The sequence below is a fragment of the Nylanderia fulva genome, unplaced genomic scaffold (assembly GCF_048542155.1).
Source record: "Nylanderia fulva isolate GAGA-0341 unplaced genomic scaffold, ASM4854215v1 Scaffold553, whole genome shotgun sequence".
Taxonomy (NCBI): Eukaryota; Metazoa; Arthropoda; class Insecta; order Hymenoptera; family Formicidae; genus Nylanderia; species Nylanderia fulva.
In genome coordinates, this window is record NW_028190647.1 from 6,474 (window position 1) to 67,642 (window position 61,169).

Below are 61,169 nucleotides of genomic sequence, written 5' to 3' on the forward strand. Positions count from 1 at the left end.
ATCCGTTTTCGCGATCGTCGCTGCGCCCGTCTTATTCGATTCCGGCTTGTCGTCGTCGGCCGATGCTTGATGATTCGCGGAATGTAACAACGAATGATGAGGGCGACGACAGTGGGAGCATCGCTGCTTGCTTGTACATTTTGGCGACATGTGACCCGGCTTCAGACAGAGAAAGCAAATTCTATTTTGACGCGCAATAGAGTTTCGTTGCGTGGCCGATTTACTGAGAAATGTTTCACATTTTGAAATAAAATGATTACCGGAACAATGAATGCATTTTATAGCGGAAACGTTGTTTACAGACGATCGCGGCTTGTCGTTCTTAGAAATTGCGGCAATTTTTGCAACGTCAGTAAAATCGGATAAACCCCGAATACGAAGAGCAAGGAACTCGTGGATGTCCTTGTAAGAAGGGATCGCGTGACTCGACGAGACTTTCAAGTTCCACTCGCTCTTTGTTTTAACGCTAAATTTCTGGGAGACAACGTACACGAGAATATCATCCCATTGATCCACCGGTCTATCTAGATTATGTAACGCGGCAATCGACGCGGCCACTGTGTCGCGCAACTTGCTTAATTCTATGACATTTTCATTTCTCATAATCGGCAGATTCATAAACGCATGCAAATGCGATTGAATCAACGTTAACCGATCGTCATACTCATCAACTAACAGTTGCCACGCGGACTCGTAATTCGCGTCAGAAATTCGTAAATTATTAATTTTTAATGCGGCGTCGCCGATGATGCTTGTTTTCAAATAATGGAACTTCTGAGTATTAGAGAGAGCGTCATTTTTTGCGACTAGCGACTCGAATGTACTCTTAAAACTCTCCCACTCGAGAAATCTACCGGAAAATTTAGGTAATGTAATCCGTGGCAAATGAAAGTTGGCATGAGTATTATCGCGAACCGAGGAGTCAGTACTACGATCGAGAGTAACCGGTTGACGGTCAGTAAATCGACTTATCGTTTCTCGGAGGTAGTCGACGGTCTCGTCGTAGATCTCCTCAGCTTCCAGGAATTCCTCATCCAAGAAGTACGACATCGTCTTCTGATCCTCCTTCGTAGTGGTCTGCAACAACTTGAGATGCAGCTCCTGACAGGATGCCCATAGCGTATGCACTTTCTCTAATCGACCTTGTGTCTTCGGCAAAGTTACGTTAGCCTTAGCCAATTTTTTAAAGTTTATTAGAACTCTCTTGAGCTGGTCGATTTTATCGGTTTGTGCGATCAGCAAATTCCGTAACTCGGCCATGATCAGCGAATTAGCAGCACTAATGAAGCAGGAGAGCGCGAGGAGTGAGTCGATAGTGACAGGTTTAGTCCGAGATCACTCAATATATGTCGGGCAAGTCAGCACGTCTCCGACGGCACGAACTCGCGGACGACCGTATCGATACGCGAGAAAATGTCTCCTCGAGGAACCTCACAAATTTATGCCGGGCGAGTCAGAATGTCGCCGACGGCACGAACTCGCGGACGAGCTTGTCGATGCGCGAGAAAAATGTCTCTTCTCGAGTCTTACTGTACCCCAAACGAGGTGTCGTCTTCGTTTCACTCGCGGTGGAAAGTTACTGCACAGTCACTTATATCCGGCTCGAAGGACCATTCATTCTGTGCTTGAACCTTCGAAATTAATTTTATGCACAGAAGGAAAATATTTGTTTTTGCGCCGAGAACGTAAACCTGCAGTAGGATTCTGCGAGGAGAGAGTGAACGAGTCCGTAAGATGAATTTAGCAATGATTTATTATACAGCAAAAAAATGAACAGTAACAATAGTCTAATAACGCGTTCGTTTCTATACGCGATTTTCGGCACTCTGATCTCCTTGCGAGCTTTCAAGGCGGACTCTCGGGGCAGACTGCTCCGAATTCGTACAGCGGTAACGACAACGGCCGAAAATTCATATGACCGGCGCGTGACACGTGCGTGCCCCATTGTGATTCGCTTGTGATCGACGTATTGAGGAACGAGATACGAACAGAAAAACACTTGTTTGTCCCTCTGGAATGCGCGGTCGCGATAGTAAGTCGAAAGTGATGACTTGGCCGAAAACATCGAAAGACGGCTTCGCGAATAATCCTTACAATTTTATACACAACTAATAATTCCATTAATAGATGATAAAATCTTAGAAGTAACTAAAGTAATATCTCTTCCCAGACACGGCTGGTTAAAACAATCAGTAATAGATACAACTCAGAGACTTATTCTCCTAGATTCATTCAGAACCATCTTTATGTCAATCAATGAGGTAGAGCTAGGACTAGCGAAGAAATTCGGAGAATATCAATTATTAAAGCGAGCATATCCAGATTATGTAGTAGGAATAAAAGATAACTGTCTAACGGAAATACTTACGAGGCGTGACACAGAAAAATGTGCAACAAAGTATATGCAAATTCAAAACACGCTTTGGATCCAACTCCATACAAATCAGGATTAGATAGGAATAACACCCAAAGATGAAACCTTGCATATACTTTGTTCCGATAAGATACCTCGCAATGTACACGTACATCAGAATTTTATAATTCATCTAGAATCAGATTGTACAGCAGTTTCCCTTACAGCAATCTTAAAATCGGAAAATTTAATTAGAGATAAGATCAAAATTCACAAAACCATCCGTCTAATGGTACAACAATAATATATCATTAAGTATGTTAAAATATACCATTAAGTATTGTTTCAAGTTTCGCCACCGAAACATAATTATTCACGCACAACAAAAACTAGTATCAACGAAAAAAAAAAAAGGGGGGGGGGGGGGTTTGTTTTACGGACACTGAAAGGGAATTCGATACTATTGTCGTGTGCACAAAAATCTCGCAAGCATTATTCTTGCTATTTCATTTCAATTCGATAACATATAAAGTCATATGATTGTGTGTGTATATATATTAGGAGACGCGGCAGTGTCTCCAGCCATGTTTAAACCCTAAAAGACCTTAAAAGACACTACAAGTCTCCTTATCCTGCACCATCAAAGTCCATTTTTTGGGGGTGTAGAACTACTAAAATATAAAAATTTTGAATTGCACGTAATTAACCTGAAAGGCGGCATCGCCACGAGTAATTTGAGCCAAGAAAAAATAAAATCGGTCAAGCCGTTCTGGAGATACAAGCGGTCAAAAAGTGACGTTTTTCATGAAAAATAAGTAACGTCGTCTTCTTCTTCTTCTTCTCTGTCCCGCGTCCGCTTGACGTCCATCAGGATATATATTAGATATAAATCTCTTCTCACCTTTCACTCACACCCCCTACAACTTACACACCCACCCCCTTTCCCTCCCACAAATCCCCCCCCGGCCCCCCAGCCCCCACCCCACCCCCACTTTTACTTACTTCCCACCACTGACCAATGCCCCATTCCCACCCCTTTTCGACTCTTTCAACACTTACAAAGCCTCTCTTCTCGGTCCTCTCTCACCCTCTTTCGTCCTCTCTCATCTCACCGCTTTCACCCTCTTTCGTCCTCGTTCACCCCTCTTTCGGTCGGTCCTCTTCCAATCACCCTCTTTCATCCTCTTCGTTCCTCTTTCGCCCTCTTTCACCCTCTTTTGGGTCCTCTTTCAACCATCTTCGCCTATCTCACCCTCTATTCATTCCCTCTCCACCTCTTTCACCCTCTGTTTATTCCCTCTCACCCCCTTTCGCGTCATCTTTCACTCTCTTTCGTCCTCTTTCCACCCTCTTTCGTTTCTCTTTCACCCTCTTTCGTCCTCATCACCCCTTTCGCCTCTTTCATTTCATCACCCTCTTATCGTCCTACCAAACTCAACCATCTTTCGTCCTCTCTCACTCACCCTCGTTCCACGCTCTCTGTTCGGTCTCTTTCACCCTCTTTTGTCCTCTTTCATTCACCTCTTTCGCCCTTCTTTTACCCCTTTCGTCCTCTTTCACCCTCTTTCGCCCGCTTTCACCCTCTTTCGTTCGTCTCTTTCATCATTCACCCTCTTTCATTTCTCTCACACCCTCTTTTCATTCCCTCTCACCACCCTCTTTTAAACCCCTGTTTCGTCGTCTTTCATCCTCTTTCATTTCCTCTCACCCTCTTTTTGTCCTCTTCCACTCTCTTTAGTCCTATCTAAACCCTCTTTTATTCTTTTCTCACCATATTTCGCCCTCTCTCACCCTCTTTCGTCCTCTTTCACTCTCTTTCATTCTATCTCACCTCTTTCCACCCTCTTTCGTCCTCTTTCACCCTCTTTCGTCCTCTTTCGTCCTCTTTCGCCCTCTTTCACCCAATTTCGTCCTCTTTCACTCTCTTTCGCCTATCTCGTCTTCTCTTACCCTCATTCGTCCTTCTCTCACCCTATTTCCAAAAAATCATAAAAATGAAAAGGTCAAGCCATGTTCAAAGAAGGTCTTCAAAAATTTAAACCTAGTCTGTACAATGAAAAATAATTACTCGTAATTCCAGAGTTCCAATTTGTTAATATCGAATAATGTATTTGTTTCAAGTAATGGCAGTAGAGTTAAATACATACCTACGTATATGCAGTTTTTGCTGTTAAATGTACTTGAACGAAAAAAATAATTAAATGATTTTAAATATAGCACATTTTAAATCAAGAAACTTATACTATAATCGAACTCTGTTTAGAAAGAATGTTTGTTTCAATCACAATCACAATACCATTTTCTATTATTTCTCTTATTATTATCAATAATGTTATTCACCAAATAATTATAGTATGAATAATGTTTTGCGATTTATTTATCAATTCATAATATGTTAGGGTTATAAAGTTTTATCTATAGGGTTTTTATTTAAATAAAATGAAGAATGTATATATATGTATATTTATTTATGTATATAATGTATTTATTTATGTATCATATCATATATTATCATATACTATTCGGCGTTTCGCCGTCCCCGTCCTCGTCCGCCTTCTCGTCCGCCCCTCCTCGGCCTGTTGCCCCAATAATAATGGGGCGAGGACAGTTTAAGGAGGAAGCGCATAAAGCGCTCCTCCTGGACGCGAACTCCGGCGCGTCTTCCTCTGTAAACTGTAATTAAAAAAGAAATTATTTTAGTAATTAGATAATATGGTATATTTAGGTATATCTAGGTATGGTATCAAATAATAATGTATAATCATGTATTACTAAATGTTTATAACTAGGTTATCTTTCTATAAATCATATCATATTTTTAATTCAAACGATTTAATACTATTATAATTTCATTAAAATCATTACTTAATTAATAATTAATTATTTTTATATAACTCTTTCTATCGCAATCGGTTATTCTCCTCTCTTTCCTACTTTACCTTCATCCATTCTCCTTTTCCGCCCATTTCTCTTAAATTCTTATTCTCATCTCTCATTTACTTCTTATTTTTTTTTACTCATTCTCATTTCCAATGTTTTATCTTTCTCACTTCATTCCTTATTATTGCTTCCCCATCAACTGCGTTGCTATCTGACACCTTGTTCATGCGCTCGTCCCTGTCTACTTTCTTTTTCAATCCATATATAATTTCCAAACTGTTTATAATTTAATCATTATGATACTTTCATTATGATAATCTCATTATTCTTGTGACATGTCTCACATGAGATTTCATCTCATTTTCACACGATGTTACTGTCAATTTCATCAACTTTGTAACGGCGTGGCCGTTACTAACGCCTCGCGGGCCGATCACCCGCCCGCCACTTGAGGCTATGGCGCCTAAGGCGCCCCTAAACACAAAAACATAAGCGATACACGGGTCACCCTACCCAGGGGCGCCCCACTACAACCCCCAGAGGCGCCCCACTACGACGCCGGCGTTACCCCCCACCACAGCCTCGATGTAGAGTGGGGGAACCGCCGGCAGGGTATATAAGCCGGCTCGACGGATGAGCCGGCACCAGTCCTGTTCCGGACCTCCTAGCCAGGCAACGGGCTTCTCGTTGTTACGCCGGGTTTCTCGTTTCTGGCCTCCTACCTTTAGTATCGGGCAACGGGTTTCTCGTTGTTACGGCCGGGTTTCCCGGTTTCCGGTCTCTCCCTGCTATACACCGGGTGACGGGTTTCTCGTCATTACGCCGGGTTTCCCGGTTTCCAGTCTCTTCCTGCTACACGCCGGGCAACGGGTTTCTCGTTGTTACGCCGGGTTTCCCGGTTTCCGGTCTCTTCCTGCTACACGCCGGGCAACGGGTTTCTCGTTGTTACGTCGGGTTTCTCGTTGTTACGCCGGGTTTCTCGTTGTTACGCCGGGTTTCCCGGTTTCCGGTCTCTTCCTGCTACACGCCGGGCAACGGGTTTCTCGTTGTTACGCCGGGTTTCCCGGTTTCCGGTTTCTTCCTGCTATAAGCTATACGCCTCCGTACACCATATCTCTAAGTTATACCGGGTAATTTGTAAATCTTTTCCGGACACCGCTACAGGCCTACACGCCTCCGCATTTTGTTTATACCGGGTAGTCAATAAGTTTCTCCTATTTAAGGCTTTATGCCAACAAACATTTTGTTTATACCGAGTAGTCAATAAGTTTTTCTATTTAAGGCTTTATGCCAACAAACATTTTGTTTATACCGAGTAGTCAATAAGTTTCTCTATTTAGGCTTTATGCCAACAAACATTTTGTTTACTTGTTTCTTTTTGAATAAACCAAAGCATTGTTAATAAGGAATAAGCGAGTCTGAATCTCCCCCTTCCTCCCGAATCCTGGAACCGGCGAGCCGATCCGCGGCGTCGGGAAAGGTGAACCGTTACAAACTTTAAACTTTCCTGACTGAAATTTGAATGCGAGATAGATAGAGAATCGTACACCGCGTAACGGTTAAAAAAGAAATTAGCAATTATTGCATAACTGTGACGTATCGTTTATGTCAATAACGTAATGAATCTATAATTGTTACATAAAATTGTTATGTAATTTTGGCGTTACTTTATTGATTCATTCCATCAATGGATGGCACCACTGAAACGTTTAGCTAAACCTTTCTGATATTGAAATATTCACTTATTCCAACAGTTATAATAAGGTTTTTACAGAATATATACATTGATATCAACAAAATAATATTAATGTTACATATTGTTTGCGCGTACGCTCGATTGCTGACGTTGAACGCTCACGCACGAAGCTACGGATCCTGACAATCGGGTTGTAAATCCGATCGTCGATATCCGTCTCGTGTATAGATTGCACAGGAAGATTCAAAGTGGACTGTATCTTAAGGAGGGTGGACGCGCTCCGATTGGTGCGCAGGATGGGTAACGATTTAAGCCACGTGCCGAATCGAGAACCAGAATACGGAATTATATGCACAAATTACATAAAAACAATCCATTTATTAACTAAATTTGTCCGAGAGTCACAATGTACATAAACGCAAATTAATTTGAAACCTTTACATAAAATCTTTATCTATTAACGAATAAAATAGTCACCGCGAAAACACGTACGACGTGGTTGTTAAGCAGTCCGAAATGTCTCACTATATGGTATCTAGCATGTGTTGCATGGACACCACCGAAAAACTATTTGTTGCATAACAATTGCTAGTTACGATGAACACGCTCGAAACTCGTGTATCGAATCGTTCGAAATCTCATATTAAGATTTCGTACACGTTGCCGATTGCGGCGAATGCGATATTAAATCGCGAACCGAAATGTTTCAATTAACATGAAGAATCACTGATCACATAAATGTTACAGTGCGTTGAGCACCACGGGCTCGAAGGGATGAAAAAAAAGGAACGCAAACACAATCACGACATCAGGTATCAGTCCCAGATGACTGATCACGTGATCTGCGCGCTCCAACTCACGTGATCTACGCGTGCCAAGCGAACACGCGCGAGCCTCATGTATACAATTATTACGTTCGTGGAAACAATCGGACTTCGGCACCTTGATATTTCACCATTGCGTGAATTCTGGTCCCAAATCACTGAATTCCGCTTCGTTAACAATGTTTGAGCGCAAATTTTATGTCGCGTATATAACGGCGCACCTTGTTGCTACCGTTAATTAGCGAATGTCAAAGTGAACGTATTTCACATCTCACTTATCACTGAATCACAGCAGAATATCAATCTGATTATTTTTTTTATTAATCAAACGAACTACGAACAATTAGAATCGCGACGGAAAACCCACATGTGACTAATCGCAAAGCCGTGCAAGGAGCGAAAGACCAGGTTCGATGACGAGGCAGTTCATCCCCGATCGATTCGATAATCGAACGCTTGAAGCGCGGCGTGTAGGTTCAGTGCGTGCTGCCCCGTGCCGGATTAACTCAAAAATTATAGAATTTCAAATTATCGACCTACTTCTTCATTCTCTTTGAACAAATAATAAAGTTCTTGACCTGGGGTCAACTTACTTCTGAACATACCGCCCGCCTCGAAATAAAGATTTCGAAATGTCTTACAGTAACTAAAGGACTTACCCCAGGTTTGGGTTTTTTTTTTTTGTTACATAAAGAAGAAAAAAAAAAAAAAAAGAAAAAATAAAACGTTAATCGCTTAATGATTTTTCGAGTGAAATTCAGTGATTACATATTGAACAGTAACAGGCATTTGGTTGCTTACATGATTGAATAACAATATTAAGACATAGATTCTTACTAAACTTACATTAACGCGACGCGAGTGGTCTTGAGTAGTCAAGGATAATGAGCGCCGCCCGCCTTAACTAACTACGAAGGACTTGACTTGTCCTAATTATGCGAACGATTGAGACGTTACATGCGCATTATGGAGTTGGGTTTTCCGCAGTACCTGTCTTACGTTCCGACAGTTGATCGATTAAGTTAATATCGATAGGTAGTAGGCACAATTTAGTTACTGGTCGCTTGTATTCGGACGTCGCTGTTTTAACTGAGACGACTCGAGTTAACCCGTCAGAGCCCGGATGACAATGAATAACTCGCCCTAATTCCCATTTACACGGTGGGAGAAGGGGTTTTGAATCAAAACCATTGAGCCAACCTGAATCGGAGGCGTTTCTCGACGCCACTTTGATCTTTGTTGAAGAGTATTGACATAATCTGACTGCCACTGCTTCCAAAAACGCTCCGTAATCTGTCTGAGTAATTGCCATCGCGACAATCTGTTTTCGTTCAATTGTAGAACGAAGGTTCCGGATTCGTAGTAATGGCAGTCCCAATCAAAAGGTGACCTGGGGTCAGGAACTCGTAGTCATCTGGAGTATCATTGAGTGGAGAAAGCGGCCTTGAGTTGAGGATAGCCTCAATTTTGCACAACACTGTCGTGAACTCCTCAAATGTCAATGCGTGTGAGCTTACAATTCGACGAAGGTGGTGTTTGACACTCTTCACTCCTGCCTCCCATAGTCCTCCAAAATGAGGAGCATGAGGCGGGATGAAACTCCAAGTGATCCTATCTGTTGCGATTAAATTGAGAAAATCCGTATTGCGTTGAGCATCCCGATACGCGCGGGATAGCTCTTTATCGGCTCCTGTGAATGTTGTACCGTTATCCGAATACATAACTGCTGGCAAGCCTCGTCTGGCGCAAAATCGTTGAAATGCGTTCAAAAATGCTGGCGTTGAATAATCGCTGACCAACTCGAGATGAATGGCTCGAGTTGCCAAACATATGAAAACGGCTATGTAAGCCTTTCGTGAGGTGATTCCTCGACCAGCAGAGGCTCGAATGAGCACTGGACCGGCATAATCGATGCCGCTGTGCAAAAACGCCCTCGTTGGCGTTGAGACTCGAGTTGATGGGAGTTGACCCATTAACTGATTGGCTACCTGAGCTCTTTCTCGCGTGCATCGAACGCACCTGTAGATAACTGATTTAACTAAAGGCCTAGATTTTATAATCCAAAATTCTTGGCGAATTTTAGACAGGGTAGACTGAAGACCGGCGTGCAGCGAGGCTATGTGCGTGTAGCGAATGAGCATTGTAGTAATTGGATGATCAGCTAGTAGAACTGGATGTTTGGATTGAAATGGTAGATGAGAATGCTCCAATCTTCCGCCAACGCGGAGTAGACCATTTGCGTCTAGGAATGGATTTAATGATATCAGAGCGCTGTTTCTTGATAACCTCTTGTTTGACTTGAGTAAGTAAAGTTCTTGCTTGAACACCTCTGCTTGAATCATATGCAACCAAAAGTTACGAGACTGCATGTACTCAAATGCTGTAATGGCGTGGGACCGGACGTGATCTTTGTGATCTGCCGCGTGCTTCCGTTGACATTTGTTTATGAATCGGTATATATATGCAGTGACGCGTATCAATTTTGGCCACCATGAATACCGTGCAGCAAGACTCCAGTCTTCACGAGTACTGTTTTGATGAGCTTCACATGCCTTCAGTTCCAACTGAGTTTCGTGGTGCTCTGATAGAATTTGATGAGGCCACTCATCAGAATGAAGATGCAACCATGACGGCCCATGCCACCATAGGTTGATGGATATCAAATCTCGGCCGAGTAATCCGCGCGAAGCACAGTCTGCGGGGTTTTCACTGGTGTTTACGTGATGCCAACTACCGGTTGGTAATCGTGTCTGAATTTCGGCTACTCTATGAGCTACGAAAGTTTTCCAATTTGAGGGGTGCTTCTTGAGCCATGCGAGAACTACAGTGGAGTCTGTCCAACAATAAATCGCAATGTCGCTTAAATGAAGTGACTGCTGATAAGTCAATCAAGCGAACTAGCAGAACGGCAGCAGAAAGTTCGAGGCGAGGAACCGTCATTGGTTTTAAGAGACGCGACTTTAGATCGCCCAGCAATGAGCGAGACCGTAATTTTCCCAGAGGAGGATGTCACGCGTAAAAACACCACTGCTGCGTAAGCGATTGTGGATGCGTCCGCGAACCCGTGTAATTCCACAGTTGCCGTTCCGGACTCAAAACCTGTCCAGCGACTCAGTTGAATTTTTCGTAGATAGGGGTAATGACTCGTAGATAGACTTCCAGGATGATAAGATTTCGTCCGGAATAATGTCGTCCCATCCGATACGGTTGTCGCCATAATTGCTGCATGAGAGTTTTTCGCCTTTAAAATCGCAGGTGTGACCCACCCGAGCGGGTCGAATAATCTTGCTATTGTTGATAGAATTGCTCGTTTGGTGTTAGGAACAGTTTCAGATAATGTAATTTGAAACTGAAAGCAGTCATGTTTCGGGTTCCAGACAATACCGAGGATTTTTAGACTGTCATCAGTCTCCAAATTTTTGCGTAAGCCAATCCATGATTGTCAGGCTGAATATCTGAAAGCAATTCTGAGTGGTTACTGGCCCATTTCCGGAGATCGAAACCACCACGGTTCAGCAAATTACAAAGTTGAGTGCGAGCTTGCTTTAACAGTGTGATATCGTCTGCACCAAATAATACATCATCGACGTAGATGTTTTCTCTTAGGATGGGAGAGGCTAACGGAAATGAATCTCCCTCGTCACAGTTCAATTGTTGGATTACTCGAAGAGCAAGAAACGGTGCTGACGCAGTGCCGTAAGTAACGGTAAGGAGTTGATATTCCTGTATAGTTGAGTTGTGGTCGACCCACAGTATCCGTTGGTAGTCTCTATCTCTAGGATCGATTAATATTTGGCGATACATTTTAGCGATGTCCGCAGAATATACATATTTATATTGCCTCCAGCGCAATATAACTGCTTGTAGATCGGACTGCAATTTGGGCCGGTGTACATGTGAAAGTTGAGAGACGTTCCATTGGATGTGAGGCAGGAGGCGTCGAACACGACTCTTAAACGGGTTGTCGAACTTGTCTCCTTGATGACTGGATGATGAGGTATATAGGTCGCTTGAACATTATTTGAATGCAAAGGAGCGACTTGCTTCATATGATTTAATTGCTCATATTCGCGCATGAAGTCCAAATATTCTTGTGCAAGTGTGGGTTGACGAGCAAATTTACGAATTAGCGACGAAAGTCGGCGTTCAGCTATGCTGCGAGAGTCGCCTATTTTAATAGGCGGGCCCTCTTTAAAAGGGAGTCGCACGACATATCTGCCATCTGCTGTTCTAGTATGCGTGCGTTGAAAGTGATCCTCGCATTGTTTATCTTCTATGGACGCATGAACATGTTGAGGAGTTTCTTCAACCTCCCAAAACTTACATAATTGCCGTTCCAAGGAGCAGCAGTGAGCAACTGCATGATACCTTTGTTGTGAACTGGGTAATGGTGAGCCTTGAGGTTGGGCTCCGACATGCGATGAAACCAAAGTAGAGCCGACTACATGGGTGTTTTGTATGACATGATTAGGTATTGACGTAGGTCCAGATAGAATCCACCCGAAATGCGATTGTATAGCGTCTGGTTGACCTATGGGTCCATTGCGTATATTGACAAGAACCTTGCTATACAAATCAGCTCCAATAATGAGGTCAATAGGAGTTGATCCAGTCGGATCGTCATCCGCTAAGGTCAAGTTGGAGATGTGTTTCCAGTCACGTAATGACGAAGCGTGTCTGGGAGCATACTTCGTCAATGCTCTCATGATGTAAGCTACCGTGGTGAAGGTTGGCTCAGGTTTATCGCGAGGCGAAATATTAATTAACGCGGCAGATCGGCATGTACCGGTATCTGCACAGCTAATCCCCGAAGTTGAAGTAAATGTTTGCATACGAGGTAAGCGTAAAATTTGCGCTACGCGTTCCGTAAGAAATGTGAGTTCTGAACCACCGTCAAGTAAAGCTCTGACAGTTAAGGAACGTCCAGAAAGCGAATGTATTTTCACCGTTGCCGTAGACAACACCACAGGAGTCGGTGATGTAGTTAACGTGACCGCTGAAAGCGCTGTGACATTTGATATATTAGTAACATTCTGCGAACTCGATGACGCAGGAATGCTCGTTGTTTGTTGCAATGAGCCCGAGTCAACGTGGATCATTGTGTGATGCCGCTTGCTACATTTGCGACACGTGAATTTACTCTGACAATTAAGTGCTACGTGCTTATCGCTTAAGCAATTGAAACATCGCTTAAGTTTCTTTATCAATTCGCGTCGTTGATCCGTGCTCATTGAAAGAAATTGTTGACACTTAGAGAGAAAGTGAGATTGTTTACAAATTGGACATGACAAATTAACTGACGCAGTTGCGGTGGCGCTTGTCACTCTCGAATGTGACTTCGTTTTATCGTGTTCGTGAGGATGGAGTTCCTCAAGCGCTATAGCGCGCGAAGATATGAAACGTATCAAGTCTTTGTACGTTGGAGGATTTTCGTTATCGCTACTCTTCAATTTCCACGCTCGACGCGTAGCAGAATCAAACTTTTGTGAAATGAAGTATACTAATATATCGCTTACAATATCCTCTGCTGTACGATCAAGACGTTTCAATGTCGCTAACGCTTGTTCCGTTTTATCTCGCAACTCGTGAAGTTCTGACGCTGATTCGCGAGTCATCTTTGGAAGATGATATAAGGTCGACACATGTACTTCGATCAACCGTCGTTTGTTCTCGAAACGCGTGGTTAACGCTTTCCACGCGACCTTAAAATTTTCGGCGGTTACTTTGATTCCTGATATCGCATCGCGGGCCGGACCTGTCAAACTAGAGATCAAAAAATGCATACGAGTGAAATTTGACAATTCTTTGTTATCTATAATCAACGACTGAAAACGGTCGCGAAAGGTCTCCCAATCCTCGTTTTTTCCAGAAAAAGGCGGTAATTTAATAGGAGGGAGATGCTTTAACGAGAATGACGATGCGTCCATTTGCGCAAAAGAAGTTTCGAGGGATGTATCTCGACTTACGACAGGAACCAGGTCTTCTAGACATTCGTTCATATGATCCAGGGCTGATTGATAGAGATCTTCGTGAAGGTCGAATTGATTCTTCTTGAAATAATTAATTGACCCTTGATCATCCTCTGGAACAAGTTGAAGCAGAATGGTGTGATTGTGCACACCTTGAGTCCATTGAGCTTGTAAAGTCGCAATCCGTGAGCGAACCCTTGCGGCCGTCAAATTAGAACGACCAATCTTTTTGAAATTGTCGAGAGCTCGAGCAATTGAGTGGAAGATAGTTTGCTGATTTGCAAGAGCGTCTTCCATTTTGACACTATAGTTGTTTATGAATATGTCACTAACACGATTGTCTACTTAAACGCGATTACTTGACTGACTGTATCTCGAATCACGCTGCACTTAAATATCACTGGTGTCCTTAATTCAGTGTTCTCGATTCGTCATTACTCTCCTATCCGGCTCGAAGGACCAAAAATGTTTGCGCGTACGCTCGATTGCTGACGTTGAACGCTCACGCACGAAGCTACGGATCCTGACAATCGGGTTGTAAATCCGATCGTCGATATCCGTCTCGTGTATAGATTGCACAGGAAGATTCAAAGTGGACTGTATCTTAAGGAGGGTGGACGCGCTCCGATTGGTGCGCAGGATGGGTAACGATTTAAGCCACGTGCCGAATCGAGAACCAGAATACGGAATTATATGCACAAATTACATAAAAACAATCCATTTATTAACTAAATTTGTCCGAGAGTCACAATGTACATAAACGCAAATTAATTTGAAACCTTTACATAAAATCTTTATCTATTAACGAATAAAATAGTCACCGCGAAAACACGTACGACGTGGTTGTTAAGCAGTCCGAAATGTCTCACTATATGGTATCTAGCATGTGTTGCATGGACACCACCGAAAAACTATTTGTTGCATAACAATTGCTAGTTACGATGAACACGCTCGAAACTCGTGTATCGAATCGTTCGAAATCTCATATTAAGATTTCGTACACGTTGCCGATTGCGGCGAATGCGATATTAAATCGCGAACCGAAATGTTTCAATTAACATGAAGAATCACTGATCACATAAATGTTACAGTGCGTTGAGCACCACGGGCTCGAAGGGATGAAAAAAAAGGAACGCAAACACAATCACGACATCAGGTATCAGTCCCAGATGACTGATCACGTGATCTGCGCGCTCCAACTCACGTGATCTACGCGTGCCAAGCGAACACGCGCGAGCCCCATGTATACAATTATTACGTTCGTGGAAACAATCGGACTTCGGCACCTTGATATTTCACCATTGCGTGAATTCTGGTCCCAAATCACTGAATTCCGCTTCGTTAACAATGTTTTGAGCGCAAATTTTATGTCGCGTATATAACGGCGCACCTTGTTGCTACCGTTAATTAGCGAATGTCAAAGTGAACGTATTTCACATCTCACTTATCACTGAATCACAGCAGAATATCAATCTGATTATTTTTTTTATTAATCAAACGAACTACGAACAATTAGAATCGCGACGGAAAACCCACATGTGACTAATCGCAAAGCCGTGCAAGGAGCGAAAGCCCAGGTTCGATGACGAGGCAGTTCATCCCCGATCGATTCGATAATCGAACGCTTGAAGCGCGGCGTGTAGGTTCAGTGCGTGCTGCCCCGTGCCGGATTAACTCAAAAATTATAGAATTTCAAATTATCGACCTACTTCTTCATTCTCTTTGAACAAATAATAAAGTTCTTGACCTGGGGTCAACTTACTTCTGAACACATATTTAACATAACGTTACAATTATGTCATTAAAATTACGTAGTATTTACGAAACTTTTAGAGTATACACATTTATATTAACCAAAATACATAAATGTTACATAACAAAGTAACACCAAAATTGCATAATAAATTCATTACGTTATTGACATAAATGATACGTCATTGTTTTGTTTCGCCGATCTATAACATATACTTATATAGATTATTATGTAATTGTTTCGTAAATGATCCCTTCGTGTTTACTGGGTATCAGAGATGGCAAAATATCAATTAAATTTTTTATAATTGAACAAATGATATGAACAGATTTAATTAAAATATTTTTAATTGACGATTAATTTTAGAAAGATTAATTAGATTTCGTTACAATGACGATTGATAAAAGCTAGATTAATCGAAGATCGTTTAATTAACAAATAATATGATCAAAGTCAATTAAAGATTATTTAATTGACAATTGATATAAACGAAATTAATCGGAGAACGATCGATTAAAAATTAATACAAGCTAATTTAATTAAAAGTTTTTTAATTAACGATTAATATGAGTTAATTTTAATTAGATGTACTTTAATTGACAATTTAAAAAAACAGATTCAATCGAAGACAATTCAATTGACAATTGATTTGAGCAGAAACAATTAAAAAATATTTAATTGACGATTAAATATAGCAAATTTAATGCGAATCTCTTCCATTAATGATTGACTTAAGAAAATCGATATAATTTCTCTATTTCCATTAATTAACAATGTGTAACGATTAATACAATTTAAATTTTAATCGAAGATGTTTGATTGATGATATTAAAATGACTGAATTTAAATAATATATATCTTTTCCTTGGTTCTAGCAAAGTTATTGTACGTAATAGTTACAATATATAATAAATAATAAATAATTTACGTTTTTTAAACCATATTTTTATTCAGAACATTTTCAATTCATTATACATTTTATTATATTTAATTTAATTATATTTAATGTTAATATATATTGCATATTTCTCGAATTTTTTCTCATTTGTTCTAAAATAATAAATGTATAATATGTTATAAGAAAATGTGTTGTACATATATACAATATATATTATAATTCAAAATTATTAATCAAATGTAAATATTGCAAGAAGTTTGGTAATATAACGAAGTGTAACCATACAGTTTCCTTCTGGAGAACATTTCTGCATTCAACTAGGTAACCATTTCACAATGTTTTTACATATTACATTCAAATTGTGTTTATTTATTATAAATAAATTATTAGATATTATAATTCAAAATTATTAATCAAATGTAAATATTGCAGGAAGTTTGGTAATATAACGAAGTGTAACCATACAGTTTCCTTCTGGAGAACATTTCTGCATTCAACTAGGTAACCATTTCACAATGTTTTTACATATTACATTCAAATTGTGTCAAACAATTTTTTTATAAGACAAGTTTGATGTAAAATTTTCCGCTCTTTCAAAATCCGCAGTCAAAAATAGGGTGTCCCATTTAAAAAAACCATCGTGACCTTGAAATAACCTTCAAAATTGACCTCAAGGTCAAAATCAATGGTACAATTGAATGACCCTCTCTGTCCTGGTCAACTTTTATCTAAACCATTTTTTCGTAGATACCGTAATTTGGAAGATATTCGGGTCCATAGATTAAAATGACTCACCCTGTATATTAACATTAAATATAATTAAATTAAATATAATAAAATGTATAATGAATTGAAAATGTTCTGAATAAAAATATGGTTTAAAAAACGTAAATTATTTATTATTTATATTGTAACTATTACGTACAATAACTTTGCTAGAATCAAGGAAAAGATATATATTATTTAAATTCAGTCATATTAATATCAATCAAACATCTTCGATTAAAATTTAAATTGTATTAATCGTTACACATTGTTAATTAATGGAAATAGAGAAATTATATCGATTTTCTTAAGTCAATCATTAATGGAAGAGATTCGCATTAAATTTGCTATATTTAATCGTCAATTAAATATTTTTTAATTGTTTCTGCTCAAATCAATTGTCAATTGAATTGTCTTCGATTGAATCTGTTTTTTTCAATTGTCAATTAAAGTACTTCTAATTAAAATTAACTCATATTAATCGTTAATTAAAAAACTTTTAATTAAATTAGCTTGTATTAATTGTTAATCGATCGTTCTCCAATTAATTTCGTTTATATCAATTGTCAATTAAATAATCTTTAATTGATTTCGATCATATTAATTGTTAATTAAACGATCTTCGATTAATCTAGCTTATATCACACACACAATTTAATTAAATTAAAATTTAACTAACCTCTACAATAGTCGGCGGCAACGGGGCCGGCGGCGACGGGGCCGGCGGCGACGGGGCCGGCGGCGACGTGGTCGGCTTCATTCATCGGTATCTGAAATGTATAAAGAGTATTAGTTTTTTATAATAAAAAATAATAGTATTTTATAATAAAAAATAATATACTTACATCTGCCATTTCGGTGTTTGAGTACATCTGGAATTATAATAAAATGAAATAAGATCTGGATATTTCGAACACCTGATATAACGAGTCGATGCGCGTAAACAAGTTTTTATGCGTGAACGACAAGAGTAACATTAAAGTACGTCCGAAATATATCTATTGCAAAACTATATGTAAAATCATAATTATAATCACGGAACCAATAAATAAGATGCGAATATCTCAAAAATTCACGAAAAGATCCCAAAAAGTTCATAAAAATGACAATGTTCCGTCGCTTAATGCTAGTCGTTCTCGCGAAATAAATTATTAATAATAAACGAACTTAATTGCTGACTACTAATTAACTGATTCTACATTTCATTAAAGACGATGATGATGTTAGAACGATAGTTTACAGAATCTTATATGTATATGACTTACCGAAGTTAGTTGCTGAGATGTTAGTCTTTCTTCTCACGACCACAAACTGATTAGACCGCAGGCTGTGCGACAGGGGTGCGTAATCGTGCGGCTTGTATTTAGAATGATATGTTCGATGCCACGCGTTTCACACGTGTTGTTCTTGGCCGCGTGTTCATATCATCGATGTTTTCGACAATTTTCCTAAATTCTTTTCTACGGACAATTGTAATTGTTGTATTAAACTATACAATTGAAATTTTAATTAAAGTAATATGCAATAATGACATTAGCAATGTTAAGTTTTTAAATTAATTTTTTTTGTCGCAAGTCTTTAATGTTTATATTTTTGTTATTGCAAGTTTTTAATGTCATTATATATTTTAAATACATTATTTTTCAGATATGTTTTAAGATTCTGTAAGATCTTGGAGATATAGTTTTTGACGCGGACTTAACAACTTTTTTTACCTTTTTTAAAATGAAATTTTTTATACATATACAAAACATTTATGAGTTCATTATAAAAAATTCTGAAGAAAACCAAAAAAAGCTTGTTACATAAGATTCACTCTAAAACGATTTTTAATAATTATAAAGTGATAAAGTCAAATTGTATTTGCAATATGACAAGTAATTAACAAACTATCAATACGTTACCTTAAAGAATTGATAATCCTAACTCTTTGATTACTGTGGAATGTGAATGTCCAAAGCTCTTAGGTTATATTTCAGTCAATTAACAATCAAAGAGTTTTATCACAATAAGCGTAGACCTATAATATTTAATTACACGCTATGGTTAATAAGTCCAATATCAGAACACGATAAAATGTTTTATTTCCTTTATTAAATTTAATTAATTTATTATTAAGAAATAGAATTGTAATATTTTCAAGTATTCTACAAAGTAAATGATATTTTACAAAAATAATAAAATTTTAATAACTTTAATTGTATATATTTGTTACACGTAACGTTTTCACCAACAGATTTAGAATATAATCATGTTAAATCATTATATTCCTTATTAATTTGATTGCATAGAAAATATTTAATTATCACGCACATGATTTTATATAATAAACAATTATCTCATCAATATGAATACAGGGTTTTTCCGGAAAGTAATGCGTCGCATTTTTTTAAAAAAGAATTTATTGATCGCATAGGTAAAACAACTTAAAATTGTTTGAAGTATGACCCTTCTGCGTCAATACATTTTTGCCAACGCGATTTCCATGCGTCATAAGATTTCTGGAACTCCTTGACTGGGATGCTGTTCAGGGAGGCCGTCGAAGTAGCTTGTACGTTGTCAACCGACTCGAGCTGTTGTCCTTTGAGCTCCCTTTTCAGCCGAGGAAATAAAAAAAAGTCCGCCGGGGCCAAGTCGGGACTGTAGGGCGGCTGCGGCACCGTTGCCATACCGATCCGGGTCAGGTAGGCCGTAATAACAAAGGCGGTGTGAGCCGGCGCGTTGTCGTGATGGAGTTTCCATGAAGCGCGGATCTCCTTTCGGACGCGGGCGATCCTGTGATTCAGTCTCTGAAGCACTTCCTTGTAAAATTGAGCGTTGACAGTCTGGCCGGGGGGTACGAATTCATGGTGCACTATCCCCTTTGCATCAAAAAAAACAATGAGCATTGACTTCACCCGGGACTTGCTCATGCGAGCCTTCTTCTGGCGCGGCGACGACGTCGTGTGCCATTCCGCACTCTGCCTCTTTGACTCCGGATCGTACTGAAAGACCCATGACTCATCCCCAGTGATAACGTTGTTCAGGAAATTGGGATTATCTGCACAGAGTTGCTTGAGTTCTTCACAAACTTCCACTCGGTGTTGCTTTTGCGCATCGGTCAACACTCTGCACAAGTTTTGCGCAAATCTTCCGCATGGCCAAGTCTTCCGATACAATCTCGTGAACAATCGTTTTCGGCAAGTTCAATAATTCCGACATTAAGCGAACATTCATTCGACGGTCTGAATTCAATAATTGGCGCACACGAGTCACATTGTCGTCCGTTCGCGATGTTGACGGGCGTCCTGCGCGGGCCTCGTCGGCGACCTCCTTCCGACCTTCTCTAAACATCTTGTGCCATCTGTTTGACTGCGATTTGGAAAGGCAATCGTCCCCGAAAACTTTCTTGAGCATTTCAAAAGTTTCCAGCGGCGTCTTGTCCAGCTTCACGCAAAACTTTATCGCATAGCGTTGCTCTATCGTTCTCTCCATCACAAGTTCGACGCGACCACTAAGCAGAGGTTCACAGAATAAGCCGTCCTAACCCTCCAAGCGCATGGAAACAATTGAGCGACCTACCGTTGGAAAGCTAAGGGTACCCCCCTTCCTCCCCAACCGGTCCCATCGCTCTGCGATGTATAGTCGCGTCACAAAAAAATGCGACGCATTACTTTCCGGACAAATCCTGTATATAGATATGCAACAAAACTATTATTATTAACAATATATATTTGCAATCCAGATATTATATGAAACTATTCACACACAAGAAAAATAATATTTTAAAAAGTAATTGCTGGTGTACGATTACATTTTTGTTTAATTGGCAAACAAATATTTAATAAAATTTATTAATTTAAAAAAAGGTAAAAGAAAAATGAATCTTTTCAATATAAAAAAAATATAAATATATAAATAAATACATAATAACAAAATATATACATTCTAAGCATTTAAATAATAATACAATTTTAAAACAAGACCATTTATATAAATATTTATATAAACGTATTCTAATTATGTTATTCAATATTTTTCAATATTTCTCTCTAATAATTTATTTATAATAAATAAACACAATTTGAATGTAATACGTGATTGCCATTTTCCAAATTATGTAAGCGATTATCTAATCGTGTACATAAATATTTATTTTACTATTATTTTGTAAATATACCTAAAACGATAACTTTGGAATGTTTTAAATATATATCAATTGAGATATTTCATTTGAAATATTTTTAATATATACTATGATGAAATATTTCAATTGTAACATTTATGAATTATATCAAAAACAAATACGTAAAATGTATCATTTGAAATCTAAATGAAACAATTTGAAACATTGCATGTATATTTCATGTTTAGTGGGTTAACGTTAACAGGAATTTTCAAGATCTCTGCAAGGTCAAATGAATATCAGCATCATCTGTCTTTCTTCAAATCCTATGGTGTTTGTTTGAAACATTTTTTCGTCTTGCATATTTAACAAGTTTATTTAAATGTCGTAGGAAGTTTTATTATCAATAAATCATCAATGCCTCTTAAAAATTCTTGTTTAATTGTAAGTAAATCCTGTATTTATAAATCTTGTTTGTACAGAAATACCTATTTCATAAGTAAATTTTGTTCTTATTAAATATCTCGAAAGTATATAGGAAAATTTCAGACAAAAGTTGTTTAGTTTAAAGGGAAAACAAAGATAGGCATTTAACTTCGATTGGTATTCATCATTTTGTGCATAAAAATCTTGAGGTAAGATTATTGAATCAAATATATAGTGAAGAATCGATAAATTAAAAAAAAATAGAATATTTTTATTTATAAAAAAAATTAGATTTACTTCAAATTTTCGATTATGATTTTTAATTTTAAGAAATTTTAGGTCTACTGCAATGATGATTTATTTACAATAATAATAAATAAATACTATTTTGACGTGTCAATGTGATTACGTGAATTACAAGTACTATACAAAAGAAAAATGAACAGATGTAATTTCATTTCTTTTTAACTGCAGTTTCTGAAGTATTGTTTAATTAGTGTAATAATTTTGAATCTTTGCATATGTTTATTAAAATAATTTATAATGTATTTATATAACTTTTTTATTTTACAGATCCGAAAAAATAAAAAAAAAATTAATCGGCTGCTCTGTATAAAATAGGCGCTGTATAAAAGCTGCCATAAGCGCTGAATTAGAACATCGGCTGCTAATAGCGCTGAATTTTGGCTTGCCCTAGACGCCTGCATCCAATTACAAAAATTAATTTTGTTCGGCCTATTACGTATCCAAACTAAAATTATTCGCTATTATAGCGTTTTCGTCTGTAATAGCGCAGATTTTTGGCTTGCCCGTGGCGCCTATACAATTAGAAAAAGTATTTTTGTTTTGGGTCTATTACACATCCAAATTAACAGTATTCGCTTTTGTAGCATTTTAGTCTGCAATATCTCAGACCTTTCGCCTGCCCTAGGCGTCTAATTAGAAAAATCTTATTTGATACTTGCATCACTAGAAGGCTGCCCCAAACGCCGTATATCTATAACTAAAACTGTCCCAAACAACTGAAAATGGATCATCAGTGTCACAAGTTCCATTATGGCAATAAGGAAAAGAATATTTTGGCTTCCAAAGAATGGTTGACGGAAACGATGATAGACAGTTTCCATGCGCTACTCGAGAGCAATTCTGATTATGCACCTCGACCTGTATGGTTGACAATATTTCCCGATCAGATTGTTCCACTGAATAATTCAAAGAAGAAGCATTTGCAAATACTGCACAGTGATTTTGGTGGTGGACATTGGGTTGCTTGCCATTACGATGCAAAATCTATTATTATATATGATTCTCATGGAGGTAGTCGTAATGCAAATATACAAAATTTGAATGGAGAAATTCGAATTTTTGTGGACAGATTATTTCCCTTTCATGATTGTCAAAACAATCCAATAGTTTTTCCTAAAGTTCAGTCGCAAGGTGACGGTTATAATTGTGGTCCTATGGCAATTGCGATTGTTACATCTATTCTGTTTGGCGTAAATCCTTGCATCGTGACGTATAATCAATCGTTGCTAAGATCTCATTTGTCCGCAATGTTTGAAAAACAAACAATAACTCATTTACCGTACCTCTATGATTCAATTGCTCCATTAACGCTACCGCCGTTGGAGACATTGAAAAGACGAGAGAGGGATGCACTGAGAAAAAGACTTGCACGTAGTAAGGAAACTGAGGAACAGCGTTCGAAACGAATCGAAAAAGATGCTTTTTCTCACAAAAAAAAATATTTTATGAATCCTGCAACAAAATGTCAGATAATGCGTGATCAGTACCATAAGGATCCTGAAACAAAACGTCAGATGGTGCGTGATCAGTACCATAAAGATCCTGAAACAAAACGTCAGATGGTGCGTGATCAGTACCATAAGGATCCTGAAACAAAACTTCAGATGGTGCGTGATCAGTACCAAAAGGATCCTGAAACAAAGCGTCAAAAAATACGTGATATATATAAAAAAGATCTTGAGGGAATACGTAAAAGAAAGCGGGGCAAATACCAAAAAGATGTAGAAAATAAACGGTACGTCAAAAGAAAAAATTATTTAAAAAATGCTGCCCGTGAAAGAGACCGCCAACGAAAATTCAGACAAAAATATCCCGACTCAAAAAAATTGTACAACAAGAGGTGCAATGCAAAACGTAGCGAGAAGTCTATCGTACAAAGATGGAAAATGTTCAAAGAATGAAGGAAAAATTTAATACCGTTCGATCTTAGCAAAAGTGTTTTAAGTTTCCAAAATATTCAGTGTTTTATATTCAACAGATGTCGAGAAAAATTAATAAATCAACAATATGTGCTCGATTGGAAGCCGAACAGCTATTTAAGTTGTGTGTAATAGCAAAAAAATCGTACCTCAATGCAGCAAGAAAAGTGTTTTCATATTTGAAAAACGTTGCTGAAGCTGCGTTATTGCGATTCAATGAATGTAAGACTTTAAAATATCCAAAAAGCGATCAACTTAGAGCTCTTTGTGGCTTATCCAAACATACTTCGTCTTCCGAAGCGTACTTTTATGAAACTGCTTACGAGCAAAGGAAAAAGTTTGAGCAACCACTTATAATGAGACAATCCTCTCCTCACGGAGTAATAAATGTTTTGCCGTTAATAGATAACAATGGTAAAAAGTTAAAAATGTGGCATTGTGATGAGAACAAATGCCACATAAATGATACTTCCATGGAAAAGTTTGTAAAATTTTTGGAACTGTTTGAAGAAGGTACTTTGAAAAAGATAATGAATGTTAAATTCATGGCGCAGCTAAAAAATTGTTCCGTTTCACGTACGAGTAGCAGATTAGGACATCCTCCGGAATGCTATACAAATCCGAATCTTTGCAAGTCATACATTGCAATGATAAACACTTTATCACCTCATTTTCCTTTCGTGAGGAATATTCGAAGAAATGTTTACAAATTGATCGACAATTATAATAAGTTTTGTCAACTGTTTTCATCTTTGAGATTCATCAATATGGATAAATTAGTTGAAATTTCCAATGATTTTAAGAATAAAGCAAGATTTTATCCAAAAAATGTAACTGATGTTTGTTTGGACGAGGAAAAGATTTTCTCGCAAAATTACGAAGCATTTAAAGTCATGAAAAAGCGATTGTTGGATTTACCACGTATCTCTTGCATCTCTTGCGAAAAATTATGCTTGAGAAGAGACGTTTCTAAGCTCGAGAAGGTGAGGAAAACAATAGACGGACCTTTTTGGAAAGATCTGATAGCAAACGTAACAGAACACAGTAATAATACTGAATTCGTTTGTAAGCTTTGTTTGGGTAAATTTCAAAAAGGCGTGTTGCCTTCTACTTGCATTTTGAATAATCTTGCGGTAAAACCATTACCAGATGTTTTGTCAGATTTCAATGATTACGAAAAAATGTTAATCAAGAGAATGAGCAGCTTTCAAGTAGTGCAATTGATGGGCAATGTTTCGAACAAACATATACCGCATAGACAAATGATCCGCAAAGTAAAAGGTAGAACATTTCATTTGCCTCTACCTTTACAAGAAACATTGGATAAGGTATGTCCTCCGGAAGATCCTATAAATTTGAATCACGAGTTGCACATTCTCGTTCGAGGTATACCCAAGAAATCTAAAGTGGTTTGGGAAAATTTGGTAGATATTAATAAAGTGTATAAGGCTTTACAATGGTTGAAAGAAAATAATCCTCATTACTCGAAAATTCGTCTTCCGGCGTCATCTGATGATCTATTAAATGATAAGTTGCAGGAAACAGAATATCGGATTGTCGATGACGAAAAGCGACAATGACGAAATAAATGAGGTGGTTGAGAAATTACCAGCATTGAATTTGTACAATGTACAGGAAAACAAAAATAATAATGATCAAATCGTTTTAAAACGTAGGGCTTTCCTCACACAAATCACTGAAGATTCGGATATTAACGATCAGTATACAATATACCCAATACACGCGAAAAGAATCGATAACGAATCTGCATTGAAGCTTTATCAAATGATGAAAATTGAAGATTTTCCAATGGATAATCGTTATAAATATCTGGATGTCATGTGTTTCCCTGATTTATATCCTGATGGTGTCAATGGACAACGAGAAGATAGAAACTTTGCATTGCCGGAATATTTATTTATTAGAACACGATTGATGTCGAAACATAGTAGATTCAGGTTGAATCTGCAGTATCTGTTTTTCCTTCTCAATGATGCTAACTACCGACAGTTGAAAAGTGGTATCTATTATACGATGATGGTTACTAACCCACGAGAGAGATACACTGCTGGTAGATACTTGAACGAATTGAAAGGTTACGAATTAGAATCGAATTTAATGAGTATTTTCGCAAAATTGAGAAATACGGATCAATTTTGGCGACAACCGTCCAATAATGTAAAATGCATGACTTTGCATTACGGTCCAGCGACGTGGTTTTTGACTTTGAGTCCTAGTGAATGGAAATGGTCCGATTTGGGTGAATATTTACGAGATATGAATCCCGATAAAGAGAAGTTAGGCATCAGCGAACTAGTCGCATACGATCCTGTAAGTACTTCTAGATTCATGTGCATAAAATTCAAAGCCATGATTGATTTTATTTGTTCGTCCGATAATCCAATAGGAAAGGTTATTCATTACTTCTGGCGACTGGAATATCAAAGTAGAGGTATTCAGCACATGCATTGTATGATTTGGATAAAAGATGCTCCAGTATTAGGAAAATCGCCGATGAAGAAGTTGCTACGTTTATTCGAAAATACGTAACGTGTGAAATTCCAGATGAAAATGTTTCGCCAACGTTGTACGATACGGTAATAAGTGATCAGAATCATAAACATAACTCGTATTGCATGCGTACGAAAAAAACGGCAACTAATATATATAGAAAGTGTCGGTTCGATTTTCCTCGGCCAGTTACTGAGAATTTCGTTTTAAGAGACGTTATCACTTCGATAGTCGGTAGAAAAAATTTACGCAGTAAGAGCAGATTGTACGATCTTCCTCGCAAGGAGTCGGAAAGGTTTATAAATGATTATAATCCGGCTATCAAATTAGCCTGGGAGGGAAATATGGACATACAATTTATTAGAGAAAAATCAGAGTTTTTAAACTCATATTTAACAAAATACACGACAAAGTCGGAAAAATGCAATACAGACTTTGAAGTGATAGATTCGAATAAGTCCTTGGCATCGAAACTGTGGAATTTTGCAATGCGTTCATTAAATAACAGAGAATGCGGTGCTTTAGAAGCTGCGGATACACTATTAGGGAATCCCTTGTACGGTACGGATAATGATACCGTGGTCAAATGGATCGATGTTAATGAGGTGAGAAATAGAAAAGTTAAAACATTTAATGAAATTAAAGCTCTCGATGAAAATTCTACGAATATTTACTGTTCGTCACTCATCGATGATTACTATCCAAATAGACCTCAGGAATTAGAATCATTGAATTTGTACGATTTTGCCAGATTCTGGGAAATTACGAAACAGATGTCAAATAATGACGAAGTCAAGTGTTACAAACTGGCATCGGGTTTATTTTTAAAAAAACGAAAAAAGGGTTATTTAATTAACCATTATCGATTTAATATAAAAACTGAGCCCGAAAAATACTTTTACTCGCTGCTTCTTCTGTTCAAACCATGGAGAGATTTGAGTGAACTCAAAGGTACATTCGAGACTTACACGGATGCCTTTAAGAATTCAGAGTCTGTTTTAACGAAGGCAATGAAATATCACGAAAGGCTCGAAGAAATACAGAAAGCTTTTGAGAACGTTGCTGAATTAATCGAGAAGCGCGAAAATGATCTGAAAACAGCAGACAGAGACAAATCCGATGACGATGAACTGGATTGTAATCCGATAGAAGCTGACGACGCGATGAAAGATCTGGAAGATTTTGGTAAGATTGACGACCCGATTGATTTATCGCAAATGATGTCGCAATTGAACGAAGACCAGAAAAGAGTCTTTGATGGAGTATGCCAAGTTTTACAAGATAAGAATCAGATTCTGCGACTGTACGTAAGTGGCGAGGGTGGTACAGGGAAAAGTTTTCTAATTGAAACAATTAAACATTGGATCAGAATAAATTTGGAAAAAACGACTGCCATATCTGCTCCCACGGGTATCGCAGCATTCAATATCGATGGCTTGACAATCCATAGAATGTTTCAACTACCCGTTAGTCATGAATCTACACCAAAATATACGCAATTGTCAGACATGGTCTTGAAAACTTTGAGAGACAAGTTAAAGAATGTCGAATTATTTATAATCGATGAAGTATCCATGATTTCAAATGTGACACTTATGTTTATCAATCTACGATTATGTGAAATCTTTGATACGACAGATACAGATGATGGTTTCTTTGGCAGAAAACACATTCTCCTGTTTGGGGACTTGTTGCAGCTTCCTCCTGTAAAAGGACAATTTTCGTTTGTTAAAATGTCTCGATCAGAGATTCAGAAGTATTTAGGTACCATGGGTGGATGTGATTTGTGGAGATTGTTCGAGTACGACGAACTTTTGATTAATATGCGACAAAGATGCGATAATACATATCGTGATATACTTTCTAGAATACGAATAGGTTTAGTAACGGATTCTGACATCAATGTTCTTCAGTCTAGAAAAATCAATTTTAAAGAAAGTAGTTGCGACGAAAGATTGAATGAACTTTGTACTTATATGAATCAATTACCGATTGATACAATTTGTTTATTGCCCACGTGTTATTTGTGCAAGGTTTTGAACACAGCAATGCTCGATAAAATCGACAACGATGAAATTCTACTGATAGCAGAAGATGATGTGGACTGTGCTCCAGCAATGAAAAAAAAGGTTAATAAAATTTTGGAAGACAAAGATGACAAAGTTTCTGAAACAGCTGGCATTGAAAGAGTAATAGCGATTAAAAGTGGCGCTAAAGTGATGATTCGACGAAACATTGACGTAACTTTGGGACTTGTCAATGGAACGATAGGCAATGTAGTTGCAGTTAATCGCTCTGCTGACGGCAATCGTATTGATTCCATCAAAATAGTTATTTCGGATAACAAAGAAATCGCAATAACGAAAGTAGATATTAAATTTGAAGTATTCCACAAATTAGTGGTACATCGGAAACAATTTCCATTGTCTCTCAGTTATGGAATAACTATACACAAAAGTCAAGGAATTACATGTAACAATGCAATGATGGATTTAGGAACGACTGTATTCAGTGATGGTCAAGCCTATGTAGGTTTGTCACGAGTAAGTAAATTGGAAGGCCTACATTTGATAAATTTCAATCCAGCATCAGTTAAAGCAAACTCGAGAGCCATTGTAGAATATAATCGACTGAGATCTATATTCAAATCTGAACTGCCACAAATCAATCCGTCCGAGAAAAAGGTTGTGAAAATGTACGATCGTCGATGGGCTATCCCTAATATCATTGATGATGTGCAGAATTATGATTGTGAGGAACCAGAAAGTATAGTTACGTGGAAAATATATGGCCTTTGCAATAACGATGCTGTTTCGTGTTACGCTAATGTAATATTACAATGTGCGTTTCATTGCGTACGTATTAGGCAACAAATACTGAAAAATAAAGCATCGAATGCATTGACTGATGCTATCTGCGCGTATGGTGAACGTAAATATTGCAACATTCAAGCGGTTAGAAGATCTGTCGGAAAACGCTTCGAAGAACGAACACAACAAGATGTTTCGGAATTTTTTACGGCTCTAATGTCGACGTATTCCGACATCAATGATGTATTAGAACTCGAATTAAAGCACGTAACATGTTGCTCGAATGTCAAATGTAATTACAATGTAACTAAGCTGGAAAGCAGTAGTTTGCTAATATTACCTATACATTCGACATTAAGAAGGAAAAAAGGTGTCACTCTACAAAGTTTGATTAATGTAGAATTTTCTAAATGGGAAACGATAAACGGCAATGTAACAAATGTAAGGGTACCGTGTTGAAAAAGAAAACCGTAATCGAATCAACTTTATCCGTCGTAGTAATACAGCTCAATTTATATACTTTTGTAAACGGTGCTTCTAAAAAAATTATCAACAATCGGATTAACGCCGTGCCAACGAGTAATATTACGATTAATAAAAAAAAGTACAAGGTAATAAGCGCTATATTTCACGAAGGTGAAGAAATGAATCGTGGTCACTACACGTGTATGTTGAGAGCTGACACAAAATCGGAATGGTATTACTCTAATGATATGGAAGTGTTCAAGAAAAAATGGCCCAAAGGAGCACAAGGGGCATACATATTGTTCTTAGAACAGATTAAATAATGGCGCTGTATAAAGGCTGCCGTAAGCGCCGAAATAAAACATCGGCTGTTCTGGCGCTGTATAAAGGCTGCCGTAAACGCTACATTAAAACATCAACTGTTCTAGCGCTGTATAAAAGTTGCCGTAAGCGCCAAAATAAAATATCGGCTGCTCTGGCGCTTTATAAAAGCTGCTGTAAGCGCTGCATTAAAACGAGTGCAATAAGTTTCTAATTTGACCTAGGCTTCATGACATTTTAAAAAGTATCATCCAGAAAAAAATTATCAGACAGAAATATGTATGTCGTGTTAAAATCGGAGAGACGAAAAAAAATATATGGTTGCGTTCTCACGAGAATGGGCGATGGAGGGGCCCATTCTTTATTTTCAATATTTATACAAAAATATAAATTCATTCTGTTGCAATTGAAATAAATGTGCAATGTATCGTTAAAAGTTATTACAATTATACAAACATTTACATATATGATTAAATAAAATATATATATGTATACTATAATATAATTATGTATTTTATATATGTACATTTATACCATATATTTCAATTATTTTGAACTATATTGCATAAATTGTTACTTATACAAAGTTATGTGATAAGAATCGAAAATACATATATTTGTGATACTTGAATTACTAGAAAGCTGTTCTATATATCTGTACTTTAAAAAGTAACTGATATCCTAAAAAAATCATAAAAATGAAAAGGTCAGGCCATGTTCAAAAGAAGGTACTCAAAAATTTAAACGATCTAATAATAAATTATCACGAAAAGTAACTGATATGTTATTCAAGGTGCCAGTTCAAAGTGAACATACGTAAAGTGTATATTATCTAAATTTAGTAATAATATATTACCATGAAAAGTAACTGTGATATTTTATTCAAGGTGCAAGTTCACATTGAATATACATACATATAAGTAAAACTGATTACAATTTGATTCTAGAAAATAAGTGCGATATGTTATTCTTAGTGCACAAAATATAATAGTCGTTTATAGAGATTTGATTTGAAATTCATACTAGCCCGTACAATGAAAAATAATTGCTCGTAATTCCAGAGTACCAATTTGTTAATGACTCAGAAAAATAACATGGCGGCCTGCTCTCAAAAAACTTTCGATGAGTAGAATAAATAATTGAAATAAGAGTTGTGAAAATTGTATAAATTAAAAACCTCCAATCTTTCTTTAGTAAAATTTCGAATTTTCGTATCAACTTCCGATTTGTGTTATACCGTATTTTCAGGGAGTAAGTTATTGATCAGAAAACTTTGCCTTGTTGCTCGAAACGGGTGTATATTAAGTAAAATTTATAAATGTACAGTTCTCAGGTCAACTACAATAAAGCTATACGCTTAAAAAGTTTACTGATTATTTGTCGTAATATACAATAAAAAATTACATATTAATTATTCAAGATACAAGTGAGAAATAAATATCATTAAAATATACAAAAAAAATTTATCAATTTGACTCTGAAAAGTAAGTGACATGGTTCTCAAAGTGCAAGGTTTCATTTGACTTACAATTTTCTTCAGAAACACAGAAGAAAAAGGTATTTGTATATAGTTTTGTATATTCACTTCGTTGTGTGTAGAGCTTTTAAAAATACGTTGAATCCTTATTCTAATCTAATCTTCTTCTAATGTAATACTTTTCGTACTTCAAATGTTGTAGTAATTATTCTGTAAGAGCTTCGACATTATTTCTAAATGGACATCGAGAAACATCATAGTTTTTTGAGAGCAGGCCGCCATGTTATTTTTCTGAGTCATTAACAAATTGGTACTCTGGAATTACGAGCAATTATTTTTCATTGTACGGGCTAGTATGAATTTCAAATCAAATCTCTATAAACGACTATTATATTTTGTGCACTAAGAATAACATATCGCACTTATTTTCTAGAATCAAATTGTAATCAGTTTTACTTATATGTATGTATATTCAATGTGAACTTGCACCTTGAATAAAATATCACAGTTACTTTTCATGGTAATATATTATTACTAAATTTAGATAATATACACTTTACGTATGTTCACTTTGAACTGGCACCTTGAATAACATATCAGTTACTTTTCGTGATAATTTATTATTAGATCGTTTAAATTTTTGAGTACCTTCTTTTGAACATGGCCTGACCTTTTCATTTTTATGATTTTTTTAGGATAATAATATTTATATTAATCGTTTTTTTTTATATAGTATATTTTGTATAATTTTATACTTGGATTTCAGCGCATTTTATCAAAAATGATTATCAAATCAAAAATATAAAAACTTACCGCTGTTACGTATCCATAATTTTTGTCTTGTATCCGTCTTCGATGGGAATCTAAATAAATGAGTTCCCGTGGAATATCGTCCATTACGACAGTTTTTATACACACATTTATCATACACAGTTTCTATATTGCACTGATTACTCATTATTTTTCTTTGTAAAACCTCTCGTATATTCAAAAATTTACTTTTTAAATCGCGTCTTCTTCTAGGGCTCACTAAATTACGATTATATTAACAATAAAAAAAAAGAAATTATTAGTAAATAAAAAATTTTAAAAGGTAAATAGAAAAAAAGACAGTAAAAAAAAGAATTAAAATAAAGAAAAAAATATAAAGAAAAATTTAAAAAAGAAAAAAATAAAAATAAAAATATATTAAGACTTAATCTTATTTAATCGAACACTGCTCCGCGGCACAATTAAAAAACGAAATATCGTTCACAAGCCAACTATCGTATTGTTAAAGATACGAGAGTACTTCTCTTCTTTTTTACCGGACCGATTGTGAGCGACTTTTTATGAAGACGTTGTCTTTTATACCGTCGCGCGCAGTTATATACATATATGTGTGTAAAAGACTTTCCGATAATGCAGAGAGCTTGAAACAATATTTAAATCTTTTGATTCAAACATTCTAGCTCGACTTAACACTTTTAACTAATATTTACGTAAACAAAATTAATTATAATTTTATTTTACTTTTTATACCTATCTATCTATCTATACATATATATATATATATATATATATATATATATTAGTTACATTGTTCCAAAACAAATATCTTATTTAAATGTATATAAAAAACATGCATTTATTATATGTACCACGTAACGTATTTATTACATATTACAAAATTTTATTATAGTTGAATTGAAATATAAAGACTTAAAAATTAATAACAGGTGAAGGGAGAAATATTGTTTCTTATATACATATAGTTATAACATACATAGTACAATAATATGTTTGGCCATTAGTATATGCATTTATTTTGTATAATAATTACATTTTATTGCAAAAAATTTGTATTTAAAAAAAAATATTAAAAAAAATTACTCCTGGAGAATTTACTCCTTGAACCTTCAACCTCGACGGTACCGTGCCTAGCCCGTTGCTGCTACGCTACACGCTCTTCGATATAACGCTCTATTCCATACGTATTTATACGGGCACTCAGTATTTTTAATTTCGATTTTCTTGCGTACGCTTGAGAAATACATTTTATTTTTTTATTCCACAATAATTAAAAGAATATATTAATTGACAAATATAGTCGTACTAAAAAAAAAAAATTGTCCCTGCGAGGTCTCGAACTCATCTCCTTTAACAGCTATGTGTTACCGGCGCTCATCTGTGCACATAGCACGGAATCGAACCACGTACCGTGCACATAGCCTGTTACCACTCGGGAGCATCGTGCACATGGCGACGTAGTTCAATGTGCACGTTTTGTGCACATAAAGGCGCTTTGAATTCCGGTTGGCAGCTAAATCGAGGGGATGACCGCTCCTTAGAACATATGGAAGGGGAATAGAAGCGCAAAACTGTGTCCAAGTTGGGTGCGAGAGAGAACTACGTTTTTAAGGAAAGAGAAGGAAGGTAGATTGTTACCTCCGTTCGCAATGCGCAAACGCGGAATTAGCGTAAGCACAATTACATTTTTAGTTTCAAACGGCGCGGTGAGCGTGACGTCACCGTGACGTTATCTACGTTTGCGCATGCGAGCATAGGTTTAAAAGCTATCTTTCTCTCTCGCACCCAACTTGGACACATATTTTTACCATGGAGAACAATAGCAATTCCCCTTCCAGGTATATATATGTTCTAAGGACCGCTCTCATCCTTCTCTTTGAGGCCAGAAAGCATTTTCAGGCGCATCTCGCGTATCCCGGTACGGTAGAGAAACAAGGAGAACACGTGATTATCGGTCCTTGTCTCTACGGTGCGTCCGCGTGAGCAATGCAATGATGTATGTACGTGTACAGGACATGCACCACTACATAAATACCCGAGAATTGGTTTCTCGGCGTTGGCAACACTAAAATCGGAGTTTCGCGTTGTCACCGCGCGAGGTCTCCAACATCAATTCGGAGTTTGGCCCGACCGACCTGTCGACCCTTAAGGTAATTATTCAGAAAGATTTGTAGCGCACAAAAATACGGTTTCGAAAAAAATGACGGGATGTTACACTGTCGACTCTTATAAGATGTCACGTCCGAGTGACCTTCTTTCCTCCTCTATTACTCTAGGTCTAGGAAGAAAAGGGTTAGCTCTCTATTTATTTAGGGTAATCTGCATGCACCGACTATACCCTGGGTGCGCCGAGAGCTGGAATCTGACTTTTCGGATCTGGGGAATTTTAGGAATAGAGAATGTTTCGTAGGAATATATAATATCGTCTAGGAAATAATATTAATTCAAAATCGTATTTCCTATTTAAGGATATAAGATATGAAATTAAAGTATGTTATTAATAAAATAAAGTAATAGTCTATTATCAAGGATTTGAACATTTAGAATAATCTGTAAATAATCGCGAGTTGAGATTATTAAAGATTAGATACTTCGAATAGTCGTCGATTTTCAAGGGAGGTTCTATCGGTCCTGAGCTTATTAATTCTGGTAAGAGACAGCAGGAAAATTAGTTCTCGAAGGGTGGAAAATCTTGATAGGAATTCTTAGACGATTCTATTAATTCGTTGATTATATTATCAATCTCCTAAGGGGGATTGGTGATAAAGGTTCTATTTATGTTGAGAATTGTCAATTGAATCGAACTGGGGTAAATCATGAGAGATCACCTCTTGAGACTCAGGTAATTGTTTACTCCGGATAATCTCTCTTGAGAACTTGAGAAAGTAGTCGCGATTGATCTGTATTTCTAATTATGGAGGGCGTGTACGCTTTGTTCTTACGTACAAGGTTTGCGTTTCCGGCTGTCCATTTACAAGGATAGTTTATCTTTATAATATTAAGTTAATTAGTTATTAGGAGATTATAAATTAATCAAGGATTAAAAAGGATTAGTTCTTACTTGATTTCGCACGGAGATGAAGATCTGCTCTGTTGTTCCTGGTGACTATGCCTGGCTGTAGTTCTCCTGGGGACCTCGGTCTCAGGGTGGAGTTGGAAGAACAGACGTGCACTGATTTTATATTAATTTTAATTCTTTATTTTTTATTTATGAACAATTTCTAAGTCTGTGACTTATAATCGTACAATTTGGAGTTTATGAATTTAAACTATCAGATGAGTTAACGAGAATGATAATTAACATAAGGAATTCGCAGGAAACATCTAAGTACTAATTGTAAGTGACACGAAAACTAGATTAACCGTAATCGGTTAAGTGTAAAATTTAGAATTTAGGAAAAATAGTAATACGAAATGAATCTATCTTAGAGGTTGACACGAAAGTGAAGTGCCTGCAGGACGCCAAATCCGCGGTTTATATACTCTTGGGAGGACCAGGCGTGCTTAATTTTGACATGTTTATGGTTCCGTAGGAATTCGGTTTGGCGTAATCAAAAAGGGGGCGAAGGGTGTCCATCAGCTAAGATGGTTCGTTGGCGACAGTATAATTACGATTCTTAATAGACGAATGGGAATTTTTACAATAGTTTTCCGAATTGCTTATTTATAAATCGTTAATATTGATCATTAATAATTTATACTAAAGGTTTATTATGTTGTGGAAATTTCACTTGAAAAGGACCACAACCAAATGGTCGAAACGTCGTGAAATAATCAAATAAAATTTGCTAGTTACGTCGAAGTCAAGTTTTTTAAGCTTATACTAAAGGGTTAAATTGCGTGCCCTAGAAGCCATTACAAAATATGGAGATTGTAATTCCTTGAATATTCATTATATTAATAATTGAGAGTATACGAAAAAATGATCTCGTATGCGTGATGAGAGTATTGATATACGGAATGCTCCTAATTGTATTGTCTCGCCGAACTGTGATGTGACGGGGAAATCCACGTAACATATGCAATCAAATTTAGTTCTCAGGATCGAGATTTATTGTTGCGGTGCCGAGTAGATCGATGTACAGTATTCGTGCGTTCGCTCGCCGGTTGTTGTGACCCATACAGCACAGATTATTGCAATTATATTGCAGCAACGTTGCAATGTTGCAAGTTGCAATGCAACATTATAAAGACATTGCAGAGATATAAGGTGCACAAAATTCCAGCACACTTGTAGCAACATGACATTAATATTTCGGAAATATTGCATGTAATCCCAATTCTATAATTTATATATTGTAATATATATATAAACTTAACTACAACAGTATTTTATAATGATTTATTTACATTTATATACCTGTATATGCAACATTAGTTTTATGGTTGCAATAACAATGCATATTGCAAACTAATAAATATTGCAATATTGTTGTAATATTTTGTTGCAATCTTCCAAAAGCGGACATTTTAACATTGCTGCAATTTCAACAGCAATGATGTGCAACATTTTGCAGTGAATTTGCAATATTGCAATATTGCGGTGAAAGATTGTTGTAATGTTTTTGCAATCTATCGGTGCTGTATGGGGAATGTCTTATTTGTTATTAGCGCGACGGTTGGAACAGAAGTGTTTTCACGGACATATCGATGGAGATCATCGAGGCTCATTTCCCCACTCGTCCGTGTTTTCGGAATACGCCGAATTTCGCCGAAATAAGACGAGAAAGAAAGCAGTGATATCACCGCGATCGGTGTCCGGCGCAAATCACATCGGTCGTGTATCGAACAGAGAGGTTTTTATTGTTAAAATAAAGAACGTGCAACGTTATTCTGTAAAGGATTCAAGGGCTAGCTTTTGATAGTTTGAGTTGTAGCTTGTGACCGCGCGATCCGATCTTGAAGTCGGATCGAGACTTACAACGGAGACAGGTTGCTCGCTTTCGTCGATTACAAGGTCGCCAGTTGTTTTAACCATTAAACAACAAGGTATTTCGTCGCTCGTTGATCCCTGTCGGAACCTTACCTTTGATGATCCGCCGTCGTCGGTGCGGCTTTGATGCTATTTCACGGTGGCGCCAGTCCTCGTTTCCTTTGTCGAAGAAAGGATCAAAAGATGGCCGTCCAGGCTTCCTCTGTGACGCCGCCTCACGCAGTCACGTGATAACGTCAATTCCTTTGTCGGGATCTTTTCCGCTGCTGATGTTTAATTTTTCTTTTCCTTTTTAGATCGCCGTTGGACCCAGGAAATTTTCCGCTTAGCCGCAATGGACCTCGAGGAGACTCAGGAACGGTTCGTCGTGGGATAATCACGGGTAAGTAATTTCTCACGGTTTATGATTGAATAACTAGTTGGTTTATTCGTTTTTACGCACAGTTTTCTTTTGCGAAAGTTTACACTTTTTAATGACGCGTCGCGCGTACAGTGTCGTTAACGTTCCGCGTTACTGATACGTTTCCGCCCGAGTATTTATTGTGGATTGAGTTTCCTTTATGAATGGGAAAGGAACTCTTATTGAGCTTTAGCAGATCTGGTGGATCGTATGGTTACTAAAGCTTCGCGTTTGAGTCTTTGACGATCTGAAAGATCGTTTTATTACAAAGAGCTCACCTTGAGTTTTCGCGAGTCTCTTCGACCTTTTTTCGCAAAAGAACTCACGACAACTTGCGGTGCCGGTTTATATACCAGTCTTGGGCTCGCCCCACTCTTGACCTTCTAGCCAATTGCTTCGCGTTGCCCCACCAGTGGCCCGCTGGCACTCAGCGCCTTGCGCGCTTGCGGTCGTTGTTTTGCTATGCTCAACAAAAGTTCCTCTTTCATTTCTAACTTATGTTACGATATATTTACAATCTTACATGCTAGTTAATCTTACTTACTATTTTTGCGGTTATATTTTATAATAATATATTTTTATTATTTATTTATTTTTGTTTTTGTTTTATTTTGGATATCTTATTTCCGGCCTGACTATTCCTAAAAAAACCCTAAGTTCCAAAATCACATCAATTATTTATTTAACCGTTTAAAACTAAATATTGACTTTATAAACAATCATATATAAATTAACCTATAAAACTTAATCTTAACTTTATTTAATTCAGAAATAGTCATAGTCGTTTTTTCTTGCAAAATTTACATTAATATTTTACTCATATACTAATACCCTAAATACATGTGTTTTATATTTTAAAATGTATTTTGCTATATTTTATTATGCAATACTTAAAATCTTTTATTTTTAACTTAATCCATTTGTTTTAATTGTTCGCATGTATTTTGATGCATTTAATAGTTCAACATAACTTAAAATCATTTTTCATTTAAACTCATAATATTAACTTAAATTAATTTTTGTAGTTTTAATTAACAAAATACGTATCATTACGTTTTGCACATGTATTTAGTCGTATCCCGCGACTTAATACTAATCTTTGGATATAAAACTAATTTAATCTTTTTAGCCTTTATTTTTATTTTTAACTTATAACTATGGCTGCCTTATCGTGCTATAGTATTTCCACCTCCTTCGACGTGGGTTGCTCTCTCGGAGTGCGACTCTCCGTGGTTGGTCGCAAGCTTATAGTGATAAAGATAATATTTCGCTTCCTAAATCTTTGGTTCGGCGTAGGGCGTTGGTTTCTTTCCTAAAGCTCAGGAATGCGGCAGGGAGTCATACGAGGTCAGTTACAAGTCATCGTGTCGTCAAGTCGATTTCTACGAATACTTATGTCTAGCAGTACATTTATTATTCCTTGTTTGATCCTTTACGCATATTGATCAGTCAATTATGGCATCCTTCAATTATAATATACAGGGTAGTCAAAAAGTATCGGACCCCCCCAATATTTCCGTTCCCTTGCATTTTACAAGAAAATGTTTCAGACAAAAGTTGTAGGGTTTAAAAAGATCTATTTACTGATCTTATCAGTTTGACCTTGGATGGCGTCGCCAAGGTCAGATCGAAATTACATTAACTTTTTTAAACGGAACACCTAACTTTTTATGCATATTCTTGTAGCTTATCTCGAGACCTTTCCAAAACACTACAAGAAAGTTTATTTTCGTTGAGTACTTTCCGAGTTGTGAGGCTTGAAAGCTACAGTGTACTGTAGTGTGGTCCAGCCAGTTAAGGCAAGAGTGGCGTGTGGGTCCGGCCAGTTAAGGCAAGTGTGGCGTGTCCAGCTGGCCGGACCCACACGCCACTCTTGCCTTAACTGGCTGGACCCACACTACAGTACACTGTAGCTTTCAAGCCTCACAACTCGGAAAGTACTCAACGAAAATAAACTTTCTTGTAGTGTTTTGGAAAGGTCTCGAGATAAACTACAAGAATATGCAATAAAAAGTTAGGTGTTCCGTTTAAAAAGTTAATGTAATTTCGATCTGACCTTGGCGACGCCATCCAAGGTCAAACTGATAAGATCAGTAAATAGATCTTTTAAACCCTACAACTTTTGTCTGAAACATTTTCTTGTAAATGAAAGGGGACCGGAAATTTTGGGGGGGGGTCCGATATTTTTTGACTACCCTGCATGATATTTAGTTAATTATGGCATACTTCATCAATAATATTTGGTATTTATAGTAATAAAATAAATCAAAAATTATTTATGGATCCATAATTCATTAATACAATATTTAAGGGTTACATATTCAAATGTGTACTCGGATAATTCTTAGTCGCACTTACAGAATCGTGTTTCGTCTGTTTCAGTATGAATTTTTGAAAGAATTAGTGTTTCTCTTTTAGTTATCATATAAATATTTGATTTGTGATTAGGATTCTGTAAAGCTAAACTAAAAAGGTTTGGTTTCGGAATTAGATACATACATCGCGTTGTATTGTAATTTACTTTAGGAGGAAGTGGGTAACATTTTAGTCCTTATATCTTGGTGCGGGATATATTTAATATTTGTCTGACTTATTATTATAGTTTGGCTTTATTGTAATAAGTGTTTGATAAAGTACTAGTACTCCTGTAAAGGAATATTCTGGTTAGTTCCGCTAGTTACATGCCGTCTCTGGGGTCCCTAGATGGTGCCTGATTGGTCGCGTGGTTAGGACTAGATAGAGATGTTTGGTTCCTAGGTAGAGGACCCCAGATCTGGCGATTTTATCTATTAATGCTAAAATAGTCAGATTAGAGCGAGTAGTAAAGTATAATGGTTGTTAATAATCTTATTTCTACGAGAATATGAATAGTGCGCAATAGTTATATTGAAAAATAAAAATTTTAAAATAGAACGGGACGTCACAAGGCTTAGGGTGCGATTACATAGACGCGCGGAAACGCGGAAAACGCGGAAACGCGGAAGAGAAAGTAACTAAACTTTACTAGAGTCCCGCATTTCCGCACGTTCCGTTCCGTTTGTTTTGATTGACTTATATTACATGGACACAGATTAATAGGACAGATCGCCAAAGGTCTGGATGAAGGAGAGACCAGCATTTCTCACTGATTTCAGCGCCATATCGTAGTAGTAGTCAATGCAGTAACTATTAATACGTTCCCAAGATAAGAGCGTCTCATGCTCATGAACTCGTCCGGCGGCATGTACGAGATTTATCTTTCGTAGCGTTCGCGTATTTCGGAAAGGACAGAATTTTATGATGTTATAAATAAATAAATAAATAAAATATTAACCTGACTATGATAATTATTTTTTAATAAATGTTTCATTATTATTATCATCTAAGTCTAAGTCGTTTAATTAATTTTAGTTTTTAATAATTAATTTAATTTTATTCTAATCATTTTATATGTGAAAAATACTAATACGTATACGTTTTATAATGAATTAATATATTTCGAGAGTCGAATTATATATTTTTAATAATATAAAAGTGTTCAAAAATTTATATTTGACTTTTAATTTTAATTATTTTAGCAAAGAGTTCCGAAATCTCTTACACACATAATAGAGGATTTTGTTCATCCCTATACTTCGCAATTAAGTATATATGTTAATTATTAATTTTAATAAAATACAAATTAAAATAAGGTCAAATATAATTTTTGAACGATAAATATATTTAATTCGTTATAACACGTACTACCCGTGATAGTATTTTTCTCGTACAAAAATAACTAGAACAAATTAAATTACTCATAAAAAAATTAAAAAAGTATTAAATAATTTATATTATATATGATAATAATAAAAACATATTTTATAAAAAAAACAGATTCAATAAATATAAGTATATATATAACATGTACTTTATATTTATTGAATCTGTTTTTTAATAAAATGTTTTATAAGCTTAGAAAACTTGACTTTGACGTAACTAGCAAATTTTTATTTAATTATTTCACGACGGTTTGACGGTAATAAAATGTTTTATTATTATTATATAAAATATAAGTTTAAATTCTTTAATTAATTTTTAATCTTTTATGATTAATTTAATTTACTCTAATTATTTTTGTACGAGAAAAATACTATCATGGGTATACGTTTTATAATTAATATTAATATATTTGTGTTTTAAAAATTATATTTGACCTTTAATTTTAATTTTTATTTTATTAAAATTAATAATTAACATATATACTTAATTGCGAATTATATGGATGAAAAAAAATCCCCATTATGTGTGTAAGAGATTTCGGAACTCTTTGCTATAAAATAATTAAAATTAAAAGTCAAATATAATTTTTGAACACTTTATATTATTAAGAATATATAATTCGGTTCCCGAAATATATAATTCATTATAAAACGTATACGTGATATTATTTTTCTCATATAAAAATGACTAGAATAAATTAAATTAATTATTAAAAAACTAAAAAGTAATTAACGACTTAGACTTAGATGATAATAATAATGAAACATTTTTATTAAAAAAAGATTCAAGAACTAGTAGGTCAGTTATAATTTTTTATTTATTTATTTATAACATTATGAGCTATTAAGCTCATCATCTCGTTCGCTCTCTGTCTTGCTTTCATTCGGCAAGTCACAAACGATATATGATACTCGTATGTTCCTACTTCAAACTCTCGAGAATCTGAAACAAACGAAACTCGTGTCCAATATACAGGGTGTCCGGTAACTAACAGACCAATGATTACAATGGATTCTTTGGTCAATTTGGGAACGATTTTTCCTCAGCGAAAATGTCGAAAAAGGTCATCATTTTTACAACTTTCCAATCTTTGTCATTATGTATCTTTATAACTAAGCCTTAAATTAAAATTTTATTATAGTAAAACTCTACCTGAAATTAACTGAAGAATGTAATTAGGTTAGACTTTTAACTCCAAAACGTTAGTTTTCAAAAAACCTATTTTTTTAATCGCTTATAACTCGAAAATTATTGACTTCTCAACATTTTTGCTAAGGAAAAATCGTCTCCAAATTGGCCAGAGAATCCCGCCCTTAATCATTGGTCCGTTAGTTACCGGACACCTTGTATATATTATATAAAAGTGTATAGCACGTCAGAAAAGCTTGTGAGCTTACAGCGATAAGTAAAAACAATTGCGTATTTATTTCATTGCGTTTATCTGTTTTAACGCGCGCTTTAATTTTTCCAACGTTTTGCCTGTTTATATTTTAAAGGTCCTCTCTTCTAAAAATCTTGTTTTAAAGATCCTCTCCGCGACGCAAAATTCGAAAACAAATTATTTAATATTTTTACTTTATTATTGTAAATACTCGGTAATTTCAAAATTTTTCTATTGAACAATTATTAATTTTCTATTGCCAATTAATTTTATCACAGACTTTACTCTTACTCCCATTTGCACTTTCGTTTGCGGTTTTCAGTATACGATTTTTTATCGTAGTTACTGAAAATTATTATGTGAATTATACTTGTGCAGTGATTTGAAGAATTTACAATTTCGTTGAAATTGTTTGATTTTTCAAAAAATTACGAGATTCGCGGAAATTGCGTGCTTTCTTGGCATTTCCGTTCGCCGGCACGGCGGTTTATTTTGATTGTTGCAAGAGGTTTTTGTTTTTTTTTTATTAAATAGATAATAATAATGTGAAATAAATCACGAATATTTGACAGATGTTGCATTACATATAGAAATTGTAATTAAGTAATATTATATCATAAAATTGTAAATGTTTCAATTTTTTATAGACTGCGATAATAAAGATTTTACATTTGGATAAGAAACTGCGGTAAGTAAAAATATAAAATTCTTGAAAACGTATCAAAATATTGATAACGTAAAAGGTTGAACTTTAACAATAAGGAACTTAAAAATGTGCACTAATCAATGGGCCTATATGTTGAGCCGTGCGCGGATGTAAGGTGTGTTATATCGAAATTAATTAATAAATTGAGAATAATCCCAATTTTAAGTCTTACAAATGTCCAAGCTAATTTTTTGTACCTCGTGTACATTTTTGAAAGTTATATCGAAATTAAATTTACAATATGCGTTCTTACATCTCACCTTTCGCATATCGGCTCACATATAGCCTAATTTATCTCTTATACGTTTTATTTCAACCCTTATAGAAATTTATTACTAGTAACGCCATTTATCACTTATTTCGAGTAATTAATCACTTTTATTCGAATACTTAAATTACGGGATATTATAGTATTTTAAATACTCAAAATAAGTGATTAATTGCGTAGTGATAAATTTCTACAAAAGAATAAGGAGCCTTTAAATTCTTAATGTAAAAAATTCAAGTAATTTTTTTAAATAAATTTAAATTAAAAAATTTAATTAAAAAATTTTGAACACTGTTTTTTATCACTTTAAAATCGTGATTATTTCAATAAAAAAACATTTATGTGTAAAAAATATATTTTTATATTTAATAAATTTATATATATATGCATATATGTAAAATATTCTCTCTCTCTCTCTTCTCTCTTCTCACACACACACACCACACACACACACACCACGGGGGCCAAATCTCTCAAATTGGTCTCATGATCAATTGCCTGGATTCCACCAGGGGCAAAATCTGTTGGTAATGTCAAACGAATTAGCCTGGAACTTGCACCAGGGGCAAAGTCCTTTTGGTCGAGTCTACGAAATTTAGCACGGACTCGAACCAGGGCAAAGTCTTTTGGTTCAAGTCTACGAATTTAGCACGGGCTCGAACCAGGGCAAAGTGTGTCGGTAAGGGGCAAAGTCTATCGCAACGAAGATGGCGGTCTCTTCTTTAGGCAGGCCTTTTGGCGATCTGTCTATTAATCTGTGACATGGAGCACAAATTTTTAGCGGAAAAAGCGGAACGGTTTATAGTGACAAATAGACATTTGTATTATTTTTTAAATTTATATTTACTTAATTCATTGTAATTCCTTTTAAAATGTTATCTTTTCAACTTATCTATTGAATACAAGTTTTTAATCAATAAATATAGTTAAATATTAATATTTTATAATTCCCCGTTCCGCTTTCCGCCCAAATGTGCTCCATGTAATATAAGGCAATCAAAACAGACGGAACGGAACGCGCGGAAATACGGGACTCTATTTAAAGTTTAGTTACTTTCTTCCGCGTTCCGCGTTTCCGCGTTTCCGGGGCGTCCATGTAATCGCACCCTTAAGGTACCATTTCATGCGCAGCTACTGCGCAGCAGTTCGCGCTTTGGTTGAAAATTGTTCCCTAGATGCTGCAATAAATTTCCATATTTTGCTTCATCGCTGTGAAGTTCAATTGATTGAACAGCCAAGCAGCAAGACAAAAAGACACGTATCATCTTTAAAAATGGCATTGAGTGAGGTATGTATATTTTATATTTCTTATTTTTATTAGTATATATGTATAATATATATATATTCTTGACAATGAGAACAAAGATCCCAGGAATATTACAGTTAAAATAATATCATTTTGATCATTTTGGGCTTTTGGTAATGATGTTGTATGTATCAGCTTTCATGATACAAAAGTTGCCCCCAGTAAGCATAACATTTAAAAGCTACAAATAGGCACTTCAATTCGACTGGGATATATTAACAAGTCTATGACTATTTTTTTGTTTTTTATAATTTTAGTTTCCCAACTTGTTAACACTTGCGGAATTTGCGGGAAGAAATTGTAGATAACCTGAAATTCGCAACATAAATGTTTAGCAGGATTAAAAAAATTTCTACGTGGATAAAAATCGATTTTTTATCCAGTATGTGGAAGTACAAATGAAAAATAATGAAAATTTTATAAAGAATTTAGATAAATTTAATTTAGGGGGCCATTCTGAAACCCTTAATGATTTTATGTATCATTGCACAGCTATTTTGTAAAAAAAAACTGTGCAGTGATGTATTTATTGTTAAAAGTTACAAAAAAGGTCCCAGTGTTAACATTTAACAATTGTAATATTTTAAATAATTCTTTATAATAGAGATAACACAATAATACGACGAAGTGCAATGAATAATGGTGAAGAAAACATTGAATAGATGTGAACCACCTATGTCAGTAACAAAGAACGGAGACGTTTAATGATTTTTCTGATTCCATGGATATAGATGAATTATTATCGAAGAAGTTTCTAAACACGAAGTATTATATAATTACAGTATCCTCTTCAACAACGTAATAGAGGCAATAATAAATGAAAACGTGGATAGAAGTTTCAAAGGCTTTGGGAGGTATGAAAGTCTTAATATTAATCCAACACACAAGCACACACAACACATTATTTAACAAAAATAACTAATTTTGTTTACTTATGTTTTACTTATAGGGCGTTTAGATCCAAAACAAGCTGCTAAAAATGGAAGATACTACGAGATAGTATTCTCGTGAGTTGGCTAAAGAAAAATTACCAAGTGGGGCAGAAACGACCTACTTTGAGCGAAAATGGTAACATTTTGATCGAATGGATTTTTGCGCGACACCATTTATAGAAAGAAGTAAATATATTATTGTATTTGCTATTGTGCTATTATATTTAGTGTTTATTATATATTCAATTATTATAAAATTGAAAAATTGTACAATTACAGTACAAATGGGTAATCTTCCTGGAAATGAGGGGAAAACAGGAAAACAATGAAAATATACCACCAAATTCCCAAAAAAAGGACGAATGTGTAAGTATTTTTTGGTTTTAAATATATTTATGTATCAAATTGCTTAAACAAGTATATTATTTTGTAATAAAAGCAATCATACCCATGGACGATAAGGATCAACTGCACTCAACAAAATTGCAGAGCAATACTACAATCAGCGCAATTCCCGAACCTGTGCAATTGCCTATGTTTCCATTCCTGACAAACAGGATGACGTCGATGGATTGTGCTTATAAATCTGTTCAATACGAAAACTGCCGGAACGAAAAAAGGGGAACTTTAAATTTGAATATTTTCATTTGTGAATGATAAAATTAATAATATTTTGTTTTAATAACTTTTTGTAGCAAAACTGTAAATTTTTCAGTAAAGTTTTATTTTGTTTTTTATTAAATTCAAAAAGTTTTTTATATAATATAAATGTAAATAGTTTTAAAGTATAAAATATTAAGTTTAAAAAAAAAGGTTATATAGTTAAAAAAGTTTAAAAAAAATTTGTTTATAAAATTTTTATTTTAGTTGAACTAATTAAAAATTTTTTGTTAAAAAATAAAAAATTTTTTTTATGAAATAAAAAAAATTTTTAATTTCAACTTTGACCAATTTATTTTATTTATTATTATTGACTGGTTTTTTAAAAAGGGGCATATGCGCGCATTTACTTTAAGCTTTTAGTAAACTTAATTTTTCCCTATAAAAAAATGCATGCATAAGCCTTTTTTTTGGAATCCGCCTTTAAAATTTATTAATTATTAAATAATTTTTACAGTTTTAATTTTTAAAATACATACCATTGGGTATATACGCAATTAAAAGACTAAATGAATTATATGATGTTCCTTATAAATTAATTAAAATAAATGATTTTTTTAATTCTTTTTTTATTTCAAAAAAAATAGTTTATTTATAAAAAATTCCTTTTTGCTTTTTTATTTTTATTTTTTACTAAATTAAATTTGTAAAAATTGCCAGGGAAAGGGCCCCCCTTCTTCTTTAAAAATATTAGTAAATTTTTTAAAATTTTTTGCGGTTTCCCTTGAATATGATGAGTAAAAACAAGAAAGCAATTTTTTTGTAACGCTGTATTTTACTTTCAATCATACTTCTCCATGTCCCAGGATAATTGAGCCCATCATTTTTTTCTCAAAAAAACCATGTCTGGAGTTATAAATTTTTCTCTTGTTAGATCTTTTTTTGCGAAGCCAATTATGTAACCCTCCTGTTGTTTTTCCCATTTTTTAAGAGTATTTTACTTTAGCAATTTAATTTTTATAAATTCGCCATTGAGCCGCCAATATGCCAAATGTATTCTCGATCATTTTTCTTGCACGGGGGGGGGATAGTCGAAAATTAAAGACTTTTTTTTCCGGTGATATCCTTCTCGACCGGGATATGGTCGCATTAAATACGAACTTAATGGAAAGGCTTATCCCCAAAAACTATTCTACGGAAATTAGTACTTCCTTCAAAAATTTCACCCGGGAGGTGGAATATGCTTTTTTCCTTGTGCAAATAATTGACCCCATTCGAGAATGTTTGAAAATCCCCCAATCGCTTTGACGCCCAAAAAGCCCCAAATATCAACCAAAGAAAAAGAGATAATTAGCATCACACATTGCTAATAACACAATGCTGTGAGTTTTTTTAAATTTAATACTTGAACCGGAATGTTCGGGGACTCTAGACAATATAAAAAAAAAATTTTTAGTAAGTCCAAAAAGCAAAAAAAGGCGTGTATTGCATGGCTCTCTTTACTTCATACCTTTTTGAAAACATGTTTCCATCAAAAACCCTCCAATGCAATGGGGAAAAAAATGCCTTTTTTCTTTAAAAATCATGGGCAATTGCTTTTCCAGTTTGCTTCTTTAATGGCAAAAATAAAGGGGTTTTGAAATATTCCCAAAGTTTTGGACATGTTTCGGAAAAAATTTTGGGATACTGCTTTTAAAAACTGACAAGATAATGATACGACATCGATGTCTTTACTATCTCCACTCGCTAAATATCTATAAAAAAAAATTAAAATTTTTGGGTTTAAAACAAAATGTTTAGAAATATGATTTTAAGATTTAATTTTTTTTTTTTAAAAAATTCAACCTCAAAATATTTATAATCGTTGTTTCGTTCATTGGTTTTTTCAAAAGACCCCCTGTCGGTAATTTTTGGGGCCTACTAATTGCCAAAAAATTCTTCAAAAATTTAGTAGATCCATTCGAAAAAAATTTTGGAAAAAAGCAAGTCTTCCAACTTTAAAATAGGTAAAGTTTTTAATAAAAACCATTACGGCGACGTTGGGTTTAAAAAAATTCATCACCCAAATCCGTTTTTTTTTTTTAAATTTCCGCTTTTTTTTTGAAATTTTTTTAGCCCCCCAATTTTTTAATTTCACTAGTGCTGCTGCAATTGCAAATTTTTTTTTCACAAAGTTTCAATATTATATTTTGAATGGGGTTTTTTTCCCCCTTCTTTATGCCACTGAATAATTTTTGTTGGGAGACATTTGCCGGTCAGTGCTGGCCCGCAGCTATTTCCCCTTTTTTTTGGGGCAGCAAAAATGCCTAGTTTTTTTTTTTCACATGACAGATTTGCGGGTGCTGATTTCTGCGTTTTTGAAAAAGGGACCTTTACAATTAGGTTCTACATCTATTTTTTGACCCGGCCCAAATGTCCGTTCCCCTTTTCCAGAGGAAAGGCGCCACATTTCCCCCACATTTACTACAATATTAAAAGATTGTAGATCCCCCGGGCCAAAATATGTAAACCGGGCATACTTTTTCGGTTAGCTTTGCGATTTTTTTAAAGTTTTTTTTAAGCCAATTTTTTTCCCAAAAAGGCTTTTTTGATTTAATAAATAAAGAAATAAAACAATTGTTGATTTTTTTAAAATTTAAAAAATAAAAAAAATGGTTAATGCGGAAAAAACGATCAGACAAAACCCGGGTGATTGGGGGAAAATGGTACTCAGAAAACGGCGAACAATTGGCCCAAAAAGGAAAAGGCTAAAAAAAATTTGCAAAAATTTGGAAAAATTTTAAAAAAAAAACCCGGAGAAAAAAGGAAAAATGAGAAAAAAAACCCCCTAAAGGTGAAAGAAAAGCAAAATGAAATTTTATGCAAGGGATATTTAAATTTTTTAGTTCTAATAATACAGAAAATTTAAATACGGGTAATAAATTGATATTTTTTAAATTTTTCCATATGGATTCTTAAAATATTTTTCTCTCCCTTAGATTTCTTTTTTAAAAAAAGATTTTTAAATTTCATTAATAGTAAAGTTTCATTCTCTTTAATCATTTAGTTTTATTTTAATTTATAATTAATGGTTTTAGGACAGCATTTTAGAACATAGGTACACATTGTTTTAAGCAAAAAAGTGTATAAACTTGTTTTTATGTATAATGTGTTCTATTTTGAATTTAAGGACAAATAGATTTAATTACCTTTTTTAGAACTAAATATATGAAACAGTTATATTAAATTTTATTGTTTCATGTTCCCTATGGTTACAAATGTAAATATTAATTACATTTTATAAGTTTTGTAGTTAGTTTGAAATTTGTTCTGGTGTAATTAAATTGCCTCATTTGCTTTAGTCAAATTTTTATAATTATTTAAATTTATCATAAGCCTAAAATTTAATGTAGTTGTTTCATAAAATTTCTATTAAGTTAATAAATATATTCTTCTTAAGATTGAACATGTATCTTTATAATCTTCATAGTTATCTTTAATTTTTAGAATAAGATATATGAGTGTGTGTGTGTGTATGTTGGGGTTTATATGTTAAACTATTTTGCTTAAAATTTGTACAATCATGTCCTAGAATGCTGACTATTCTCCTGAAGCACTTTGTTATAGCATGGAAACAAGGGGATATTAGTGGGTTTATAGTATCTAACTTTTATTAATCTATGTTTTATTAATTTAAACATGTTTTAGAAAATGATAGAAAGATAAGACTACATCGTTTTATACTGATATTTTCACCTGGGGAGAAAAAAAAATGTTTCTGTCCAATGCCAGATACATATAGCCCGCAATATGAAAACCCGCATGGTATGCGGGTGGGAAAAAAACCAGGTTTTTTAAACCAGAATACGGAGTATGTAAATTTTAAAAGATTAAAAAAAAAACAGATATTTAGGTTTATGATATGTATTTTATATATATATATTTTTATATATATTATATTCATTAATTTATATATTATTATTTTAAAAGTCTCTAAACGGGCAACAAGATTTTAATGACAACTTTTTGTAACATTTTAAGATGAAATTCAAATATGAAAATATCGAGATTTTAATATTTTTCAATAGGAAAAGTTTGAAGATTATGAATGATGAGGCTAGTTATTGTACTTGAAAAGAATACAATCTAGGACTTTAAACAACTCAGGAATAGCAAAATGGCCAGTGGTAAAGTGCTCCCATGAAATCAAATGTCTTTTGGGTTTTTTTTTTTTTTTTTTTTAAGTGAAACTTGTTATTTTTATAATTTTATTATTGTCAATGGCATTCGATTCAAGGGTTACCTTTACCATTGACCATATTGGGTTTTCATTTAACAAAACAAGTCGACACAAAGCATCAATCTATTTTATTTTTATAGAAAGTAGAACAAAAATAGAATGACGCTTGTGCTGACTTGGTTGCTAAATAAAAAGCACCTTTGTATTCTTAAGCATGTGAAATTCTAGCCTTGTCATTCATAATTTTGAACTATTCCTATTTAAAAAATACAATAGTTTCAACATGTTTGTATTTAGATTTTCATTTTAAAAAATATTACAAAAAAATTTAAATTACTAGTTTAAGGACACTGTATAAAATTAAAACGTTTATTTTTTAAAAATATCTATCTATTTTAAGAAAAGATATATTTGATGGAAATGGAAAAAAAAAATTTGTAATGATAATCCACCACCTAATGTAACGGGTTTTTTTACATCTTGGACATGCTTTGACTAATGCTGTGGAAGATGCTTTTAACTAGATGGTAGATATAAGTTTAGGATATAATTTGGTTAAAAAATTTTTTAAGTGGGAATATTTTAAAATTCACTGCATTTTTTAAATTGGGAAAATCGTATGAAGGTCGTGTAACACTTTGGAATCCAGGTTGTGATCACGCGGGTATTCCCTACTCAAGTGGTTGTAGAAAAAAAGCTCTGGAAAGAGAAAAGAAATCTCGTCATGATATTGGTAGAGAAGAATTTATCAGAGAATTGGCAATGGAAGCAGAGTAAGTATTAAATTGTAAAACAAATATTTATACAATCTTGTAGAATTCAAAAAATCTAATTTAATATAATGAAATCTAATTATATTTATATTATTTGTAATATTTTTAGAAAGGGTGATAAAAATTTATTCACAATTAAGGAAGATAGGTGGTCCTTTGATTGGAGTCGTGCATGTTTACCATGGATCCAAAATTATGCAAAGCGTAACAGAGGCTTTTGTGCGCTTGCATGATAAAGGCATTATTTATCGTAGCAATCGCTTGGTTAATTGGTCATTGCGCTTTAAAGAGTGCAATATCAGATATTGAAGTAATTTAAAACTATTACATATTTTTAACAAATTTATTTTTCTATTTTTTTTTATTTATATTTAAAGATCACTATGGGAATTTTTTAAAATGTATTAAAATAGGTTGATAAAATGGAATTAAGGGTCGGACCCTGTTATTGATACCTGGTTATGAAAAGAAAGTGGAATTGGTGTTTTTGAATTTTTTGCTTATCAGCTCTTTGATTTGGAAGACAAAATAATTGTAGCAACTACTCGTATTGAAAACTATGTTAGGAGACACTCCTATTGCCGTACATCCAACGATAGTAGATAGGTGCGATACATCGGAAAATATGTGAAACCATCTTTTTGTGATAGACGCATACCAATATAGCAGATGAATTTGTTGACGTAAATTTTGGCACTGGTAATTTATATGTAGTTTAAAAGTTAAATGAAAATGGTGAAAGTAGAGTGATTATATAAAAGTAGTTTCCATTTAATCGGTTATTCTTTAGGTGCTGTAAGATTACGCCGGCTCTGATCCAAATGATTATGAAGTAGGGAAAACAAAAATTTACCATTCATAATAGTTCGATGATGATGGAAATATTTCTGGAAACTATAAAAAATTTTATGGTTATCAATTTACTTTCTATACACACAAGCACACACACCACACACACACCAATTTTATATGTATATATCCAGGGTAGTTCAAAGTCCGGAAAACGGCCAATTATCCCAAAATAGTGGTTTTATAAAAAAAATTTTAAAATACAAAAGTTGTAGAACTCAAAATTAGGCATTTAAAGGTTAATCCAATTTTTAAAGAAACCCCTATTTTTATTGCATATTCTGGTAGCTTATCTCAAGAGCTTTGCAAAAACACTATAATAAACATTTTTTCATGAAGTACTTTATGAATTAAAAGGTTTGAAGTTAACAATTTTTTGAAAAAAATGTAAAATTTTTGTGAATATTCATTTTTTGTAATCATACCTTAATACTTTGATGCCGGAGTAATAAGACAATTAACTGGTTTAAAAGAAAACACATAGTTGCTTTAAGGGGTTCTAAACGGTTGGCCGAACTCTGACAGAAGTATTTTTATCAGCTCTCATATTAATAATAATATAAATATGATATTTTAAATCGGCCAATAGAGCCCAAGCGCGAAAAATTAATTCTTTGGAACTGTATCTCTTGGTTTGAGATCACTAAGTTCCATATATAAATTAATCTCGAACTTACATATGGAGAAATAGGCGAGAAAATATAGGTCTGAAAAGTCGCTGAAGATCCGGGTAAGAGCAATCCCCCGGAAGTGAAAGACGCGGGTTCGATTCCCGCTTCAGCGACTTTTTGGACCTATATTTTCTCGCCTATTTCTCCATATGTAAGTTCGAGATTAATTTATATATGGAACTTAATGATCTCAAACCAAAATACATTTCCGAAGAATTAATTTTCGTGCTTGGGTTCTTTTGGGCCGATTTAAAATATCAATTTATATTATTTATTAATAGAAAAATGTCTTATTATAGTGTTTTGGAAACTCTCGAGATAAGCTACAAGAATATACAATAAAAATAGGGAGTTTCTATTTAAAAAATAAAGTTGACCTTGAAATGATCTCTAAATTTGAAGCCTAGGTTAAATCAAAGTTATCATCAAGTGCCTCATTTTGACTCTACAATTTTTGTACTTAATATTTTTATAGGTCACTATTAACGGAGGTAATTGACCGTTGCTGGACTTTTAAAACTATTGTATAGATTGCTTTTCTATTATCTCTCGCTCCCCAAATTGAGTAAAGAAACGAGATAATTTTTCGTAAAAAGATAAGTTAAAAATATCGAAAAAAATTTATATAAAAACTTTATGGAAAACTTTTAAAAAATTTTACAATTAATAGTATATTTTATAATTTGGTAAATAATCAAACGACTTGACTAGCATGTAATTCTTTAAATCCGATGTACAACGTTTCGACCAAATCAATTTTGGTCCTCATCAAGTATAATAACTATTTATTAAAAACAAAGATCTAAAGATCCGTGCCAGCCGTTATCCGCTCGAATCTAGGCATGACGTGTTAGAAGGCAATTCCGTATCAGTAAAAAGCGAAGAACTAGCTTAATATATTTAAAAGAATTTTTTTAATCAAAATAAGTTAATTATCTAAGGTTCTTAAAATGTAATAAATAGGGGAAAGAACAGGCAATAAAAAATCAATGCAAAAATTGATTAACATTCAAAATTTTATATTAAATTCAATTTATTTTTGACAATGGCTATCAAAAGATATGTAAAGAGGGGCAATATATTTTCAAAAAAAATGGGGTATGTGAACCAAACGCGGATGTTTGTGCGTTGAAAAGCGAAAATTAATTTTTTGCCTCTTATTTTGTACGAGGCATGAAATTTAATAATAATTTATACTACCTTTTCAAGTTTAATTTTTTTTTGTGAATAAAATCATACTTTTATAGTTAAAAATATATTAATACCCATAATCTAGATTAATTTGACTATAACCATAAAAATAAAAAGTGATACCCAAAAATTAATAATTTTTAAATAAAGATTAAGCTTAAAAAACTAAATATATTATTAATTTTTTCAAATTTTTAAAATTAATTTTAAAAAACAAAGCCCCCCATATAAAAAAGTATATATTTTGAACTTTTTTTACAAAAGTTTTTTATTTGCCCAATTTTTAAACTGTAGTATACATATAACAGGAACTTTGTTTTGAAATTTTTTAATTATACGAAATAAAATATATATTATAAATAAATAAAGTAATAATATATAATTATAGGAATGAAAAGATTTGAAGCCAGAGTGGCTATTATTAAAGAGTTGACTGAGAGAAAACCTCTTGATTGTATAAAAAATATCCAATGATTTAAACCCATATGCAGCCGATCAAAAGATGTCGTTGAACCTCTTATGAAACCACAATGGTAAAATAAATATATTGTTACTATAAAAGTTAAACTTTTGAAACATTTAATTTTTTTTCATTTTGGTATGTCGGTGTAATGAAATGGGTGCTCATGTAAGGAAGTGGTAAGTACCCGGTGCCCTAAAGATAATTTCCCGAGCAGTTTAAAAAAAATTGGTATACTTGGATGGTGGTATTCGAGATTGGTGTATTTCGCGTCAGCTTTGGTGGGGGTCCTCGCTTCCTGCTTATTTCAGTTAAAAGTACAATTTTCATGTGGATACAAAACGAGGTTTAAATTTTTAAGAAATAATTCCAGGGTGTATACTCTCTGAAAAATGTAGAATAACTCAGAGAATTTTGTTCTACCTTGAAAAATCCTGGAATTATCAAAGGAATTTGATTTAAACCAGGGAATTTTTAATAAATTGCTCCTTTGATTTTAAATATAGTTTCAAGAATATAAAATTTATTAGTTTTATATAAAGTATAATTAAAATATATTTTATTATAATATAATACTATATTACATTATATAAAAATACTTCGTTATGTAAAAAATTTTTATATAACAATTAACTTATTTCAAATGTAGTCTAAATTTATTTAAAATACGTTAATTTTACCTGGAATTTTGAACAAAATTTCCTGGAAAATCAAGGAACCTCAGAAATTTATTTCTAAGAATTGAGTATACACTCTGAATACAAAAATTATGAGAAATAGCTTTAAAATTTGCACATCCCTCTTTTAATCATATTGTTAATTAATCAGAGATATGATTTCATACAGGCAGATGAATATTGGATAAGTGCGCCCCTCTGAAGCTGGGAAACTAGAGACAAGGGAGCAAGAAATTAGGTGTTAAACATAGATGATATTATTGTGAAACAAGATCCTGATGTATTAGATACTTGGTTCTCTTTGCTCTTTTTTCCGTTCTCTATTTTTGGGTGGCCGGATGAAGTATGTATATCACTTATAGTCTGAATTTTCAATTTCAAAACAAAATTATGCACATTTATTTATGAAATTAAAAGTAAATAATAAACCCTACCGAATGTTCTATTTTAATTAATAAGTAAATATTGTTAAAATTATAGCCCGTAATGAAATTTTTTATACAAAAGTTAAAAGTTTTCGGACTAAAAAAATTGATAATCTTAAATTTTAAATCAAGAGCATTTTAAGATTTCAAGGTCCCTGTAAAGGTCAAAACTTTATTTTTAAAAAATTGCAAATTGGATACTTTTTTTAATGATTTTTTACACACACACTAATTGATTTTTTTTATTATTTTGGGAAAAATCTTGAAGTAAAAATAAACGGAAAATGAATAGTATTATAATACATTTTTATAAAATATTTTTATAGTTATGTTAAAAATAAAATTGTATTTATTATAACGTTAAAAGATTAAAACTGTATCCCTATTAGTACAAAATTCTTGTAAACTTTTACTTTTGGTCCTCTTACTCTTGTAACTTTTATTTCCAAATATTGCAAAGAATTGATTCACATAAAGAAATTAGTGTGATTCCATTTAAAAAAAAACAAAAAAACTAGCTGGATTTTTAAAAAAATTTTAAAAATGACGCTTAAAATTCAAAATATATTTAACTTTTTCCCCTTCAAAAATCTTTTAACTTGTATAAAATATTTATTGTTAAATTATATTCAGCAAAATTCGCGTTATTTATTAAAAAAAACCCCACATATATACATAGCTTTAATATATTAGCTAGGATATTTTTAGACCCCTGAGCTCAAGACATTCTATCCAGGTACATTATTGGAAACTGGCCATGATATACTTTTCTTTTGGGTAGCTAGGATGGTTTTTATGGGTCAAAAACTGTTGGGACAATTACCTTTCAAGTATGTTATAAGTTATAACATTCTTTGCATACTTTTTGTAAAAAAGAGGAAGAGGGGGTTATGTGTGAAAGTTAAAAAATGGGACTTGTATCAATAAAATAAAAATATTTTTATAGAGAAGTAATCTACATGCATGGTGAGAGATGCACAGGAAGAAAAAAATGAGAAAAATCTTTGGGAAATTAATAGACCCAGGATGTAATTAAAGGAATATCTTTAAAGTATGTATGAAATTTTTTATTTCTTTTTCACATCTAAAAATTTAATTCGACTGTTCCAAAAAAACATAAAATAAAAAGTAGTGTAATGTTCTGGAAAAAACTTAATATTTTTTGTTTTATATTTATGTTTATATGCTATTTTCTATAATATTTTTAATTACGAAACAATATTTCGGATCTTCAAAAACAACTGCTGGATTCGAATTTAGATCCAAAAGAAGGGGAACGAGCTCGAAAGGTCAAGGCGTATTACCCGCAAGGCTTCTGAATGTGGTACAGTGCTTTGCGATTCGCTCTCTGTGCTTATACTATCAAGGAAGAGATATAAATCTCGATATATCCGTGAAGGGTTTGTTTTTTCTGCAACAAAAGGAATGCTCCCAAAATTTGCACTTAGCTATTTAGTCGGTTTAAAGATATGCAAATGATATGGTAAACTTGAATATTTTTGTTAAAAAAATCAGTCCCCAATTCTAATCATAGAAAATAAAATATTTAATTGAACTTTTATTTAGAAATAACAATAATGCTGCTTGCATACATGATTGGTTGATGGCAAGTGGTATCACAGCTTTGAATGAATCCTGTGTACAAGAGGCGCTAGAAAATTTATTTAGAAATTTATTCATATTTTGAGGGGTTATAACACCCTCGCAACTTGACTCGAAAGTTTGCCAAATATTAAAGAGTTAAATTTTAAATTTTGCAATTATTTCCCATCTTAAACGTTGGTATAATCATATGGAAACCCTTTACGGATGAAGAAAAAACTAGATTTCGTGTGGAACAAAATAAAATAATCCCAAACAACTTACATATACATGTCAAAAAATAATGATACGTTATGGTAACTTTTGTTTAAATATAAAATAATTAAATAGAAAAAAATTTTTATTTTATACAAAAATTTTAACATTTACATATTTTTTTATTTCTCATAATAGCTGACTGGATATGAGACAAATGTAGTTTTATGGATGTTATCACGACTCAGTTATGCTTGCCAGAATCTTGTGAAGCATTAGCACAATATGATTTTGCATTAGCTACTTCTACATGTTACAATTTATGGTTATAGACTTGTGCGATATTTATTTGGTTAGTAACATTTTTTTAATATTAAACTTATGCATAATAAAATAGATATTTTTATATACACAATTAAAAAAACTAACACATTTTTGGGAAAATATCTTAAACCTATATTTCAAAGTGAGAATAAAATCGAAAATTTGGGACGGCACAAAAGTATTATTTAAAACTTAGATGTAGGATTACGTTTATTGAGTCCATTTATGCCATTTATAACAAAGAACTCTACCAACGTTTACCTCATAAAATACAAAATATCCAAGCATATGCGAAAGCCCATATCCATAGTTCCGAGGTAATATTTAGATTTTATACTAAATTAATTAAAATATTAATTCCAGCCATAACACACATTAGATATATGTATGTTTCAGTGCTGTTGGAAAAATGAGGAGATTGAGAAAAACTTGATTTTGTGCAAAATAATCAAGAGTATTAGATTCAACCGCGGCAACTTACAATTACCTAATAAGTGAAACTGAAGCATACGTTCGTATGTAACAATTCAGTTTAAAAGCGATGATTTTTCATAAAAAATTACTCATAGAAAACTCTTGCATATTCTACTCTTAGCATCAACTCCCGTAGGAGGATGTGCTATTATCACTATAAGTGATAAAGTTCAAGTGCATCTCTTACTTAAGGTAATTAATATTCTATATTGTTACATTAATTATTATGTAAATATACATATATTAATACAGAAAGTATTTTCATTTTAAGTGATACAGTCAAATTTTACTATTTCTAAAAAGGCATGTTTTTATTTATCGAAGTCTCGAAAGTCTCGAAGTGTATTGTTGCCTTTAATCCCCGATGTCGATTGGTTTTTTTTTTGTTGCGTTTACTTCGTGAGCCGTTGTTATTGCATATTTTGACAGTTGTATATATCGAGGGGGTTTGTGTATGAAAGTTATGAATATAAAGGATTTTTTGTATATTGTTGCCTTTAATCCGCGATGTCGATTGGTTTTATCGTTGCGTTTACTTCGTGAGCCTTTGTCATTGCATATTTTGACAGTTGTATGTATCGAGGTAGTGGGATTGAAAGTTTTGAATTATAAAGGATTTTGTGTATAATTGTTATTTTTTAATTTGTTCAGTGGTTTTTTCAGTTTAAAAAAAATATAAATTAGAAAGAATTATATATATCATTTGTAAAGGAAAATTCGAAAATTAAATTAAAGTACATAAAAGAAATAAAGGCGAATTAGAATTATATGTTTATATGGAAAAATTTGGCAATTAAAATTATTGTACTTCATGAAAATGAGGAATTTAATCATGTACCTAATAAAATTTGGCGAATTAAATTATGAGCATATTAAAAATTCAAGAATAAAAATTATGTACACAATAGAAATTTGATGAAACAAATTATGTACATAATTAAAATTCAAGAATTAAAATTATGTACATAATTTTAATTTGCCGTATTTTATTATGTAAATAACTGAATTAATTCAATAAAATTCGACAAAAAAAAATTATGTACATAATAGAAATTTGGGAATCAAGTTATGTACATAATTTTAATTTTTGATTTCCATTATATACATAAATTGAATTCCCAAATTTTTATTATGTACATAATTTTTATTTGTCAAATTTCTATAAGGACAATTTCAGTTATTTCATAATAGAAATACGGCGAAATTAAAAAATTTTGTGCATAATAGAAATTCAAGAATTAAATTATGTATATAATTACAATTAAAATTAAATTTTGTGCATAATAAAAATTTATTGTGCAATAAGAATTAGAGTTTGTATATAATTGAAATTTGGTTAAATTTAAAAATTATACACTCGCGGAGCAAAATTTTTTTCGCGCGCGAATCGCGCAACTTGTATCTTAAATGAAACTTCTTTAGAAAAAATGTGACAAAAATTGTAAGGTTTAAAGGGAACATAATATTGCGACTTAAAATTGCTTTTGAATATTGTTCAAAATCATTTAGAAATTAACAGTTTTTTTTATAATTGATCTCTCATTATTTTGTGCATAAAAGTATTAGGTAAAATTACGGAAAATGAATATTTTACGAGATTTCATAGTTCATATAAAATTATATCACTTTAAATTATAAAATATCTTGAAAATTATTCATTTTTTGGGTCATTAAAAATCTTTTAACTTTTTACGTTCAAATATTATGGAAGAAATCAATGTATGTAAAAAATAGGGGTTTTTATTTAAGAAAACTTGATTTCTATAAACTCGAAAAACATCATCCTACAACTTTTATATGGAACATTTTTCTCAAAAAAAATTTTTTTTTAAAATAATAGACTGTATCACTTAAATAAAACATCCTGTATATATTATATGTTGTATGTATGTATGTATGTGCAAAATTTTATATATATATATATATATATATAATATAATACACAATTGTACATGCATGTAGGTGGTATGTCCTATATTTTATATATATATATATATAGATATTATATATATATATATATAATATAATGGGTTAATATAAATATTTTATAGGGTTTAATTGATCCAAAGAAAAGAATTAGAAAAACTTAAAAAAAGGAAGGACAATAATTGAACTTACAGAAATTTAAAACAAGATTTAGCTGTACCCAATTATGATACAAAAGTACCACTCGATGTTCAAAAGATTAACAAGGAAAAATTGAAAAAACAGCGAAGGGCGAATTGCAACGAATAATTGATGCAGTAATGGTCTTACAAACAAAAAAAAAATATATGCACTTATAAAAAAAATTTAAAAGAAAATTTATAAATTAACGTTGCTAATAAATTTAAAATTTAACACCTTAGCCAGTTGGTCGATTTTAAATTTTTATCTTGTTTTTCAAAATTTACTGGTGATCAAAATGCTTATCTTGGTTTATAAATTAAATTAAAATTTTATAAATTCTTTAACTTAATAGATATTTTAATTATTTATTGAATTACTTAAGGGTCCTGAGCTTCACCGCGGCCATGTTAGATTTATAAATCCGGGGCGAGAAAGCACACACTGAAAATTCTTAATGTCATCTTTAAATGAGGGAAAATATTTGATGAACATCACTTGGATAGCTTTAGCATATTTTTGTGCAACCGGCGCGCCAAAAGTCCCCTTTACGTACATGATTTTAGAAAAGGGCCCTTTCACGCACCGGTTACACAAAATTCGTATCAACATTCGGGGCATAAAAACGGCCAATGTGCGGGTTGTCACCTCGATTTTGCCTGTGCGCCA

General features: G+C 33.8%; 3 protein-coding genes, 1 long non-coding RNA gene and 2 pseudogenes across 4 annotated transcripts in view; 2 read left to right on the forward strand and 4 right to left on the reverse strand.

Annotated features, from left to right (window-relative positions):
* The window catches only part of LOC114938858 (uncharacterized), a 5,223-nt gene extending 3,963 nt beyond the window's left edge, over positions 1-1,260 (reverse strand). The window contains exon 1 of the mRNA XM_029312970.2: positions 1-1,260. This exon is cut by the window's left edge and continues 3,963 nt beyond it. Within this exon, the coding sequence (XP_029168803.2) occupies positions 1-1,260 (1,260 nt within the window).
* A 7,824-nt stretch (positions 1,261-9,084) lies between these two features.
* LOC114935960 (uncharacterized) lies at positions 9,085-10,122 on the reverse strand. The gene has a single exon (XM_085487461.1). The coding sequence runs from the start codon at positions 10,120-10,122 to the stop codon at positions 9,085-9,087; it is 1,038 nt and encodes a 345-aa protein (XP_085343587.1).
* Positions 10,123-11,538: 1,416 nt separating this feature from the next.
* Positions 11,539-14,019, reverse strand: LOC146721084 (uncharacterized). The gene has a single exon (XM_085487462.1). The coding sequence runs from the start codon at positions 14,017-14,019 to the stop codon at positions 11,539-11,541; it is 2,481 nt and encodes an 826-aa protein (XP_085343588.1).
* Positions 14,020-17,844: 3,825 nt separating this feature from the next.
* On the reverse strand, positions 17,845-18,468 carry LOC146721085 (uncharacterized). Its single transcript, XR_014925803.1, has 3 exons — positions 18,404-18,468; positions 17,984-18,010; positions 17,845-17,908 (listed from the first exon to the last, which is right to left on the reverse strand). It is a non-coding gene; the product is annotated as an uncharacterized LOC146721085 (long non-coding RNA).
* A 4,229-nt stretch (positions 18,469-22,697) lies between these two features.
* Positions 22,698-52,342, forward strand: LOC146721086 (valine--tRNA ligase-like; annotated as a pseudogene).
* A 4,243-nt stretch (positions 52,343-56,585) lies between these two features.
* LOC146721087 (valine--tRNA ligase-like) lies at positions 56,586-60,679 on the forward strand (annotated as a pseudogene).
* The last annotated feature ends 490 nt before the right edge of the window (positions 60,680-61,169 follow it).

Excerpts from the sequence above, each read along its gene's own strand:
- LOC114935960 (XM_085487461.1), bottom strand. The coding sequence starts at position 10,122 with ATGCAGTCTCGTAACTTTTGGTTGCATATGATTCAAGCAGAGGTGTTC.
- LOC146721084 (XM_085487462.1), bottom strand. The coding sequence starts at position 14,019 with ATGGAAGACGCTCTTGCAAATCAGCAAACTATCTTCCACTCAATTGCT.